This window comes from Aythya marila (genome assembly GCF_965140915.1).
Source record: "Aythya marila genome assembly, chromosome: 19".
In the NCBI taxonomy this organism is placed as follows: Eukaryota; Metazoa; Chordata; class Aves; order Anseriformes; family Anatidae; genus Aythya; species Aythya marila.
The window spans coordinates 7,146,981-7,201,698 of NC_139060.1; the positions used below are offsets into that span (position 1 = coordinate 7,146,981).

Here is a 54,718-nt window from a genome sequence, read left to right on the forward strand (position 1 = left end):
CCGCTATTTCCATTGTGTGTTTAAAATACTTAGTATTATGGGCAGACTGTAAGCTGTGAGTGTAGGTTGCTTTATTCATTAAATGTTATCTCAGAAGTGATGACAGAGGAGGTTGTGCAGTGATTCTCCTTCACCGAGCGCAGAAGTTGGAAAAATCAGTAAAGAATATATTCAACACAAGTTAATGGGAAACAGTTTAATTGGAATTTGTGCCAAAAAAACCTTTGGAATAAATGTTCAAATTCTTACACAGAGGCTTTCATTCTTCTTCCAAGCTTGGCATCTTAATTCTCAGTGCAAAACCAGTTCCCTGTGTGGTGCTGTTGGTTACTGGTACCATTAGGAAGGGAAAATCTCTTCTAAGTATTAGGCTATTTTGTGATTATTATTTTTTTTTTAATTCTTTGGTTGTATGTGAAGTAGGCTTACCTGTGAAGGTGTACTGTAATTCTGTCTATTCCTTGCTCTTTTAAACTTTACTCCAATTGTTTTCTGTACCACTACTCCAAACCAGAGCCGTATCTCTAATGAGAACATCCAAACAGGTACTTTAAGAAGTTCTCCTTACCTGTTTCACTGTACGTGCAGTGTGCTCTGGGTGCTGGCTCGGGGCAGGGTGGCTCTGCCAGTTACACCCGCAGAAGTCTGCCAGCCTGCCAGAGGAGCTGAGCGCTTGCAGAGGTGTTAACCTGCTCTGGGGAAAAACAGCTGGGAGGGTTTTGCTTCACGGTGCGCTGGTGGCAGCAGGACCCGCGCCTGAGTAACGCTGGGAGCTGGTGATCGCTCACACTGGGGGTGGGAGTCACGGGAGCTGAGCGATGCTGCTGAGGGGGAGGCCTATGCAGCGCCGAGAACACCAGCAGCTCTTCCCAGTCTCTTGTCTAAATTCACCCTTCCAGTGCTGGTAGCACTGGTGAGGCGATGAGGTGTTACAGCACTGGTGTGTAGATGAGCTGTGTGCAGAAACTAATTGGCAGCTGGGTTCAAGGGGTGAAGGCACAGGGGCTGGGAGACTGAGTTGTGCCCTGCAAGGAGCTCAGTCTGTTCCTGTGTAAGGAAATAACTCCCTGCCATGGCAGCACCCATCAGTGTGTGCTCCTAGAGCAAGAAGGAATTGCAGTGGCCAAACATACCGATGAGGGCAAACAATGTTCTCAGTCCCAGGTGAGACCCAAATATAACATGGAAACCCCAGGATTTCAGTTGACTTTTTTTTTTTGTAGTTACTGAAGTGTGGTGAGATGTCGTGGTTTACTTTTCCATATAGACAGGAGAGACTGAAACAGCCAACGACTGGAGATGGGCTCTTTATTCGTGGCCTATGGACTGTGGCAATACCGAGGATAAGCAGAACTGTGGTCCTAGAAATGCGAGATGTTCCCTCTAGTCTACATGAATAAATGATGGATGAAATGGCTGCTGTATTGTAAATGGAATTTATAATGTTAACAATATAATACAGTCTCTTGCCACAACGGGTTCGTTCCCAACTCGTATATTAGGTCTCCTTTCTTGTCTTTAAAATGCTTGGAAAGGAGCCCAATGCGTTATTCTTTAATACAAATAAATGTAAGCTAAGCAGTCTTGTGCATTGAATATTGCTGACACGAGACCTTCCAGCCATACGTACCTGTCTGCTAAGGCCTCGACTAATTTGCCACGAACTCCCAGGCAAACAGTGATAGGAATGAAAACAAAGGTAGCTCGAGTACATTCGATACTGTGAAAAAGTAGAAAACTTGTTTTATCACCCTGACAGGCTTCACTGATGTGACTGTCCCATTTTGTCTTGCCTGCGCTGTTTTATCAAGCCAGATCTCCTTCCTTTGCTACAAAGGAGGTTTCCCTTCTCTGTAATCCCTGAAATAGCACAGAGCAGGGTGGGGATGGAGCTTTTGGAGCTTTGTAGTGCTGCTGGCCGGGAGAAAACATAGCACTGGGGAAAAAATGGATATTCTTATGCGTTCCTCACACGATTCACCCTGCAGTGATGCTTGTTATGACACCTCAAGAATAAAAATGATAAAAGGAGCCTTTAGGACAGTCTGAAGCTCATTTCTGCATCTCAAATCACTGCAATTTTTAGCCAGTTTCTGCATGACAGTGGCCAAGCACCACATCCCTGCCAGAAGGGTGGCGATGGAAAGCTCTTCAGACTCCAGATCTGCTGTCACTTCTGGCAATAACGCTCTCTATACTTCAACGCCTTTATCCTTTATTTACTTCTGAGGCTCTTCACAGAAGCCAAATACAGAATAAAAGTGGTTGGTGAGACCATCACCACTAACAGCGTGCTGCTTTTGCTACTCTAGCCTGCGCAAGGCGTACAACCCCTCTTGCAGATGAGGCATCTGCTTGCCCATCTTCAGCAAAACAAAACCAACCAACCACCACCATACCCGGTAAGTTCCAGCAGATTCTTTTACGCCCCCCTTCTTCTGTCTGCAGCTCACGGCACCTATAGGCTTCACACTTCATCTGGTGAGCAAGTAAATGTGCATAAAGCCAGGCTGCTGTTGACTTCTCTACAGCTGGGGCTGTGGGACCAGCCCGGCCGCTGTGATCCCTCTCACCGGGCAGCTTTGGTTTGGAATACCTAGATTTGTTGGGTACTCTAAACAGTTAAAAAACAGAGAAGAATTTGAGGTAAACAAGAAAAATCAAAAGCTCTTCTTATACAGCTTGAAGAGGTCACCTCTTTGCAGACAGAAGTATAATTTAAAAACTTTTTCAAAGGAATCAAATGCCGGCTGCACGCGGGCGGCAGGATACACACGAAAACCTCTTGAAAGAGCGCAAGTGGCTTTTCTCGGAAAGAGAAGTACCCGTTGGTTAACCTTCCACTAGTGAAGTAGCAAGCTCGTTGGACAGCTTGTCCCATTTAGGACAACTTCCCTCTTAATGCACAAACGTCTCTTAAAGAAGAACTTTAGGCTCTGCAGGTACTTGCTGTGCTGGTTTCTCTCAGTCTGATTTCAATAATGCTCCGTTCTCCTTGTGTACACCTCTCCGCTAACTGGCGGCTGCAGCTGAGGGGTTTTCAGCACTGAAGCTTTCTGTAGCTTTATTTTCTTAAATACCAGGCTTAAGTCTGGTGTGAGATTATCTTTTCCTGTCTTGCGGTGATTTCTCTTAGGTGACTGCAAGTTGTTTAGTGCATTTAGGCAGGTAACACAGCGTCCTGATGTGCAGCAAGCAGGGGCAGCCCCGTGCAGCAACCGCAAGAGGAGATCAGGAGGTTGACTGCCCCGGCTGGAACTTGCACCTCTGCTCCTGCTCAAAGGCTGCATGCCACTTAATTTCCTCTGGGAGATGAAGTCTGGAGCATTTGTCCTTTGCAATTACTATTTCTGAGGTCTGTGCTTCTGCACCAGTAGCAAGAGCCTAAGGATTGTAGGGGTAGGGTGGAGGGTAGGCTTGTGTTTGGTTTCTCTTTTTTCCTGAACAGTATTCAAGTGTCCTCTGGCAGAACTGCAGGAGGATTAGCACCACGTCTGCTTGCAGTTACTGAACTATTCACCGGGCTTTGGTTAAAGAGGTCCAGGACTGAACATTAGTGCTACTTGGGCTTCACAGGAAGGCAGCACCAACTTCGTGACTTGGTTAGGAAGCCAGTGACATTTTATCCTAAAAACAAACAAAGAAAACCCCAAACCCAACCAAACAACACCCGATCAACCAAAGGAAAATCCCCCCAAGCGCTAGTGCAGTGGTATATCGCCTACAGCAATCTCTCTTGGGCTGTTCCAAGCTTTGTTGTGCTCTCCTGTGGTTATTTTCTACAGGAATTCGGTGCTGTTGCTCCTTGACACGTTCCTGCTTGCATCGCAATAAAAGTGTGCAATTGCAGGGAAGCTGCTGGGTGCAGAGCTTGTCTGGGATATAGCTTTATGAAGTAGTAAATTTTCTGTTGCTTAATCTAATTTGCTGGAGAAAAACACAAGTGCAAGGAGAGGAGAATGTGTGCTTCACCTTCCAGAAGTGCCATTAGAGATCTTGATCTTGTTACAGTCTGTTCTGTGTTACTACTTGTACGGACGGTAGCGTATGAGGATTTTAAATATATCTCAGTAAGAAAGTACAAAGAAAGAGCAAGTGTCAATAGCAACAGACAGCAAACGACTGCATTAAAGGGAGGAAATGCTTGTGTCAGCCCCCTCCCTCAGAAATCAGATCTTGGCAGAGTGAGTTTAACCCTCGCTTCTTTTGTGGTGGATTAATTAAGTCCTGTGACCTTCCTCTGTGATGTTAAATGCTGAAGTCCTGGCCACTGAAAATAGGCCCCACATTTCTTCATGTTGCTCTCTGATGTGCCACTATCTATCTTGTGCCTTCACTCCAGTTTTCTTCTGCTTCCTTTATGAAAAGTTCACTGCATCCTCTCGGTGGAGGTGGCTGCACGCTGGGGTGTGCAGCGTTAGGCAGGACGATGCTGCAGCCTCTTGGGTGTGCAAAACTTGGTCCGTTCCCAGTGCCAGCCAAAAGCAGTGATGAGTGTGAGCTGTAGGGACAGGACAACAGAGCACTGACACAGAACAGAAACCTTGAGAGAACTTCTTGGAGCAGCACTCGGGCAAGGATACCAGACCTGGAAATGCCAGAGTGGCTCCAGCCTGGACTGCATGGGGCTCCTGGGCTGGCTCAGAGGGCAGGATCCTGCTGGTGCACTCCTCTGTTCAACCAGCTCCTGGCTTGGTAAGGCTTTGGCTAAGACAAAATTAAATTTCTTGTGCTGATGATGCTCCTCTTGTTCTGACAGAGTTCCCTTATTTCTTGTCTCAGGTTTCTCCTACCTTCTTTTATATGCTCGACTGCATACGCTTCCTCCGATAGCAGCACGTTTACGAGCCTTAAATGAGGTGATTCTCTATGAGCTCTATACTGACGTGGCTGCTTGAAGATATTGAAATAAACAGCTTTTTCTGCAGCACGGCACCTGCTCTGTGGGGTGATGCAGTGGGGTTGGACAGCTGAGATCCCCCCCCGGAGAAATATCCCCGGCCTCTCCAGCCTTCTGCTGCAGGCTCATTTGGAAATGGCATTTCAGCACAAGACCGGCGCTTAATATATCACTCAGGCTCTGTTCATTGTCTACAGATAGTAGTGTAACCTAAGTTCAGCAAAGTAATTAGGAGAAATAATTAATGGCTCTCAGTGATGAAGCAACCCCTCCCTCCCTTCTCCCTCACCATGTGGTGCACCTTGGTAGCGACTCAGAAAACACAAGAGGACATTATGAATCCAAAAATAAAAGTCTTTACCTGTAATTAACTGTGCACACAGAAAGGAAAACGGGGTGATCAAGCAGCAGTTGATAGTTGCTTTACTGTAGGAGAGTACACCATCATGGCAAAACGTCCCTTTAAGTTGTGTTTTTTTTTTTTTTTATAACATTTAATCCAAAGAAAAATAAGTCTCTACCAAAAAAAAAAAAAAGTATTTAAACCGTACACTATACGGAAATGGGTGGATAAGACACTGCATTCCTCACACACCATATGCCTAATGGCCCCCTATGTTCTCCTTAAGTGCAAGAAAACAAAACCCGTCAATGAAATACAAAATCAATGCAGCAACTGGAGCTGTAGGCAACAGCACGTGGATGGCCCGGCCGCCAGTGGGATGTGAGACTATGCAGCAAGGATGGACCAGAGCCCCCTCTGCCCTCCCTCCCTGTAGTGTGGTGGGGCTCTGGAGGTACCATGACAGGCTCTTTCAAAATGGGACACTAAGAGAGGGGTTTTAAAAAAAAAAAAAAGGAACAAAAAAAAACATCCCAGCCTATACCAAAGTAAATAAATTAATCGTAAAAAAAATATCCCTTGGATCGCGGCACTGTTTCACCAGGGCCCTGGTGGTCCCTGGTTGCCCTGTGCAGAGCAGGGAAGGAGCATCGCTGCGCGGGAGGAAGGATGGGCCACGGGTCCCTGCGGGGCCGCGGCACTGGTGTGCACTGGTGTGCACTGGTGCAGTCCCCTCGCTGCTGCTCGGCAGCTGGCGTGGTGCTGTGGCCACCCCGGCTACAGCTGGGATGGTTTCGTGGGCAGGAGTCGGCCCCTGGTTTTCTGCGTACCTCTCTGCTTGGAAAGTGGACCGAAAGACGTTGTGCAAGTCCTAGCGTGAAGGAAGGCGGAGGAGCCGGTGGGGAGAGCCACCCGTTACCTCGGGCTCCCCAGGTCCCTCGGGTGATGTGCCTCGGCTGGGCTCCCTCCTCCCAGCCCTCAGAGGTCCACGAAGCCGCGCAGCTGGAGGGCGAGCACGCCGAGGAGGACGGTGCCGAGGCCGGCGCGCGTGCTGTGGGCACCGTCGCAGTCCTTTTTGTCGGCCTCGCACCGCGATTGCTGGCACAGGACCCCCTTGAAGCCCACGGGGCAGATGCAGCGCTGGTTCTGGTAGCAGGTGCCGCCGTTCTGGCAGAGCAGGAGCTCCTCGTCGCAGACGTTGGCTACGGGATGGGAGGGAAGGAAGGTGAGGGGAGTTTGTCCACAGTGCCTTAAACCCCTTGATTACAGCAGAAGCTAGAAAGCTTTTTGGCTTTCCTTTATGGCTCCCGGGGCTTAAATTATCCCACCCTCACAGGGCTAGATCAGGCCCAAGGCTGCAGGAACAGAGTGAGGTGCTGCAGACTTCAAAGCTTTTGGGATTTGGGAGGAATGGTCGGAGTCTACTCACCCCAAAGCCTGAGCATAACAGGGCAGCCGAGCAGGCGGTGATGGAGATCCCCCTGTGCCTGGGCCCTCCTCCTGCTGCCCCTGGCTCAGGTTGGATGCCCGTGGTGCTGTTGGGGTACTTACGGAAGCAGCCCTGCCTCCAGTAGTAGTTGGGCAGGCAGTCGTCGCACTTGGGCCCCGTGGCGCCTTCTTTGCATTCACAGTAGCCGGTCTCGTTGCAGCGGTCGTGCAGGGAGCCGATCTGGTTGCAGTTACATTCTGGCCAAAGACAGCGCCATCAGGCCTTGTCCTGCCCATGGACTTTGTGCCTGCTGATGTCCCCCTTGGAGATGCTGGGGATTTGGGGAGAGCCCGACTACGTGATATGGGAGGGCCCTGGGAGAGCCTGCACAGCCCAGGGGCTGGGGGGGCACGGCTGCACGAGAGGGGTCCAACAGCACAAACATGGGTACAAAGACCACCCCCACCCATGTCTAAGCAACTCCTGCTACAGCAATGCAGCTGAATCTAGTTGGAAAACACTATTTGGGCTTTGCCATCAGGAAATTGATGGCGTGGCAGGCTGCTCTAACAGCTGCCATCCTCTGGGAGCACCCAGGTGGACGCATCGCCCCCCTGAACCGAAGCCCACCCAGTGGCACGAGGCGGCTCAGGCGCTCACCTATGCATACATTCTCGTCGTCCAGCTCCGCCGAGCTGTTGCGGTAGAAGCCCAGGCGGCAGTGCTGGCAGTGCTGGCCCCGCGTGTTGTGCTTGCAGCTCACGCAGGTCACCACGTTGAGGAAGTCGATGTAGCTGCAGCGGTTGGAGTGGCCGTAGCACTCGCAGTCTGCGGGGAGGAGGAGAGAGCTGGGCCCAGGGCCTCCCTCCCTCACGGGTGGAGGTGAGGAGCCGCAGGCTTTGGAGGAGCCTTCTGCTCCAGCAAAAGGCAAAGCTCGCTGCCTACATGGGGCTGCTTGGGCTGTGTGTGTGCACTGGGGGCCGTATTTTGCTGCTGCAGGGGGGTATCGGGCTGGGGACCCTTGCTCAGAGTGGGGCTGGGGTGGTCTGTCCCTGCAGGGGTAAGGACAGGAGGGAGCTGTTCCCAGGACACTATTTCTTCAAGGAGATGCATAATCACAGCAGCAGAAAGCAGGCTGTGGAGTGGTGTCAGGTGTTAATTAAAGAGATGCCTCGTTAATGAGCAGAGCCCAGCTTGGTGCCTGGAAGGAGAAGGGAGAGGTGAGGGGCTGGGGCTCTGCTGGGGCTCCAGGAGCTGGAGCACTGCACTGGGACAGCCTGGCCTGGCCCGGCATGGCCCGGTATGGCACAGCCTGGCTGTGGCAAGGAGGAGCTGGGCAGGCAGAGCACTGGGAAGGCCCTGGACGAGGCTGTGCTGGAGCTGAAGCTGCTGCATGCTCAGGTAAACCCTGGCTGCCTCTCTGGCCTTTTCCTCCTTTCTGTGCTCACCTCCCTGCTCCGTATCTGTTGTGAATTATGGTGACTCTCAGCTGTGGCTGAGCACGTTAGGGTGGTTTAAAATGCGTGTGTGTAAGGAAGAGTGGCTTGTGGGGGGTTCTGCAAAGGGTGGTGGGCTGGTGCACCAGGGGGTGACCGGGGCTGTCTGGCACAGCAGAGGGGTGCCCTCAGCGTGCTGGGCTGACCTCTCAGCTGCAGGTGCGTGTGCTGGAAAACAACCACCCATGTTTAATTTCTAGCCAGAGGAAGTTGATTACTGGCTTCTTGTGTTTGCTTTTTATTACTCTGAATCGGGATGATGAGCGCCTCACTGCGCTGGCAGTGTGAGGCTCAGGATGATGGATCTTTCTGGGAGTTTAAAAGGACAAAGCAGGAGGAGAGGAGGGACGCTAGCTGCCCTGTGGCACTGCCATCCTGCTCAGGAGGCGTCCCAGCCAGCTGGCAGGGGACATTGTGAGCAGTTGTCAGCCAGTGTCAGGCAGGTCCGAGCTTCCCTGGCCGTTGGGAGGCAGAGGCAGGCTCAGAGCTGGGGTTTCTGTCCAGGCTCTTGCATTAAACATTCACGGATGGCAGAGGGATAGGAGGGAAGGACGTGGGCTGGCATGCACAGAGGACTGGAGGAGGAGATCTGTGTCAATGAAATGAAGACAGAAAGATGGAGCAGGGCAGAGGTTTCCCCGTGGTTCGCAGCTGCCTGAGGAGGAGCTGAGATGGTACTAATCCTGACCCCCTGTGAAACAGCTTCTGTGTGACAATATCCAACAAATTTCATCTCAAATACTTCTGGCTGCTGCAATTCCCAAGCATCGTTCTGCCCTAGGATGCACTCTTACAGCTATCCCATGACTCGTACTCATCCCATGACACCTCATTTTCTCTGTGCCTGTTGCTGCTGCACCACATCGCTCTCCCAAGGACTGGGAGCCCCGGAGCACCGCGCTCCCTCCCCTTACCTTTATATTTTTCAATAGGAGCCACTGGGCCAGAGTCTGGTTTGAGCCGGATGAGTTTGGAGATGTTTGAGGATGCTTAAGAAAAATCAGAGACAGGCTTTTTCTCACCACTTAGCACCACTTCGCGTCCTACACTACTGCGAGCATCTCTGGTACGAGAACAATGACGAGCCAAGCCAAGAACACCGCTCTGGCAGCGCTGCAAGCTATTTCTGCACCAGACAGCTGGTAGCTGCTAAATTTCTCCTCTTCTTCTCCCCTCCTCGAACTTTGATGCATGAGAAATTCCATGCACAGTGATGTTGCATCACTCAGAGCCGGGTGCCGGGCAGAGGAGCCATCCACACGTCCCCCCTACACAGCTACCAGCTGCGGCCTTGGCTTGATGGGGGCCAGGCCAACTGGCCCCCCAAAAGCTGCTAGGAGCACAGCTATGAGCTCAAACACTACGGAATTAGGCATGGTTTGAGGAGGGGACCCACAGGGCCCACGCAGCTCCAGCCCATTTGCCCACACCAGCACCTACCTGGCTTCTTCTTGTGCTTCTTGCCTGCAGAATGTGCTGTGCGCCCTGCTTTGCTCTTCGGGGCCACTACATGAGATGACACGACAAATCTGAGTGCTGTGATGGGGGCAGAGCCCCCAGAGCCCACCGAGCTGGGCTTGGTGGTGGCTAATCCACCAGGAGAAGTGGCTGCCCCTGGCCAGGATGGTGCCTGTGGGAGCCCTTTGCTGCATGGCGTGAGGCAGCAGGGAATTACGGCGGTGTAGGCGTTAAAGGTCGTTGCTTCAGGACAGAAGTTTGGGGTTTTGGTGCTTGGGGAGTTTTTGCTGTTGTCATTGTGAGGTTGCTGTGGGGTTGAGGCCTCCTCAGGTCTCTTTGGTTCCCCCCAGCTCCACAGCAGGCTGTCCTGCCTATCCACAACTGCTAGTCCCAAAAATGTCTCCAGTAAAACCTCGGTGGGATGAGAACGGAGCTGGGCCAGACCCTCTGAGGAGGAGAACAGATTGTACGATGCTGGGAGACGCTGAGGATGGGTGTGTTGTCCAGGCTGATGGGCACAGAGGGAGAAAACTGCCATGTTTCATCCTTGGGAAAGGGCCATGGCCTTACCTTGAATGCTCTTGGGAGGCTCTGGTGGCTTCAGCTTGGGTCCGAGGGCTGCTGCATTTGTTGGGCGCTGAACAGCTTAAGGGGGTGTTAGGTAGAAAGAACACCAGATTTAATACAGATCCTGTACTCGCTTGCTTGAAAAGGTGACAAAGGGACCAGAAGTTCTAGGCAGGGATCTAGGGAGGGCTGGGGAGCTGTGTGTGGTTGAAGATGCATTGAGGCAGGGATGAGAGACAAAGTCTCCTGGAAATTAGAGTCCTCTAATACGAAGAGAGACAGAGAAACTACTCTCATAATTTTCTCATAAATCTTCTCTCAAAACATAATTTTGTCTCTCTGTGAGGTTAGAGAGGTCCAAAAGCATAACAGTTCCAAAGAGCCTGAATTTCAGCACTTTGTGCACCCGAGTTGAGTATTTCCAGATGTCCTGGGCCCAGCTTCAGTTGTTCTGCACTGGAAGGGGTGCTACTGTCTGCAAGGGAGCTAACTACAGGCACCTCAGCTGGAAAAAGGGGGCTGAGCACCAACAGGCAACTGCCAAAGCATGCCAGTGGGAACCCTGAGGAGGAGAAACTTCAGCCCCAGCAGCCAGCACGAAGCGTCCCAAGGTTTCCACCGGGAGCTTCATAGCTTGCCTTTGGTAGACACACGGGAGAAGTGAAGCAAGGAAATCTGTAAGAAGGCATCTATGCTGTAAAGGACACAAGCCTATCTGTTTACAAAGTTGTTCTGCTCTACAAACAGACTCTGGTCTCGGGAGACAACAGGATTTCCATGATTCTCTCTGTTCACCCCAGCAGCAAGCTGAGAACAATCTTCTGTACCACTTATCGTCCTCATCTTTCATGTATGCAAGTAAACCCCGAGGCTCAATCCAGCCTCACCAGACTACCAGCTGCGTGGAGGGCATAGACAAACTCTGAGCTTCTCCCGAGCAGGAGGAGGAGAGAGATGCATGGAAAGCAGAGATGTGGAGCGAGGCACTAAAGCATTTGCTGGGTGTTGGGGAACTTGCCAGCAGGACCCAGCTCAACCACGCGTCTCCTACCTTCTGATGCTGTGCCAGCCTTGGCCGGGGGAAAGCCCAGTTGCAGTGGGGCAGCCGCTGACAAGCTGGTGTAGTCTTGTAGCAATCAAAGAGGAAAACACATTAGGAGGTGTGTTGGAGGAGCTGGAAACCAGCTAGGAGCTTGGCTTCTCTCTGATGCAGAGCCAGAGCTCTGGGGGACAAAACTCGGCCCTGCGGCTGTCCCTCCAAGCACGTGCTGTGCAGGTTTTCATGACTTGCCTGGTTGGTACAAGTGCTACAGCCCCTCTGAAACCATGGCTTTTGGTCTGTGTGTTTGCACAAGGGCTTTCGGTGACTGGTTTCCACCCCTCTTTGCTTTGAGGAGCTTTGTTTTAAACACCACACAGAGAGCTAGCACAGGTATTTTATGATAGAGGCACCAAGTCCCAGTTTCTAATTTAAACTTCTAGGCTCTCCTTCAGGCCCTGCTCTTGCCTTGGAAATGCCACTTAAAGAATTTGCAAGCCACTGCAGAGGAATTAAAACAGCAGGAAATTTATAGATCACTTCTTGTTTGATTTCTCCGCAAACCCTCACCCCCACGGGCTCCATGGCCCTCCCCGTCTCCTCAATATTGGTAACAATCTTCAGGTTTGCTAGAAAACAAACCAAGGAATACAATTTTAAAAGCCATATTATTAATTTCAAGCTCCAGTTGGGTAACATAAGGAGGAGGAGGAAAAAAAAAATTCCTTGATCCTTGCCAAGTTTCAAAGGACAAACCCGAGTAGGAGAGAAATGTGATTTCCCAGCCTCGTCAAGGGGATAATAAACAATGCAGAATAAAAAAGAAAAAAATCTTTTTTTTTTTTTTTTTTTTTTAAATGACGAGCTCTAAAAGAAGGTGATAGATGTTGTCCTTTTCAGCTGGAAAGTGGAAACCAATTGATATTAATATGGTGTTAAAGAGAATATGAAAAAAGCCCTGTGCAAATTGGCAAGGGTTTAATTAGAGTCACAATAAAAAACAGCCCTGGAGGCATTTTGCTTTTTAGTCATTCACATACACCTCCACTCGATCGCATTTACAGAGCCAGGAAAATTATTAATGCTCATTATCCTGAGAACCTTTCCCTTATAGCTCTGTGACATTAATGGACAGTTTTACATTTTGGGAGTGGGAGAGGCTTGTTTCAGCCCCAGACCCATTTCATATGAATGGGAAGCACTGGACGTGTCTTATCTGTGGGGCTTTTATCAGCCCTGGTGAAAACACTAGGTCTTCGTGGGTTTCTGGTTAAGTAGAATCAAGAAGTCAGATTTTATGGAAAAAAAACCTCTGGGCAAGTAATGTTTGGAAACAGCACAGGAGTAGTGGGGAAGGACCTTGGAAAAGCCCTTTTCCTTAATCACATGCCATGACCCTTCTGGGCTTGGTTTTGGTTTTCCCAGAGGTAAATTGGCACTGCTGGAATTACCAGGTTACAAACTGTTGAGGGTGGATAAATGGAAGCAGGAAAAAAGTTCCTTTTGCTTATGTTGAACATGGGGAAAATTGTAACAAATGGCAAGGCAGAATTTCACAGGCTTCAAGGAAGGTTTAGAAATAACAAATCTGCAGAAGGCAAATGAGAATAGCACTTAATTCATCCTCCTTAGGGTAACTGTGATTTCCCTTCGTTCTACCCATTTTGGCAGCCTTGAGTACATTCAGACCACAGACCGTGTCCATAAACTCAATCCTTTCCCCCTCTCACCACATTACAGGCGAATGGGCACAGAAGCGTCCTATGAGCGTGACCACAGCTCCACCTTGACCACAGAAAACACCACGAGCAGCCAAAGGAAGCAGATGTCTAGCAGATCCATGCAACCCAGAGACAACCCAAATCTAATCTACTCCTCTAAGTCTACGTGCTATGCTGCTCTCTGCCTTGCTGCTACCCACTAGTGTGCGGAGGCATGAAGGAGAAGGGAAAAACACATCAGTCTGGCTTGAAATACCTGTTTTTTTCTGTCTCTCTTTCACGGGCACAGAGGCAGCGAGCTCAGAGGCTGGTCTGATGATGCTTGCTTATGGTGGGAAGCAGAAATTCAGAGGGCAAAAGACAGTGCGTATGTTAGAGGGTGAAACAACACCGTGATGGGGCAGGGCCCTAGCAGGATTTTTTTAATGCCCATCTGGCTGAGCTGACTCTAAAGGAAGGAGGGATTTGTTTAATACTTCTGAAATTCAGGAGGGAGGCAATGACAGAGTATCTCATTTGGGGATTCTTACCCGGCTCGGGGTTATTGCGTCTCCTGCAAATGGGCATCTTGCCAGGAGCTAGAAGGGTCACCTTTTTAATGAGGTGTTTTCTCTGAGGTCCCAGTGAGTTTGATTCAGAGCCCCTCTGGGATCTCATGGTATTTAAGGAAGTACTTTACATTTTGCAGGACCAGAGGGGGAGGAATGTCTTGGGACCCAAATGCCAGAGTAGAGGAGGGAGACCAGACTGCCTCTATAACAGGGCAACGGCAGGTGAAAAAACCCAAACCTGCATCTCCTTTTCTGCACAAAAAAAGGAATCGGGCAAACTCTGCTCAACTCTTTTAAACTCAAAGCAGAGTAGAACTGGGCTGTACTTTGCTTCCCTATCCATGCTCAAAGCCATGTAACACTGTCTGGCTATTGCCAAGCTGCTGGAGGATTCAGAGCATCATCCTATTTGGAGCAGCCCCCCCAAGGGACTGCCCCATCCCAGATGCACCATTCTGGGGTGAGAGCTGGCTGTGCAAAAACCTGGGCTGGGGACCTGGGTGGAGGCAAGCAGCTCAGCTCAGCCCTGCCCTTATAAAGCCAGGGATGCCATGGCTGTTCTGTGTTTTTATTATTATTATTATTATTATTATTTGTCCCTTAACACTAGGTAATGAAAGCATTGGCTCTGGCCAGGAAGCAGGAGAAGGACTAAACCCCAAAGTGCAGGATGTTTTCCAGGTTGCCCAGAGCAGCTGGGCAAACACCCCCTTCACCCCCAACCCCACACAGGTGCCTCCCTGCCCACCCCGGATGTATGACACAAGCAAGACAGAGCGCTGCAAATCATACATGAGACAGACACTACACACACCACCCACGTATACACAGCACTCACAAAAAAAAAACAAAAACAAAAAAAAAAAAACAAAAAACAGACCTAAAATGTTGCTATGGGTGAGCATGGATAAAAATCATGACCCCAAGTGCGTGGTGGAGATGCAGCTCCTCGTCACTGCCTGAGGACGTGGTGATGACGGGAGTGCAGAGCAGGGGTGGCAGACAACCTCCTCACACACATCTATATCGTGTACCTGGGTGAAGAGCACTTTTTAGCAGGCAAGAAGATGGTAATTCTTTTGCCCAGGGTCATTCCAGCTCCGTGGAAGTTGGAGATAGCCCCCCGGCTTCCCAATTAACTACTCAAGCAGGGTACCTCCATGAATATAGCTATATTTGCATAAACATGCAATCAAGTTTCCTCATCCCTTTGACTGGCTTCTGGCAGCTCCCCCAGACAGACTGTTACTAACATACTGTGGGTGTAAAACGTCCTCCCGGGAAATATCAGGCCCAGAAAGCATGGCAATGGGAGGAATGCGTGTCTAATTCCCCCATGAGAAGCTTAAAAAAATGTCCTGCTGTTAAGTTTTATCTGCTCATTTCCAAAAGAAAAGGGAAAACGATGTCTCCTTGTTCGCAGGGGAGGGAAGGTGGAACCCTGGGAAAAAGCACAAAGGTTTTCCTCCACGGAGTGATTGCAGAAATTAGGAAAGGGTGTTGGAGGCGTGTGTGAGCTCCAGCCCCCAGCACGCTCCCTTGCTTCTTGTGCAGCTGCCACTTGGGGAGCGTTAGCGTGCGGCTCGTCCCTACGAGCACTGCCCTTGAAAAGGCAGCAGCCTGCGCTCAGTCCTTGAGCCTGGTGCAGGGTTTGGAGAGCCAGCAAGGATGGAGCCAGCTTGTCTCTTGACCTGATGGCCCGTCCCTGGGGTGGTTTAGCAAAGCTTTTGCCCTGCTCTCAGTCTGTGGCTTCCCCCTTGGGCAGTTTTCCTGGCTGAGAGAGTGCAAGGGTGGGCAGAGCCCAACCCAGCCCTCCCCATCGCTCTCTGGGAGCAGCACCCAGCCAGCAAAGATACTGGGGCAGCTGTCCTGCTTGCTGTGGTATCCTGTGTGGAGGTTTGGGGTTGGAGCAGGATGAGGTACAGCTCTGCTTGTCTCTCCCTGCAGTGGGACAGTGAAGTCCTCATTGCTTTTCTCCCTTGCCTTGTGATGGGAGCTGTAAGTGAGCATCTCTTGCAGTCGTGCCAGCCTTTTGCAGGTCAATATTGCCAGGTGGCTCTAGAAGGGAGATTCGAAAACCTTCTCTTAAAAAAAATAAAAATTAAAAAGGGGAGAAGTGTTGCTTCCCCCGCATCCAGTCCTGGCTTCACTTCTTGCTGCCCTGATGGTAACAGAGCAACAGCAAATTGAGATTGGTTGGTGAGGAGGGATGTTAACCCGTTGCATGGTTGTCTTGTGGATTGGAGCTTTGAGGTGGACCTGAAATGGCTGGATTTGTGGTTATAGGAACCACAACGCTTGCTCCTAGCTCATGATGCAAATGTCAAAGTGCCCTTGGACTGAAAAGGGGATAAAGCAAACTGGGACTGCCCAGAGGCTGAGAGCTGTGAACCTTTTCAGGGTGATTTTTATCCATGTCCCCGCACACAGATAACCAGGCCCACCGACCCAGCAGCCCCACACGTTCCCCAGTGACACCGGAGGAGCTGGCGGGGGGTAAGAAGCCAAAAAGAGGAGCCCGGTGGTGGAGGCGAAGCAGGGAGTGTGGCACCCACCTGGCTGGGTGGTGGTGGTGGCGGGTAGGGGGGTGCTGGTGGTGGTGGTGCTGGTAGTGGTGGTGCTGGTGGGTGTTGTGGTGGTGGTGGTGGGTTTTGCGGTGGTCGTTTTTGCAGTGGTAACCCGCTGCGGTCGCTCAAACGCTAGCAAGCAAAGAGAAGAGGTGGGAGGCACTTACTGACGGGGCGTGGAAGGTTTCTTTGCCAGCCTGTGAGGCTGCTGCTGCTCAGGCTGAACTGGTGACCGATTTCTCAGCGTGGTTACAACTGGGGCACCGGGAGGTTTCTGAGGATTAAGGCGATGGCGGCTTGATGACGCTGGATGCAGCCAGCGCTGCGTGCGTGCGTGCAGGGGCTGGAGGCTGTGGCCATATCAGCTTACTCTGTTGGTGCAGATATTGGCTTAAATACTTACAGCTCTATCATAAACTAATTGCCAATTAAGCTCAAAAAGGGGAAAAGAAAGCGCGCCTTGGAGAGGAGGGGAGAGCAGGGCTCGCAGGCCACCCTGCCTGAAGGTGGGCTCGTGCTCGCTGACGTCTCCGTGCCAGATGGCAGAGCCGGGCCTACCCCAGCGTGGCGAGCAGCACAACTCCCTCCTGACCCCCCAAAGGCGCTGAGCCACTCAGCACCGGCGATATCAACCCCTGCTGTCGCCGTTTGTTCATTTCCACTGGCGTCCTTCGTTCCACACGGCAAATTAATTGCTGGCTTAACTTCAGCAAGTCACCGCGGCGCTGAGCAGGAGCGCTCCGGGGTGCGGTGCCCGTCGCATCGCGCTTGCCGTAACAGCCGTGACTAAAATACCATGTGGAGCACAAATTCCTGCTTAACTTACACCTGCTGCCCCTGTGTCCTTGTTTGTCCCACTGCTTCATGCAGATTATTGTGCTTAATTTCATAATAGCCCTGAGCTAGTTTAAATACTTAATTTAGGTCACTTCTAGTCTCCTATGCAAGCTAAATAATCTCTCCTTAACTGGCCTTGGTTACAAATCCCTCCTGTCTGCTTTCTGCACATTGCTCTAAGCACACCCCCAGCTTCATCCTGGCAGAAAATTTTGATGGGAAACATTTTCCAGTGAAACAAATGCAGAGCTGAGAATGCCAAGCTGTGTAAAAGGGAGAAAGAATTGCCAAAATGTTTTTGACCAGAAAAGCAAAGAATATTTTGGACTGTTGGAGCATTTTTTTTTTAAATCCTAAACTCCTTAAGGGAGACTCCTAGTTTTTTATTTGAAGCTTTTAAATGTAATTACTCAAAATCTAAATATGGTTCATTTACCCAGAAAAACTGTCCTCCAGTTTTCAATGAGGTGCATTTTTCTTAATTGCTTATGAATTTATCTGAAAGTATTCCTCCTCCAATTCTTTCCACTTGCCTGCAAACTAAGAACTCGGTATTCATTCAGCTCTACGATTTGTTTCTTCTGGAGGCCTAATTCTGAGCCACAAAACTCAAACCCAAGCTTCCTTGCCCAAAACTCAAGGCTCTTTGATAACAAACTACCTCCAGCTTTGTTAAACATGGAGTTCTGTTATTCCATCAGTCTTTCAAGAGAAATCCCTCCTGAGCTCCCCACTCTTTGCTGCAGACACTTCGTAGACATATGTTCATATACATACACGTGTCGTGTACATACAGACACACACACACTGTATATATATTTTTACAGATAGGCCAAGGTGACCCAGCCTGGGTGCTATGCCAAATAATTCAAACCCAGCTCCTTCTCAGAGCAGAAGTCTGCAGTACTGGGGGGAAAAGTTCACAGCAAGCACTGGTGTTTTTGAAGAGTCTTTTTTTATTTCCTTTCCGGCTGCCATTCTAACGAACCTCATGGGGGGAAACCATGCCAGAGGAAGAGACAAAATGAGGCTACTGAAGTCAAAGAAAGAAAATATAAGACTCTTTGACAGAATGGAAAATAAGGCACAATTAGGGAAGACTTATTGCCTGGAAAATGATAATGGACAGAAAATAACCATTTTTTTTTCCTAGTAACATCCACAAGGACCATGCACCGAGATGTTAAATGCCAGCATTTCAGTTATGTTTTTACTTACTGCCAAAGGCTGAGCCTGCAGCTGCACCTGGAAAAAAACAAGAAGTGTGGTCACTGGAAGCAGGATGCCGTTGCCTCTGATACCAACAGAAGATCAAACAGATAACCCAACGTGGGACAAAACAGCAATTAATTAGCAGGGGTCTTGCTCATAGTTACATCAGTTTGCTGCAACGTCTTAAAAAGCTGCTTTTGTCAGACCACAGAGACAACCAGACAGAGCCGTCTGGGCTCTTGGTACCTCAAGCCTTTTGCCCGGGGAAGAAAAAAACAGCTTGGTCCTGGCTGATAGGTTTTTCTGTTAACCATTTTCTCGACCTACCATTGAGGCCCAGCAAAGGACAAAGCACGCTGAGGTTCCCTGTGGTAGGTACAGACCGTAGGGTCTGAACCAGCTTGTGGCAGCTGGGCAGGTCTCAGTGAGTGAGGAGGTTTGAATGCCCTTCTCGCTGCAGCTCTCAATCAGCAGGAGACTGCAAAGCCACTGGTTTCAAGCCTGCCACTCAAGGTGTGGTGGCATGGGAAGCTTCAGCTTGGCAGGAATACACAGCAGAGGGCCAGTGGTGGAAGAGGTAGGACCACCAAGAGGAGAGGACTATGGAGAACGATCTCTCCTGCAGAGGGAGAGGATGTCAACGGGGGAGGAGGAGGCGACAGAGAGAGTTGGGGGAAAGATAGAAGACTGACAGATGGGAAGAGAGATGAATGGGAGAAAAAAGAGCAGAGGAGAAAAAGGAATAGGAAGAGACACGAGGAACGGAGGGGAGGGAAAGGGAGAGAACAGCATGTCTGTGCCTGTCAACACCAGAAACTCTCCCAGGCTCCTTTGAAATGATGCAGCCGCTTGGTGGTAGCTGACAAGCTCGTTCCCTTTCAAAGAACCTGCTTGTCTACCATCCCTGGCACACACAAAACATTCCCGTCACGGCCTTCGGAGCCTGAGTTTCAGCTTTGATCATCTTAAAGCACATAAATCTTTCAAAAATTTTGGGGGGAGGGAGGGAAAAGATTCTCTTTGGTAATGCTCAAACCCGCTGCTTGAAAGGCTGAAGGGGCTACTGTGGCTCCGTGACATTTAAACAAGTCTGCTGATGTGGACCGGACAGAAACCCAGGAGAAACTGGCCCATCTGTGATGTTTCCTGCCCCAATTCCCCTGCTCGAACGATGGTGGGTATATATCCTTTATCTCATCTGCACGCCTTTGCTTCTGTCACTGCGTTGCTACAGCAGGCAATTGGATGAGACTGGAGCTGCGCAGAGGGACTGCAGCTCTCGGCGCCTGCCTGAAACGCTGATGTACACAGAGGGGGATCCAGAAATCAACCAGGATATCCAGCGTGCTGCTCTCCTGCAGCTGAGCAGCACCATCACTGAGCTCATGGGCTATGTGAAAGCCAATGCTCTATGGCGGCCAAATAATATTTTCTCCAAGGGACAGTAATTCGCATCGCTACAAAGCCACAGACCTAGATTTTGGCCCATACTTGTACAGACACAGACAAAGTCATCACTCATCTGCTGCTAGCTAAGAAACCACCTTTGTATCCACCCGGCTCACCCCTTATTTCTCTGTGCACCAGGACACAAATACTCATTTCCCTTCCCAAACACCCTGCAGAGCTACACGCTGATTTGAGGAAGAGAAGAAGATGAGAGCTTGCTCCCATCCGTGGGTGTTGTGCAGCCCAAGGTGGCAGCACAGCCAGGGCTGGCTCCCTGCAGGTTACTTACATGCGTTGGGGGACCCGTTGGGGAGAGGCAGGTAGGATCCTGCTCGCCAAGACCTGGAGCGAAAGTTCTTCTTGCACTTGCCGCAGTCCTGCCCCGTGGTGTTGTGCTCACACTCGCACTGAAGGCTGCCCTCTTTGAAGGTGCACAGGTTAGCGTGGAGGTTGCATTTACACCTGGAAGAAGACGGGAGAGGAAGTGTCAGGTATTGCTGTGCCTTGTCCTTGTCCCAGTGTAATGCAATCGGTGCATATGAAAATGTAGAGGTGAAGCTGGACTGGTTGCCCCTCTCCTGTTCCTTTTACAGATTTTTTTCCACTGAACTCTGCTGTTTTCCCAGGGTATCTGGTGCTGGGGTTACGATGCCCAAGGTGGATCTGCAGCCTCTATTCCAAGACAAGAGATACTTTGCTCCCACCATCCAGCTGCGGTAGCAGAGACCATTTAATGGTAAACCAGAGCCTCCATCTGAGACCCCAGTAAAGCACTGCATACGTTTCAGTCTGTTACAGAAATCTGGCTGCTCTGCTCTGATGCAGGCTTTTATTGGAGGCAGAGGGGACAGCTTTGGGCTTTCAGATGGAAGAGCACAGATAACTCTGGTGCAACTCAACCCCCCTGACACCTGCACAGTGTGCTAAATTCAAGAGCGTTTTCTCCTGTGGGGTGAAGCTACACAACACAAACCCTTTCTGCTACATGCAGTGCAACCCCAGCCCGCTATGCCCAAATTAATCCAGAGAAAAAGCTGCCGTCAGAACCTGCCTTTTAGTCACCGCCTCATCGGAGAAGGCAACAACGAAAAACACTGTTCAGCAATTCGCAAGCATTAAGAAACTTTTAATGAGCTGTAGGGCAGTATGCAGGGAATAATTATCTCCATGCACAGTAATTCCTGTTGCGCTAACTCGGGAGGTGACTTGTGCAGAGCACAGAGGCTGAGCCCATAATTCACACGTGGCTCTATCGACTCCTAGGACTTAGTTCAGGCCATCAGACAGAGACCACGGGGACCAAAACCTCTCATTTCATTCCAGACAGTGGATCCCTAGCACAGCATGATGGTTTTTCACTGCTTTGTCTGTGGTGTAATCATTTACATCCTCACAAGCAGAACCATTAGAAAACAGTAATGCTGTACCTAACGTGAACGGGCAGAGGAGTCTGACCAGGCAGTGTGCTGCTTTGCGGGGCTAATTGCACAAGAGACTCAGAGCTGAGGGAAATGAAACACTTGCAGAGAATATGAAGGAAACGTGGCCTGTTTCTTCTTGTGCTCTATCTGCTCGGGGATAAACAAAGTGGATTAGGCTGGGAGCTGTAAACAGGGTCCCTTCCCAGCTGCTGGCGCTGCGCATGCGCTTGGTGCCTCTCCCCCTCTGCTTGGAGCCCCCACGGAGGCTCCCAGCCGCCGTCCTGATGTGGTGAGCACGCCTTTGCGTGCTCCCATTCACGCATGGCTGGACATGCTGACCTCGCTTAGGATTTTTTCTTTCCTCCCTCCCTGGCCTTAATTCTAGCAAACCGCAGTTGGAGCTAAGCGTAAGCTGGATGAGCAGCCTCTCCCCATCGTACAGCCCTGCCCGTCTCTGACCACACACAGAAGGGAGCTTTGCAGTCTCTAAAAAGGACGAGGAAAGCGAATCGGGTCTGTGGAGCAGAGGCTGTGACACGCTCAGCACGCTCCATTGGTGTCTGTGTGCTACCAGAGCTGGAGGTGCCGTGTCACGGCCGAAAGCACTCGCAACACCCCAGCACCCCTGCTCCACACACACACTGTGGACCTGAGCAGCCATGCGAAGGAAGCAGCTTTGGCCATTACCCACACCCGAGGGATGCTGTACTTCAGCCGCTCCGTGTCCCCTCTGCCTCCCATGAGGATGGATTTTGGCCGAGCTGTCCCAGCCCTTTGGCAGAGGAGATGCCCAGCCCTCGGCTGCTGCGGAGCCTGGCTCTGAATTATTCAGAGTCCAGCAAACACAGCCTCTTTCTCTCGCTTCAAAATTAGCTAACAGGAGGGGAGGGAGGGGAGCAGGCAAGGGAACAGGTTAAAGCAGGTCAGAGCTTCACCACAACCACATCGGGCTCTGAGTCAGAGCAACAGCTTTGGAGAGCCATCGCTGAGCTCCTCCTGCCCCTGCAAAGGTGCCTGCCTGCTCCTGTGCCAGCAAGCACAGCTTTTACAGGGAGAAGCCTCACTCCCTAATTGGTGTAAACAAGGAAAATGAAATAAAGACAAAGCAGAGGCAGTCTCTTGTCCTTCTTGCCTGGGTCACCTATTTCTCACTGCTCAGCCTGTTGCCACTGTGCAAAAGTTTTCGTTATCCAAAGGATCAATTTTACCAGGGAATTGCTTTCTGGTTTCAACCTCTGAGGATCATCAATCTGAGCAGAGAACTATAACCCCAGCAAGCTGACCCCACAACACAGCACTTTTCAGACCAATCAATCAGGCTGCATTATTTAATAGCCAACAGCTGGCCCCCATTGCCAATCCCATCTTGCTCAAATGTTTCTGCATCCGGGCCTCCCTGCTGCTTGTGCTCAGCGTTAACCCCCTTCTCCAGGCTTCTCTGCCTCCTCCTCTGGGCCTGCAGCCCAAGGACATGTGCTCGCTGACGGTCTGTGCTCAGCAGCATTCCCCAGCCAAGATCCAGCTGGTGAAGATGGGAGAAAATTATATTAGCCCAGTCCCCTGGGTGGGAGCTGCGCGTCCTGCTTGCCTCTGCTCATCTTCCTCAGGCATCCAGCCATCTCAGGAAAGAGAGGATGAAGGGAAAGGTTAGGAGCTGCTTAGCAATGAGGCTTAAAGAGCAGCAGCGGGGCAGACACCTGTGCTGTGTGCTGCAGAAGGCAGTGATGGCCTTTTCAGTCCCAGGCTGCTCTGGCTCCGCTCTCCCTGCAGCAAGGTGCTGAGCGCAGGGTGCTCAGGCTGAGGCAGGGGACTCAGAAGAGCTGCTAGTTTTTGTCCTCTCCAGCTCTGGTTCAAGAGTAGCAGTGGTGGCACTGGTTCTTGGTGCCCACGTATGGTTCAGATGTCGTGGGTCACAGCGTGGAGGAGAGCAAATCCAGCAGGAGCCACAGCACCCACAGGCACCCTCGCTGGCCTGGGGACACCCAAGTCCCGCGCTAGGCTGTTGGAAGGTGACACACAACTGCCTTTTGCATTAAACACCTGGCTCACCCCGTGCCTCAGCAGAAGTTGCCAGAGCAAAGCTTGGCCCAACACGTTGCACAACGGGGTATTTATGAGTTTATCCTCAGTGCAGGTCGTTCAGCTGCTGCCTTCCCCTCAAAGTGGTGCAGTGTGGTCGGAGGCTGCCAATGCCTCCACCAGGGAACAAGAAGGAGCTTGAAGAGCCAAGGAAAGTTTGCAGGAAAGTATCTTTTTTTTTTTTCTTCTTCTTCTATTTTTTTTAAAACGATCGTAAAGAACAGTTCACCGTCCCTGCATTTCTCCAAGTCAGCATCCTGGAGGTCACAGCAGCAAGCGGTTGGAAGCGTTCTGGTGCCAAGCCCGTATGCAAGGGAAGGATGTGGCCCCGTGCAGGCTCTGAGAGGAGGCACAGCCTGCAGGTGAGTGCTGCAAACCCCCAGGAGCCGCACTGGGAGTGGGACAGCAGCCACCACCCTGAGCTTTCACTCACAGTGACTTTTGAAATAATTTTTAAAGACTTCTCAGCCCTTCACTTTTCTTCCAACGGTCCTTAACTGTTTTACAACCTTTTTTTTTTTTTTTTTTTTTTTTCTTTTTTTTTTTTTTGGTCCATACTTGTGTTTTGCAGAGCAGGAAATGTAGGCAGAGAAAGACAAAGAATATCTCTCTGTTTGTCTTCTTCCCGAACTCCTTGCTAAAGAGACACTTTTTTGGGCAGCCGCTACAGTGGGCCACCACCTCCCTTTCCAAGTCTCCCTCCAGTCCAGCCCATGCCATGATCTCCACCCCGTGCTTGAAGGCAGGATGCTGCTGCAGGGCCAGGTGGCCCAGGGACACTGCAGGGTCCCCTCTTGCTGGCTCCCAGGTCACAGGACTCCTGCTCTCCCCCCCCCACCGATGCTCTGGGCTGGCAGTGGTGCCCCCCTGCTCCCTTTCAGCTTACCCCAGCTGGCACTGGGGGGAGGCAGCTCACGGGGAAAGCTGCTAATGACTGCCATCCAAAGGAAGGATTATGATAGCTTTCCCCTGAATTGTTTGCTCTCACTGTAATTGATGAGACTTTAATGAGTCTCATGGGAAGATGTGTTTGAAGGGAGCTCTTTCCCTTCCATCCCTGAGGAAAATGGTGTTTCAACTGATCTCAGCTCTCGGGGAAACATGAATAACTCTTCCCCCCCTCTCTCTATTGTTGTCCCCAGCCATTGCTTGCAGCATGCTCCGGCAGCTGGCTGGCCACAACTCACCCACTTTTACCTGCTCCTTTGCAACCATCTTGGCAGCTCAGCAAAAGCATGGAGCCAATCTTTTGGGCAAAGCATAACGGGTGCTGAGCTTGGATTGCTTCTGGGCCATCCATGTATGCAAAAGTAAGTTAAAATCGCTTCTAAAGGCCAGAATGTGTACAAAGCATCATCCCTTTGCGGAGGGTGGTCACAGGACTCGCCTTGCTGGGGATTGCTCAGGCAGAGGCTGGGCTAGAACAGGGCTGAAAGGGCCCTGCCAAGCACAGAACGGGGCAAACGCGGCTCATTCATCCCAGGAGTGGAGCTGGGAGAGTAACTGAGCTGTGGTTCAGAGCCTGAATGGGGAGGATGAGCCATCTTAATGCACTGTTCCTTTCAGCGCAAGCCAGCGAGGGAGGCTTCTGGGTTTTGCTGCTTTTTGCAGAGCCAAAAAAATGAGAAAAAAAAACCTCCTTGGGTTAGGTCAGAGGGACATGTTGTGAGTGGTTTCTTTTCCTTGTGGGTTTTTGCTTTTGGTTGTGTGGTGGGGACTGATGAGTCCTCCCGGTGGGGAGGAACCCTGCTCGCTGCCCTTTGAAATGATTTGAGGTTTGGGTTACAAAGAGGAGACAATTTAAAAGATGCCAAAGTGGAGAGCATGCTAGCTGGCTGTTCCCATTCGAGAGGCTATTTATTTTAAATAAGTTGACACTCACCAGCTGTCAAGATCCTGCTGACTGGTGGAACGTTATTTACATTCAAAGCTGTCTTAAAAAGCAAACACGAACCCAAGCTTCCCCATCAGGGGGTCGGGCAACAGAAGGGAGGAAGGGTGAAGAGGACATCACACGGATACATGAACATAAATATTTGCAGAGTAATGTGTATAAATGCTCTTGGTCTTTCTCCTGGAATGCAATAATGCCTGCAATTGAGTTCATTGGCCAAATTGAATTTGGGCTCCTGTAGAAGTCTCTTCATATTAAGTGCTTTAACATACATCACCTTCTCAGTCTATCGATGAAATTCTATTATCTGCTCAGGGCCGGACACAACTCGGCAACAAAATCGGGGGGGAAATAAAAATCTTCACAAAACTAAGCCAGGAGCTGGTAATAGGACCTTGGGCATCTGTCTCCGGCTATTGACAAAGTGTCACAAGTATCTCGGGGAGGGGGAGCGCTCTGGGTTTCTCCCTAACTGCCTCCCTTCCCCTCCACCTTGCTGCAGTGGAAGTAAAACTCTTCACAGGACTCAAGAAAAGCCAAGCAAAGAGTTGCTATGCATTAACTTAATTTAACTCTATGACCAAGAGCAAGATTTTGCTTGAACTGAAGCTAATTCCAGCCTGGGTGAGTGCCAGGGAAATTCATCCTTCCAGCTCTCGGGGGCTGCCCAGCGTGGAGGCGAGGACGGGCTGAGGACCGCGTTGCCGTTGGCGCAGACTTGGCCGTCCTTGACACGAGGATGCCATTACCTCCTGGGACCTGATGCCTGGCTGCCAGGAGCTGCGGGGACAGGCGTGGGCTGTCCTTGTCCTGGTTTTCATGGTGTTCCCGAAGCTGCTGAGCATGGACAGAGGCTGGCTGGGAGCTGCAGATGTGCTGGGCCAGTTCTCAGGGGATGTTTGGGTGGGCCCGTGGCTTGTTTTGGGGTCACACTCCTGCAAATGGGGCTGGGCATGATCAGCTCTGGAAAATCCATGCTCTCACAGATCATTGACCTGAGGTCCCTGCGTGGCCCCTTTCTGCTATGCAGCAGTCATGCAGCCACCAGGTCCCATCCCATCCTCACAGAAAGGTGCTCAGCGTGGGCATCAGTCATTATGCAAAATCTAATTGTCTCTGCAAAAGACTGCTGAACATATTTGTGTCATTTCTTCCTTTTAGAGACGGTCTTGTTGGACAAGTCAAGATTGCAAACCTCTATGGCTAGATGCTCTCCAACAAATTCATCAAGGTTGATGAGAACGAGGAACTTCCAAGCAAGGCAGAGCAGCCTGGGGACAGGCACCCTCAGCTCAAGCTGAGCTGTGACCACAGGGGGAAGCAGGCTGATGGAACTGCACTGGTTTGGAGGACAGAAGCACGAGGCAGCCGCTGGGCTGAGCAGGAACCACTCATCTTTAACAACAAAACAGCATTGAGCATCACTGCATCTCCACAGAGCTGCTGAGAAGGCAGAAAAGGGTACGGTGTGTGGGCACCACTGACAGCTAACCAGCTCGATTTATTGGCGGAGGTGCTTTGGGGGATAGCTGTGATCCTCCAGGGCTGGAGTGCCTGATCCCAGCCGTTGATGCCAAGATAAAGGGCTGGGAGAATTCGTTCTGCTCCACCAGCACAACCTCACTGCTCCCACTCATGCGGAGAGCGAAGCCTCCCGGAGCACATCTGCAAGCACAGCATCGGGACTGCTAGAGGGGAAAGCAGGGGAGACCAGAGGGCCTTTCCCTTCAGCTCATTTGTGAGAGCAAAAAAGATGCCAATGAAACCCTAAGAAAAGCAGTCGGTGAAGGGAGTGAAAGAAATACCATTACAAAACTGGAAACCTCTTCTTGTTGGTGCCTCTTTGACCTGAGCAAATCCCAGAGGTGAGGCACTGCTGCATGGGTCTGCTTGGTGGTGAGTATTGCTGCCTCCTCCTGCCTTTCTGTGGGGATGCTCATCACCGGCAGGACAGACAGACAGAGCGTGCACTGGAGCAGAGGAGGGCAAAGGAGAAAAATCTTAATAATCAGCCTAAAATTGATTCACTTCTGCTCAATCTGATTTCTCCTAACTGGATCCATGTGTCCTGGCCATGGCACATTAACTTCAATTATGGCTTATTAATGTCTCTGTGATGGAGCGTGCCCCGCTGAGCACTGCGGTGACTGACGTTATGAAGGGGAAAAAATTACTCCAAAGAGACGTGGTGTGTAATGGAAACAGAACCGGCGGCTTTCATCACACCATCCACCAGGTCTGGCAGCCAGGAAAAGCTCATTCACCTGCTGTCGAGAAGATGACCGAGCTCGTTGCTGCACCAAGCAGAAAACCGAGCAGGGAACTGAGATCTGCGGGGAAAAGTCTCTCTGCTTCCCCTCCCCATCGTGCCTGGCACACGCACAAGCACACAGGCCAAGGGCTTGCTTGTGTCTATTCCTGTCCTGACTCCTCTGTATCTCCAGTTACTCTGCAGATCAATAGGGACAGGATGTAAGGAAAAAAAAAATTAGATACCAAGAAGAAGAAAGACAGTAAAAATAAACTCATCCCTGGACAAAGAAAAGGACCTGTCTGAGGTTGCAGGAGATGCGGATGGAGTGGGTAAAGGAAGCCCTGAAGCAGCAGCCCACTGCACCAGCACCCAGCTGTGACCCTCAGGACCCACCAGACCCTCCGGAGATCCTGCCAAGCTCGAGCCCCCTGTGATCCAGCCTACAGGAGGGGGGAAGGCAGCAAAGTCCTTCCTCTTCTCCCCATGTCCTTTGCTCCTTCTCTCTCTCCTTTTCTGCCAAGCCGTGGGAGGTTGTGGTGAGGCGTTTTCCTTGGTGAAAAGCAGAGGGGCAAAGGAGGGGGGTCCCAGGCTGGCCCAGGGGATCAGAGAAACCCCACTGGACCCTCCAGCTGGGGCTGTAGCATGAGGAAACCTCCAGGCTCGTGGTCTGCTCTGAGAGCAGTGAGGTTTTTTCTTCCCTTGACTGTGAACTTCAACTGGAAATGAGCTGCCACGAGTCCCTCATCGCTGTGCAGGCACTGACGGCTGTCTGCCCAAATCCTGCTGCCATGCAGGGGCTCGAGCAATGCCACATGTTGCTCCTCCAGTGCCATGGGCCATGACCATGCTCTGCTCCTCTGCTGCCACACACTACAGCCGAGCACCGCTCCTCTGCCGGCCCTGGGCTGCTTGCAGCTCCCGGTCACTGGTTCCTCTGCTCTCCAGCTGGGACTTTCTGGTTGCTTTTTGCCTTTGAGCCTTTATTTCTTCGTAAATCATCTTCCCTCTCATTTTCTGTGACCCCTGTGGTGAATCCCTAACAACACACCCCATTTTATCTGCACACTCTCTTCCCGCTGCTCATATGCGGTCTGTGCTCGTGGGCTGCAAGAGGCATTGCACGTCCCCAGCCCTCCCCGCTCTGCCTCAGCCCTTTCCTGAGTAGCTCACATTGATTTCTCCTCTCTTCCTCTCTCTAACCCACCCCTTGTTGAGCCACACAGAAGATTTAATTTGGTTTTAGTCCCTGCACTGTAACTGGCTTTGCTTACAGCTCGAATTAGATTGCTTTCCTGCAAAAAACCTCTGCTTGCTGGGACTGGAATAATCACAGGAGCAAAGTGAATTCACACAAAGCTTCTCCACCTCACACACCACTTATCCACAGCTCCTCAGTCACTCGCCTCTTGGTGCTGGGGGAGTCAGCCCAGGACAGGCATCGACTCCTTCCCTGTCTGCCTGTCCAGGAGGAGCGATCCCCTCTCTCAGGAGCCTGCAGCAAGCGGGGAGAGCCGGAGCGGGGTCAAGCTGGGCCTTGCTATAGCTCAGCACTTGGAGTTTGGGCCAGAAGCAGGCAATTTTGGAGTTTTCTTTGTCCCCAGCCAAGGAAAGCCCTCTCCTCCCAGAGGCCCTGCTGCATTGGCAGTGGAGGCGAGCAGGAGCTGCTGCTCTGCAGCAGCCGCGGGCAGCTGGCCACGCGGGCGGCGTGCCAGCGCCGGAGGGAGGCCTCCAAAAAGCAGCCAGCAAACCCGAACCCCTCTCGGTCTGGCCCCAGCAAAAATGCAGCATTGCAGCTCCCACCAGACGCTTATGGTCTGAGCATCTTCGCCACTGGTATCCCAGGGCTGGAGGTGGCTGTGGAGGCTCTGTCTTGTAGAGGTTGTGCTGCCCCCTCCCCTGCTTTCGTCCCCTGCTCTATTTGCCTCTTTTCACAAAATCTGTGGGGGTTTTCTCTCTCATAGCAATCTCTGCTGCTATTATATGGTATTAAATTTGGCCAGTGAGTTCGGAAGATGGTGGGGTTTGGGGGCAGAGGGGGAAGGAAGACAACTGACAGCTAGCAAGATGCTGAGTTATGGAGGATCTCACCAGCACAGCCAGGAACTAAAAGTGCTGAAGGGGCACATCCTGCCCAAGGCACTTAGAAAACGTAAAGGGCTCTGCAGAGACAGACATCCCTGGGTCACCAGCACCAACATCTGCTATACCATATACTTACAGCTCTATTCTACCATGCACCTTAAAGCATCAAGCATCCCAGAGGTGCTGTGGGTATGGTAATGGCCTTCGTTACCTGCACAGCACGCCTGGGTTTTATCCGTGCTCGGAAGCCAAAGGTCATTGCACAAGGGCATCAAATATTTAATCAATTATCACTTTATGAACTGGAAACTCTGCATCCCTGTTACAACCCTGAAGTCTAACCGGTCCTAATGAACTGGCACAGCACCTCCACCCCTCTGACAGCCCCTGTCAGCCAGTGCTTTGGCTGTGAGCTGGTTACTGCAGCCTTGCCACTGCTGTCACCAACACCAAGGAGCTGCAGTATTCAGGTGAGAGGGAAGGTGACACGCTGGCCTTTTTCCCCTTCTTTGTCTGCTTTTCCTTCCTTTCACTCTCTGCTCTGCTATTTTGCCCCATCCTGAGCTGCTCCAAGGAATGGATAGTTAGCACACAGAGGAATACAGGCTGGGAGAGGCGGCTGCTCGTCTCTGCCTGTGACTACTCTGAAAAAGCGGACGAATCCGCTCCCAGCACCCTGCTGCCCTTCCCACCACCCCCTGCCGAAAGAAAGGGCTCTTCCATCCCACTGCTGTCGCTTCCTTTCCCTTGGAGCGCAGTCAAAGCCGGCCTCAGTGGCACCTGCAAAACAGTTTCGCTTGCAAGTCTCAGAAGCAAGCAGTTTGGAAACGATACAAACGGGTCCTCTGTCGCTGTGGTGATCCTTGTTAGCAGGGGTGGGTGATGGGGAGATTTTTCCCCTCTCGCCTCTAAGTCTCACACAAGCTGAATCCACAAGCTGGATGGGAAATCAGCCATCTCGGCATTTTTCCACCTTACTTTGCTTTTTCGGTTGATGTCATAATGTAACATATGGCATTGTACAGAGAAACGAAAAACAAAAACCAGGAGAAACAAACCCCCTCCTGCCTTCCCCTGCCCCAGATCTGTCGCTGGGTTTAGCCTCACCCCCAAACCTCTTTCATCTGAGACAGGGCTGCTCTGGGGGTACAGGGCTGAGCCAGGATGACCCATGCTGCTTGTACCACCCATGGAATGGGGTGTAATGGGGAGAGCCTTGTTCCTCACCCCCAGATCCTCTAAACAAACCCTGAGATATTTAGGCAGAGGCTGCCCATGTTTGCACAGCTGGGGACAGGGTGAACAGGGGACAGAGGGGAACAGGAATCTGGGAGGAAGCTGAGATCTGACTGTCCATCCCTACACCACACTGGGAAGGACATGGTCCTTCTTGGACACCCCCATGGTAGCCTCAGAGGTGCCTGAACCATCCCCTGCAAGGTCACATCTGTTTTATTACTAGTGCTGCTTGGTTTGGAAGAGAGGGACTTAGAGGAAGAAACAATGATAATCTCATCGGTTGACATTGACCCTGATGGCTCAGTTTTCTAGCAGTAACCCTCTTGTCATCCCTCCGAGAAGAGCTACCCAAAGAAACACAGCGTCTGTTACCTGCCAGTGACTTCAATGTTGGAGACAGCGTAGAAGTACTTGTACAGGTTCTCCCTCTGCACGTAGGTGCCCCCCAGGGCTGGCCTCAGCAGCCTCATCCTCAGGTCAGTCACGGTGAAGAAGTCCTTGAGCCCTTTGGCGCTCTCCAGCCGGGTGTACAAGTTGTCCATGTTCTTGAGGTCGGGGCCAGCAAAGATGGCAAAGCGGTCCCTCACCTCAAACCGGACAGTCTTCTCCTTTTTGGATCCCACCCAGCGGGAATACTCCTCCGTGCAGAGGACCCTGTTGGCACTGGTGGTGGAGAGGTCCCGGACCCTCCGCGCTGGCATGCTGAAGGCCTCCATGCAGTCATCTGCATAATACTGGTACGGGTGCCAAGTCCTCCCGTTGTCCAGCGACTTCTCCAGCATCATGATGGTGGGCCGGCCATACTCGAAGGTTATCACGATGTCGTCCGTCAGCTCGATGCTCTTGTTCCAGGACAGCGTGATGTTGGCCAGCAGTGGCTCCGGGTACCGGCGCCACGTCACGCTCTGCCAGTACGTGGCCAGCCCTTCGTCCTCGCTGTCGAACATGAGCTTGGGCGGGTGGGCCAGGTCGGGGTTGGAGGCATCGCACTCGTCGCTGCACAGGTACGGGTTCTCCTGGAACAACAACAATGGTCACGAGAGAAGAAGGCAATGCCTGGGCACCGTGTGGGCCATGCAGGGGTGACCGAGCTCACAGCCAGACCCTGCTTGCCCCCGTTCCTGCTTTTTGCTGCTTTTGTCAAAATGTTAACTGCTTGGCTGAGCTGGAGTGTGCTGGGGGCCTGGCTCTGCATGATGCCATTTCTGAGAATGAATTTAAGACAGAAATATGTAGCTTTGCCTTTGCCATGAGAATAGTCGAGTTGTTTTCTCCAAAAGGCCCTTTGGGAGAGGGCCCTTCAATTTGGCACAGGGGCAATTTTCATAGAAAGCGTTTTCCCTGAGACCGTCTCTGAGAAACTTCACTTTAGCTTGGCCGAGTTACAAGCCAGTGGAAAGCCACATGCACGCCTGCTTGCTCACAAGAAGGGAACGGCTCAGTCCCCAGACACAGCCACACCAGGCACGTCCATGCCTCCACCGGCTCCTGACGCTGACTAGGGTGGTCAGACACCATTCCCCAGGCTCTCTGAGTGAGGCCCAGCACTGCTGGAGAGGGGAAGCCCTATTTCCCTGTGCCCTGAGCTGGGGTGGGACTGGGCTGTAGGGCAGAGAGCAGAGGTTTGTGCTTGTGGTGTCTCTGCTGAGCCCCCCAGGCCACCGCAGGACAATATGCTGGCCTTGGGGACAAGTGTGGCAGGCATGCTGTGGGCTGCACCCAGTCAGCCCAATACGATAACCATTTCTGGTGACTCTTCAGCTTGATAACAGGGTTATCTGTGCTGATGGGCACATTGCTCACCTGTGTGCATGTTAAAGTCCTTCATTACAAGCTGGGGTTTCTCCTGCCCTGCAGCCCCTGCCTGCAGGGTGGAGTGGTGTGGGCCAGGCCTGCCTCAGGGATGATGCAGGGATGTGTTATAGCAGGTGTACTTTTCAGATTTTGACCCCTGAAAAGCCCTGCATGGCCCCACACTACAAATCTTTGTTGTATGCAAAGTGTCTCTTTGCCTCATACTTTCTCCCTACCTCCCAGAACCCAAACCCAGAGGATGGGGAAGGAGAGGGCCTGGTATGGCACCAGGCTCAGCTGTGGCCGGGCCTCTCATCACAGAGGCAGAGCCACCTGGCACCAAGGAGGTGATCTGGCACCAAGGAGGTGATCTACCACATCCTGTGGATGTGGTCTACCTTGACTTCAGCAAGGCTTTTGACACCGTCTCCCACAGCATTCTCCTCAAGAAACTGGCTGCTCTTGGCTTGGACTGGCGCACGCTTCGTTGGGTTAGAAACTGGCTGGATAGCCGGGCCCAAAGAGTCGTGGTGAATGGAGCCAAGTCCAGTTGGAGGCCAGTCACTAGTGGCATCCCCCAGGGCTCGGTGCTGGGGCCAGTCCTCTTTAATATCTTCATTGATGATCTGGACGAGGGCATTGAGTGCACCCTCAGTAAGTTTGCAGATGACACCAAGTTAGGTGCGTGTGTCGATCTGCTTGAGGGTAGGAAAGCTCTGCAGGAGGATCTGGATAGGCTGCACCGATGGGCTGAGGTCAACTGCATGAAGTTCAACAAGGCCAAGTGCCGGGTCCTGCACCTGGGGCGCAATAACCCCAAGCAGAGCTACAGGCTAGGAGAGGAATGGTTGGAGAGCTGCCAGGCAGAGAAGGACCTGGGAGTGATGGTGGATAGTCGGCTGAATATGAGGCAGCAGTGTGCTCAGGTGGCCAAGAAGGCCAACAGCATCCTGGCTTGTATCAGGAACAGTGTGACCAGCAGGGCTAGGGAGGTGATCGTCCCCCTGTACTCAGCTCTGGTGAGGCCGCACCTCGAGTACTGTGTTCAGTTTTGGGCCCCTCGCTACAAGAAGGACATCGAGGTGCTTGAGCAGGTGCAGAGAAGGGCGACGAAGCTGGTGAGGGGCCTGGAGAACAAGTCCTATGAGGAGCGGCTGAGGGAGCTGGGCTTGTTCAGCCTGGAGAAGAGGAGGCTCAGGGGCGACCTTATCGCTCTCTACAAGTACCTCAAGGGAGGCTGTAGCGAGGTGGGGGTTGGTCTGTTCTCCCACGTGCCTGGTGACAGGATGAGGGGGAATAGGCTTAAGTTGAGCCAGGGGAGTTTTAGGTTAGATGTTAGGAAGAACTTCTTCACTGAAAAGGTTGTGAGGCATTGGAACAGGCTGCCCAGGGAAGTGGTGGAGTCACCATCCCTGGAAGTCTTCAAAAGACGTTTAGATGTAGAGCTTAGGGATATGGTTTAGTGGGGACTGCTAGCGTTAGGTCAGAGGTTGGACTCGATGACCTTGAGGTCTCTTCCAACCTAGAAATTCTGTGATTCTGTGATACGAGGAGGTGATAAAGCAGCTGGAGGTGCTTGGGGCTGATGCTTGGAGGTGAGCAGCCTGCAGGAGTGTGAGCCTTGGCCGTCCTGAGCACAGCGGGTCTGCAAGGTAAGACTGAGAGTTATTCTATGGTTTTGTTTCTGAATGCTTTGTGCGTGGTCTGGAGTGAAGGGTGCTGTATGCAGGAGCTGCGCTGATGATGGTGTCAGAGGCTTAAACCCTGTGAGGTGCAGGGGCTGTGGCAAGCAGGCTGTGTCCTGGGGCTGGGACATCCTTGGTGCTGTGAGCAGGGGGAAGCCTGGGGAGAGGCTGCTCATGTGTCTGTAGCACTGATCCTGTGCCAGGAGCTTGCTCTGACCTGCAAAGCTGCTGGAAGTGCTTGTGGTCTGATTTATGGTGCTCTGGGCAAGGCAGAGGAGGGGAGACCTGGCTCCCACAAGTGGGGACTCATGGGTGTAATGTGGGGACTGGGGCTGTGCCTTGAATGTGGATGCTGATGTATAATGTGAGGTACTTTGGAAAATCTGGGGTTTGCCATCTCCAGCTGGGCTACCAAACCCACTAGGAGCTGCCTAGGGCTGTCTCTGCTCTGCATCTGTAAAATGGGCTTTTTGCCTCCCCATGGCTCAGAGGCGTGCTGGGTACAAGCGAGTGGAGGCCACAGCGCCAAGAAGCCTAGAAAAGCTCCTGAGGGCATAAATAATTCTGTCTTTTGAGCAGCGTTTGGGTAGCGTGCTGCAAGTAAGGCAGCTCCACAAGCAAAAACAGCGAGCAGCTGATCTGTACGTGAGCACCAGGCTGCTCTGTGAGGGATGAAGCGGTGCCTGTGGGGAGGGGGGGGCTCCTGTAAATAAAGCGTGCCTTGCTGCGTGCGTGCACTAAGCTGCCAGGGAAAGCAGCAGAAACCAGGGGGTGAAAAGCAACAAAACTTGTACTGTTTCCAACATGAGCTCAACCTCCTGACACAGCCCCAGTTGCAGTGATGTGTGGCTTTTGCCATCTCCTGTGCGTGCGGGGAGAGGAAGGGGCTGTGGCTGGAGCTGCTGAGCCCTGGTGCGGTGCGTGCACATCCCCCTGAGCAGAGAGGGCACTGGATGGATGCTTCGCTGGGTGTTTGGTTATTTTTCACTTGCAGCTGTACCAAGTGAGTGAGGGGCATGGATGATGTGCTCAGACCTGCATGGGTGGGTCAAGTTGTGGGGTAAGGGCACCTGTCTGGTGCTCCCTTCCCAAAGGAAGGTGTCCTGAGCAAGGGCAGATGCCAGCTTGGGAGCTGGGGGGCCTCTCCTGCTGCAGCATGCCGCACTGGAGCGGGGATTAAAAAAAAATAAATAAGGTATTGACATATTTAATATGCTCTCCTGACTCGTCACGTTCAGAGGAATTGTTTACCTCTGCTAATGAGACACAGCTTCCTGCTGGGGGATGTAGCTGCCTCTTAGCACAGCTTTACAGTGGCTGCTGATGGAAGAGGATGAAAAATCCCCATCAGCTGAAGCTATGGGGGCTTTGAGTGCATTTTCCTGTGCTGAGGCAACATATTGTGCTGCAGTATGGTTCTGCTGCAAATGCGGTCATACAAATGGCTTAATAGGACAACCCTGAAAAGGCCATCCTGGAGCTGTGTTTTCATGTCTCGTTTCTGAAGAAAGGCACAGCAGTGCGGCGTTGTGGTGTGGGGCTGGTGGGGAACCGCCTGTGGGGCAGAGCAGAAGGCTTCCCAATAAATTTGTGCTGCTGCTCAGGAGGTGAATCTCCACTGAGTATTTGCTGTGTGAGCGGTCCCCAGTGTGGCCGTGCTGACCAGGTTCATCCTTACGGCTAGGGATGATGCTCCTGCTGCGGGCTGGCAGGCTGAGAGCAGGAGGAAGCAGGGCCAAAGCCCTGCCCGTCTCCCATATGCCTGTCCCAGGGATCAGGGAACTGGAGGCTCGTGATCCCTGGTGGCTCCTTTATACCCAAACCTGTAAACGTGCACAGCTCAGCAAGCCCAAGGATGTCTTTAAGCACCCTGATGCTTGGAGTGGCATATGGCTTGAGATCTGCTGAGTTTTAAGAGGGTAAACGTGAAAATAACCTCTAAGTGACAGCGCTGAAAGGTGGGCAAGAGCCTCAAAAGCCACCAAGTGAGTCACGTCACTACGGCTTCCTCTGCTAAAATGAAATGTTCCTTTTTGGTTTGGGGCTTATTGAAATGTCCTTCCTCCTCGGGATGCTCAATGCGTTTGCTGCCGGTGGGGTGGTTTGAAGTCAGCTGGGAGGGCAGGGGGGGAGCGGAAACAGATGGCCACTCTTTGGCTGCTCCCTTGGTCCTGGTAAGATCAGTTATAGCACTGTTGAAACAATTCCAGGTATTATTTTAGAACCTGGTTTCCTTATCCAAGCCATGTGTCCTCCAAAGAATCTGTCCAAAGTCTCAAGATATTTACGTCTTCAATCTAAAAGTCAGAATGCATTAGCCAGGGAAACTTGGTCTCAGGGAGCTTAAAATAAAACAGTTCACTTAGTCTCACGCTATTAAATCAGTCGTGAATGTCCTCATGGCAACTAAATGTTGCAGCTCTCCAGCATGCTCTTCTGGTTGCTCTTTTCTTGGGGGCACACCAAGAAGCGCTGCAGCCTTGCAGAGCCCAATCTCAGCCCAAATGGGCAAAGCCCTGGGGCAAGTGGTAAAATCCTAGCTGAGGACAAGTTGTCACATCAAGACTGTGACTGCATGGGGCAAATGTCCCCAGGGGGTTGATGTTCCTGGCAATGTCCCGTGCTGGTGTTTCCAGGTGTACCCTTGGGTTTCACCTCCTCTCGGTGCTCAGCAGAAATGCTGCACGAGGGCGCTTCTGAAGGTGACAGCGGGGGTTTGGTCCTTGGAGGAGGATTTCTTGGGCAGCAAGCTCTGTCTGACAAGGCATGATGACAGGAATCCAGGGTGCTGTAGGTAAGCTGCCCCCCGATTTGCTGGGGGGAGAGGGAACAGGGAAAACAGGCGCACTAAAAGCCCAGTTTCACAAAGCCCAGCTGGTTCCTAGGGCTCTTAATGAGCGCACAAAGTTGTTTTGCTTTTTTTCCTGGCAGATAATGCCATTTTTAAGCCTCATAGCATAAAATTATATATTTTTGTAGGTGAAATTACTTGATTAATCATTAAGCTGTTGAATATTTTAAACAAACTAGACATCTGTTGTGAATGGAGAAAGCTGCACAGAAATAAAACTGCAGCCTTCAGTAGGTCCCCATGCCAAAGGAAAAGCTGGAAAGAAATTACAATCGCTAGCTGCACAATGAAGAAAAATAATAAAAATATTAGTAAGGTTAAAGAAAAATATAAAGGTTTGAGTGACGAAAAATAAGGGGACAGTGTGAAAGTTTGTACTGCTCGGCCAAGGATGGTGACCACTGCTGTCAGAACCCCTGTGAGCTGCTCAGCTGGTGTCTTGGCCTGGGGACCCCGTGGAGCTGTGTTGCTTCCCAAGGTCTCTGCCTGATGAGATCCTATAGCTCAGGTCAAGCTTCTGCTAGAGCCCAGGTCACCCTGGGATCAATCTGGTTTTAATCCCACTCACAAGAGGAAGAGCGGTGTCACATCAGTTTGGAGAGGTTTCAGAAATTAGAACTTTGTTTTTGGCTGGGGTGAAGAAATGTTGGCTTTTCTGTGGCAAGATTTTTGTCCAAGGGGGAAGAAAATAAATGCATTTCTTGGGCACAAAGACCTATGTTGTTCTGCAGGTTTCTCTTCTGTCCTTCCTTCCGTAGTGTTTTCCCCAAGAACAGGCTCAGACCTTAGATGTTTCCAGGGTGTTCTGCAAGAGCTGGCGATGGTTGGGCAGCTGGGTCACCCCCTCTGCAGCTGCCAGTGTTAAAAGCCCTGAGGATCTGGATCCAGCTCCCTGCAGACTTACAAATGGGACTGCTACTTAGCAAATGGACTCACCCAGCAGCCAGGAGAATGCCTTGACCCGTGTGTGCCATCAGCAACAACCAGCCCTGACACAGCTGGGGTGCAAGCAGGAGGCAGGGGGGCTGCGGTGGGCAGGGCTGGTGTGGTGCTTCCCCTCCTCCTGCAGGCGTTTATCAGGTTTTGTGAGCAGCACGGAGTCATCCAGGGCAAAACAACCCTGCGAGGGATCAGCGTTTTGCTGGCCTTTGAGCTGGGTGGTTGCTGGAGGGATTTCAATGAGGAAAAGCAGCACAAAAACCTCCCTCCGGGGAGCACTGAATGTCACCTCCACCCACCAGGTGACAATCCTCTCCCGGTGCTCGCCCTGCTCCAGACGTCTTAAGGAGCTCTCAGGTGCATCCCAAGGTCTTTCCGCTTCCTGCAGTGCCCTCGCGACCCTGCCTTGGTTTTCAGCTTAAAGATTAGCTGATTAGGTTCACAAAGTCCCCGCGTTGCCTCGCACAGCAACAAAGCACTCGGGTTCGTCTCAAATTTCCATCAGACCCTGCAAAACAACTGCACTGGCAAAATCCTTGCGTACACCTGATCCCTTCTTTCCCTGCTACTCTCCCTGCAGGTGTCCTGCAGCCCCCTCCCCTGCACAGCCTGTCTGGCACTGGTGCCCGCCAGCCCTGGGGGACAGGGTGCCCAACATGTGGTGGCCCCGTGGGGCAGCAGATGGCCGGGAGCACTGCTGGAGCAGCCCCTGTGCTCACAGCATGGCTCCTGCTGGGGAAGATTTCGGGCAGTGACAGTGACAGCACCTGGTCTGTCCCTGGCTCTCAGCATCCAGACACCCAAAGTTTTATTTCGTGGCTTCTCCCCGTGGAGTGCGGCGTTGGGTTTGTTTGCACAGAAGGTTTCAGGATAAAACCAGAGGGGTTGTTTCAGTGCATTTGTTTTCCTGTTCTTTACGCTCAGATGAGTTCCCTGGGTTAATCCCGGGATTAGCGGCCCCGCCGCCCTGTGCTGCTCCCTGCAGCTGCCAGCCTGTGCCCAGCAGGCAGGATGCGCTCCCCATCCCAGCCCAGGTGACGAGCGGCTCCATCCTCTGCTCTGACACAGTGAAACCTGCCTTCTGCGACACGAGTTGTCACCACGCTGTGATATGAGTGGATCAGGAGACTTTTTTGTGGTTTTTCTCTCAATATCTGTTCCAGGAAGCAACTCCGTTTCCTGACCAGAATCGCGTTTACATGGGAGAACCGGTGGGCTTGTCCTAAAGCCATCGCTGGGCATTTTAGCTCTTGTTCTTGACCCCACGGGTCAACTGCTCTGTCTGGATTTATGAAAAGACAAGGTGATTTTATGATCAAAACTAACATTTGTGGGTAATTAAATCTCATGCTTCAGGGGCATAAACCATAACCTGCCAGTGGCCAGGATGGGACTCCCAGAGAACTAGAAATAGTTGCTGACAATTAATTTTCACTCTCTTCGTGGGGGCTGGGAGGGATCAGAGGGGTGAAACAACCGTAATTAATTTACAGCGATTATTTCCAACAGCTGGCAAGTGGCATAACTCAGCGGCGGAGATGGCTGGGAGCACGGAAATAATTGAGCAGAAATACCTCTGGAGCGAAACGCCGGCCGGGTCCCTGCTTGTGCAGGGCGAAGGTCTGCGCCTCCCTCAGCTGCGGGAGCAGCGGTGGCTGAGCCCAATGCCCCAGGAGCTGGAGGTGGCCCCAGCAGGGATGGGGTTTCTCAGCTCCCTGTAGGCTGCAAAGTGCCCTGCGCTGTGTCCTGGTGCTCAGGATCACCGTCCCCAGCTGGGGTGTTCCTCTTGCACTGGTTACCCCATCCCTGGTGCCTACGTGGGTTTTTGCTGTGATGTGAGGCTGTGAATCGAATCTGGCAAACATTTTAGAAGTATTTGCCTGTGCTGTTTTGGGATTCTTGGTGTGTTGGCAGGGAGGGGTCCCTGGATGGGGCCATGTTTGCTGCAAAATTGGGCTGTGGGGATGCTGGGGGGGGTGCTCTGGATGTAAAACGCGCCTTTTCAGAATGAAACCCCAATAGCTTTCTTTGAGATGTGTTTTTCTGTTTCTCCTAAATGCCACTTGGTGAAGTTACGTATATATTTGATAATCCAGAGGCCTGGGAGCTTGGGAACGCTCTCAGCAAAGCCCTCATCCTTGCACCCCGCGGGTGTGCCCCGAGCTGGGCACAGAGCCCTGCGCATCGCTTCCCTCTCCGTGCTGACCCTCTGAAGAGATGCTTTTAAGTGGCCCGTGCGTGTAGGCAGATTCTGGCAAGGCGTCTGTGATTAAGTGGTGGATTATTTAGCAGCTTCACCTCTGCAGGGGAAGGCTGGCTCCGTTTTGGAGGCAGGGAGCTCCGGGGAACGGAGCCTTGCAGGGATGGGGAGCGGTGCGTGGGCTCGCGGGGATGTTTGCTCGCTCCTGTGCCCTTCCCTCGCTGCCTCCCTTCCCCCAGCCATCTGCAAGGGGCTCTTATTAGGGCAGAGAAAGCAAAAGGGGAGAAGAACGTCCTCACTAACAAGCTGTTTCCTGTTTATTAGCAGGTAAAGGCAGAGCTGGGATGAATTATTAATAGGGTGGAAATGGGGTCCCTCCACAGATCTGTTGCTAATTCTGGCTCAGCCGAATGTCACTCTTTCTCCCCCCTCCATCCCGCAGTGGTTTGGGGGATTGATTGCTCTCTCCCTTTCTTTCTATTCCTCCCGGATCGGAGGTTGTCTGAGCGCAAGGTCACCCCTCTTCACGGGGCGTTAGGACACGCTCTGCCTGCCTGCTGGATTCAGGATACCGTGAGTCAGCAGAACACGCACCGCTGGCTTCGCCGCACGGCTCTTAGTAAGCGCACGCCGGTACGCACTCAGCAAGACATTTCGCTTTTCTTTTTGCCTCTTTCCTTTGGCCTGAAGCAGATACTCATTCACTGAACAGCACGCTGCTCGTTCAAGGCTCTCACGCTCCCTTGGGCCCATCTCTCTGCAAGAGAGGAGACGCAACCTGTGCTTTGCTGGCTGCTGTTCCCCTTCCCCCTCTCCAGTCTGTTTCTCAATTCGAGAAGCATCTTGTGAATATTTCACCACATTTCGCTCAGTGCTGTGCCCTTCTCCAGGCGTAGCTGCTGCTCCTGTTGCTCCACCAGCCATGGTGAAATGTCTGAGTGGCTGGGTTGGGGGGTACCAATGCAACATCCCATCTCCTGGTGGGGGAAACTGAGGCAGGCAGGGGCTTGAGGAGCAGCTTTTGGCTTTGCCAGGAGCTTTTGAAAGTCCCAGGTCCCTGCAGTTGAGCACCAGAGTAGTGGCTTCTTGACCTGATCTTGATGTAAGGGTCAAGGAAACCTCAGCTCTTGCCCCATCACGCACGAGCACTGATCCCAGTCACCTCCCCATCCTCCCAACACAGCTGGCACGGCTCAGGCACAGACAAAATGGTCCCAAAAGACCTGTGACATGACAAACTTTAAGCACCAGGCTGAAATCAGCCCAGTCTAAGGGTGACCTCCCCCAGCATGGCACTGGCAGGGCTGCCTTCAGAGCAATGCTGACATTTCCAAAGCCCCAGGGTGGCCGGGCAGCACAGGGTGCCTTGGAGCAGCAGCCCAGCCTCTGCTGCGGGATTGCCCTGGCCCAAAAATACGTGTGCTGCCCATCTGGGGGCGATGCGAGGGTTAAGCACCACGTGGAAAATTCCACTCCTAAGCAGATAATCTTGCCTGTGCTGGGCACATCCACGCATCGCGCGCAGCCTGGCCTGCCATGTAATAATTTTTGAGCAGCTCCTTCGTTCGGGACTGGTAATTCCCCAATGAGCTGCTGTAACCCCAACCCCTCTCTCTGCTGCCTGGCCTCACCTCCGTGCCCGCCCTGCCGTCGGGGTGGGGCTGTGCTATGCCACTGCTCCTTTTGCCAGTTTGCAGATTAAGGGGTGACCTCGAGGCTGGGATCAGCCAGCGGGATCAGGAGCTGATGAAGCAGGCGCCCCTCAGCCAGCAAATATGGGCACATGTTCAGGGACGCCGAGGTTTAATCCCACTGACTGCTTTTTAGCTCGCCTCCAAACCTGGATGTTCTGTACCCAAGACTTGCAAGCTTTGCTCTTCCCGGGGCATTTCCCTAAAGCTCGTCCACAAATTAAGCTGCCTGGATCCTGCCCCATCCCTCCTCTGCCAGATTCAGCCCCGTGTCTCGCTACAGAACAGCATCTGCGTGCAGGCACGGCCCCTACCAGGAGCAGCGCAGCAGCAGCGACCTGTTTGCTGGACTCGGAGTGCATTATTGATTCAGGACGATGAAAATGCTTAGGAAGTAGGAAAAGTGTCCTGCTCTCTAAAAGCTTGAGCGCCTTGCAAGCTCAATACATGCAGCCTTTGCAGAGAGGCTTGCTATGCTGCTATTAATATTTTATTCTCTAAGAGAGGCCCAGATAGTTTGAATGGGGGAGGGCAGGACTTGGTGCTGGGGGCGGGGGGAGAAGTGAGTAGAACAGAGGCAATGCTGCAGCCCTCAAATGTGGGTGCAGATCCCCCCCAGAGCCTTTATAGGAGGAGGACAGCTTGGTGGTGAACACCCCTGCACCCCCCCCATCTCCTGTTAGGGACCCCTGCATCCTTTACTCTGCTTTTGCTGTTGCATGAGCTTCTGGAAACCAGACCGTGGTAGAAGAGCAGTCCTTCCCACCAAGTGCCAGGGCCTGAAGGAGATCCTATCCATGCTACAGAATACAATACAGATTAAAAATGACTAAAAAGGACTTTCCTGAATCTCTGAACTTCAAAAGTTGCTCATGGAAAACTGCTGTGCGTGGAGCTGGTGGATGAGTGAGGGCCACAGATGCTGGAGGAGCTGCTCCCCAGCAAGCCTTTGGAGTCACTGCTCTGTTTTTTTCCACCTGGATGCAGTCCCCGCTGAAGAGCAAAGCTTTTCGTAAGAGCAGTTTATTCTTTCTCATCTCTTTCAAGGTGGGGGTAAACTTTCTGTTCACTGTACCAATTAAATCTACTTGACAGCTTGGTTTCTGTTGCTGAGCCTTTTCCATCAGCGAGTTGAAGAGATTCTTGTTAGGAGAGCAATATCCCACTTTGCAACAAGATGAATCCCGAACTGGGCATTTAAGGAAATTGCCACGGACTGCGAGTGGAAATCCCGTTTGCTCAGCACTCTCTAATTTAAAACTGAGCTGTATTCTCTCATTTTCTGTAAAGCCTCTGCTTTTATAACGCCGAGATCCTGCTGCACTAGAGTAGCCTCTGTGGTAGGAGAGTGGTGGTGTGCAATTTGCTGAGCAGCTGATAACTTGCAATGCGAGGGTCTGGCCCCAAGGGCAGGGAGCCACTGGTCTTGACTTCAGACTGTTCTCTGCAGCAACCCTGGTGCTGAGAAGAGATTAAAATGGGGAATATGTCCAAAAGACCCCAGCCCTTTTCCCCCATGCTGGAAAGCAATGCTGCAAGGGATGCAGTCGGTGAATTGGGAAACCTTCATCCTGGTGGAAATGGCATCAAGTTGGCTTTTCCAGGCACTCCTCAAAGGGCAGAGGAGGCTTTTCCAGGTGTCATTTCTGTTCTGGAGGGCTGATGGGGGAGCAGGGCTGTTAGCACTTCACAGATGTGGAAAGAAAGATGAGGTTTTCTGCCCCTGACTGAGTTGTCATGGGCATTTTGACAGCTGAGAGTGGGCTTCTTGTGCTGCTGAATGTTGGCATAAGGGTCAAGTAATTGTCCCCAGTGCCATGTAGCTCCTGCCAGGAGGGGCAACGGGGAGCTCTGGCACCCAGCCCCCTGCTCTAACCAAGGCTGGGGTTGCAGTCAACTGTGGGTGCTGCTGATTCGTTCAGGGAGGGAGAACATCCCCCTCTTCTTGGAAAGGATTTGACTCGTGTACGGGCTCTGCTCAGCCCAAGGGGTGGCCTCAAGTCTCGGGGTGGTTGCAAGGCTGAGGACCACTCACACTTTGCCCCCCAGGCTGAGGAAGGGCCGTGTATCTTGTCACTGCCTGGGGTACCAGCAGGGATGAATCCATCCTTTAACTACCAGCTCAGGCTGCATCTTTACAAATGCCTTTGGAAGAGCATCTGTGAAGCAATTCCACTTTTCTTATTTCTTTAAGAACTTTGACTTTGTTTTTAATCACCCCCAGACCCACAGTCATCTGTTTGTACCTAAAGCAGGGTGTGAGGATGCTGCCAGGTGCAGCACTATGTGACACAGGCTAACAGCCTAGGGAAAAGGACTTCTGTGCCTAAAAGTTTGTCTGCTTTTTCCTACGCTAGCAGCTGGTCTCAGAAGAGAAATAGCTCTTTAGCACAAGCCTTATAAACCCATGCCATTCAGAAAGTTTAGCTAAGAATTAAACTAAACATCAAATTTGGCTGAATGCGTAATGAATAAATAAAACCTTTTCCTTTCATGTACCCGTGCCAAAATCAACAAGCTCTATTAGCTGATGAAACAATGCTGACGCTAAATAAAAATACCCCTGACCCATCAATATGGGCTAAGAGCTCGGCCCTGCATCAAAGAGTGCTGTCTGAACAAGAAATACTGTCTCGACACCTCTGGAAAAAAAAAAAGCTCCAATCTCGAGGGTTGCAGGCAGCTCTCGCCAGGGTGTTGAGGAGCAGCAGAACCACCGTGGTGGCAGCCAGCTCCCGACACCTCTGCTCGTTCCCCTCACCTTTGCTGTAATGATTTGGGAACCCAGTGAGCCGCCAGCCCCTTTGGAGCAGGGAACGTGGCTGGGATGTTTGCTCGCTCCCCGCCACCTGCCCTGTACGTAAACTGCCCACAAAACCTGTGGGTTATTTTTTTTTATCAGGTGTGCGAAGCGCCAAAGCTTGACAGTGAAATTCTCCAAGGCTGGTATCAAAGAGGTGCTTCAGCAACAGGGAACAGCTCAGCGCCAGGGCTGGGCCACCTTCCTGCACCACGTCTGCATCCCCTGCGTGCCTGGGGCTCCTGGCTGGGCCCCTCTGGCCAGCACCTCCCATTTGAAATCTGGTTTGAAATCTGTGTTTTGCTGCTTTATGCCCTGATCTGGGTCTTTGAAGTTTTCCCCCTCCCCTCGGCAGCCTTGGTTAAAAGCCCCGTTCCCTATTGTTCCCTGTTAGACTCCGGTTGCGCCTTCAGATCGTTCAGGCTTTTATTTGCTCATCCATCTGTCTTCCTGCTCCCCCCTGCCCTGCCAGAAGGGAAAGTACAATTCATTTTTCAGGTAACCCTGCCAGAAGGGCACTGACATGGATAGGAGACAGCTCAAGAGCTGTGGGGAAAAAAAAAAAAAAAGCAAAAAGTTGGGACTTTAATAGGCAGCAAAACGCTGCACAGCCAGAACGGAGCAGCCAGATGTGACTAGAAATTGCTGTAAAACTGAGAAAAGACAATCCTCCCAATAATTCCTGCAATCCCCCAGGCGCCTCCTTCTGCAGAACTCTGAAGGCTGCTGTGAGTTGGTAAAACTGTAGTTTGTGAGTGATCCTTTGGGCTGTGCAAAGCCTCCCGGGCACGGGCACAGCCTGCAAGGTCAGAGCCTCGCAGGAGATGCTCACAGGGTCCTGGCCCTGCTGCTGGTGCCCGAGCAGGGCTCTGCACCTTCATCCAGGGGTGCTGTGTGCAGGAGCACGGCTCAAATCCAGCAGCCAGGGACGTCTGTGTGTCTGTAACTTTGATTTCAGTTGTCTGAGCAGCGCAGGCGTCCCGCTGGGCTGTGCTTAATTCTTAGTAATGTTAGCTTAACTTCACGGGCAGTACCCTGCTGTTTTGAAAGACACCTAAGAAAGCAATATAGCCACCGTAAGAACCTCTCTGTTGGGAAGCTGGGCTCGTTTGAGAACCCACCTGTTAGATGAAAACAATTAAAAACCTGAAGAGAAAGGGTAAGGGGACAGGGAAAGGCATCGGGGCGGGCTGGCAGCGAGGGGCTCGGGTGGGAACCGCTGACCCCACGGGCAGCCCCAGCAGGGCTGTGCAAGCTGCGACCTTCCCCTCGCAGCGAGGACCAGGCTCTGAGGTCGCAATGATCGGCGGGCAGCAGCATTGATTTTTGTCCAGCGCTTCCCCTGCGCAGGGCTAGCACAAGTCCGCTCACATCCGCTGCGTGCCTCTCTGCATGTCAATAGGTGTCAAGTCACCACCCAGGGCCCGTGATGGAGAGGCCGCTTCTTGCTGATTCCGCCCTACACCGGCCGTAAGGGGATGCTCAGCAGTAAGTGGCCGCGTGCCCTTCTCCGTGACAAGGGCCCTGAATGTGTGCCTTGACGGCCTCCACGCGCACAAGTCCTGAGGCATGGGTTTCACCCCGTCTCCTACTCTGTGCCGGTGGGCTTGGCAGAGCTGGAGTTCATCAGCTTCATTTTAGAAACTCTGATCCTCTGGAGAGGGCAGCACTGGTGTGAGATGTGGGAGACGAGGCAATAAATAAGGTGGGATTTCATAAACCTATCCAAAAAAAAAAAATGAAGAATAACGTGCGGTGTAGTGCTTCTGTTCTGAGCTCGTGTCTCTGCCAGGGACTTTATCAGGGATTTTGCTGGGGATGACTGCTGCTGTGCTGCCAGACAAAGGCTGGGCTGGGCGTGCTCCCGCCGGGGTCAGGCTGGGACAGGAAGGCAAATCCATGTTCTGCATTTGTGCAACGCTCATTCAGGGACGTACGCGGTGTTTGCAAGTGTTAGAGCACATGGCAGGCGTACGCTACGGGGAAACGCTGCTGGTGCCCAGAATAGAAAGATTTTAGCTCAGTATTGACTGAAGCAAGAGATGCAGAGAGCTGATTCCTGTTGGTATCTTTTACTTCCTCAGAGGGCAGTGGAGCCGGAGCCCAGCGCACCGTCAGCCAGGGAGCATTTGCAAATAGCAGCCGTGAATTTAGGAGAATGCAATCTGCTGTTCACCTTCTAATCCTTCTGCAGCCAGCCAGATAAATGGGAATCCAGAGCGCCTTATCAATAGTTAACTCTTTTATTTGCAGCCTTTGACTCGATCTTTTCTTTCGAATGATCTTTTAAAGGGAAAAGCTGCTGCTTATCTGGAATTAGTGAAAACAGCTCTGGCTCTAATGAGCCCCCCCGTAGGCTGGAGAGAATGGGGTAAATAGTGGTGTCATGTCGTGATGGTCTTAAATGCTTGGAGTCTTTTGATGAATCAAAGGAGTTTTTTCTCTTGAATTTTCAAGAAAAGCCCTGAGCTGCTTAGGCCCAGGGTGTTTTCCAGGTGGGAAACTGAGGCACGGGGTACCCAAGCCTGGTTAAAGCTGGCAACAGAATTTGGGACTCCTTTCTCTCTTTTGCTGACTTAAATAAGAAAACCTATTCGTGTTGCAGCTAGTAGGGTGGCGTACTTTAGAAGTTGCTCCTTGCTCGGTGCTCTCCCTGCTGGAAGCCCCATCAGCAGGGGCTGCCTTTGTCGCTGTGCCCTGCGCCACTGCCACGGGGCAGAGGACGCTGCAGCCATGCTGGGTTGCTCTCTGCTTTGACCCCTGAACTCTTTTTAACAACATAAAGCCTTGTGAATTATAAATCAAATGCTCCTGCTGAGCTTTGTGGTGCACGGAATGAAATGCAATGATTAATATTTAAGGGAAAATAAGTTAAAGATTTTAACTACAAGGGCAAGTGTCTGTCCACAAAGTCTTCTCACACTGAGACCAGAAGGATGGGAGAGCTGCGTTTTCAGGGACTTTGGGGGAAGTCGTGGTGTTTGACCAGCTGACCCTGAGCTCCCCCTGGCCTCTGCTGTTCTGGCTCTTACACCGAGACAAGGTGCCCGCCTCTGGCACAGCCCTGGTGTGGGCAATACCAGCAGGGAAGTCCCTGGCCTCCGCAGCCTTTTGGTGTGGGACTGGTGAGCCCACCACACATTTCAGCAGGTGGGTGTGTGTGCTCAGAGCAGCTCGGGCTGCTGCTGCTGGCAGCTGTGCTTCTGAAACTCAAACCAGGAACAGATCTTGTCTTTCTGCCCCTCAGCCCTCCCCAGCTCCTCGCCCACCCCTTGGTTGCACTGCCCGGTCCCCACTCACGGGCCCACCCCTCGCACAGCACCAAGATGAGCGGAGAACTCTTCCCATCTCCCAGATTTGGAGACTGGGAGCTCAAGGTGGCAGCCAGCAGTGCCACCCTGAGTGGAAATATTCCTCCAGCAGCACCTCAGCAGGACGCTGTGCCTGGCCACCTACAAGCAGAGCCTCTTACAGAGCATCGAACAAGGAAGGAAATACTTACATGGGTGCAGAACCGCTCCGGAGGGTCCCCGCAGGTGATTCCTGCCGGATCCACTCTCACTGTCACATAATCCTTCATCCGCATGGCCTTGGGCTGACAAGCGTAAAACTCCCATGACGGGCCATCATCTGTGGTCACCCAGGACTTACAAATGTCATACTGTCCCATGGCCAAGGGGAGACGGTGCAGAAGGAGGGCGAGCAGGTACAGCATGGCAGCTGCGGCCGAGTGCAGGATCCCAGGGCAGGGGCAGTGCCAAGAGTCCTGAGGAAGGCAGCTACTGGGCTAGGGGGTGCTCTCAGGATCAGCATGGAAACTCCTCATCTAAAGATGATCCAGTCCAAGGAGATCAAGGCGAGGACAGGAACGATCCCACTTTGTATGCCGTGCTCAGGCACAGAGAGTTTCTCTCGGTGCAGAAGCCAACTTTGCAAATTGCTTGATTCGGAAAGTTTTGGCTGGAATTGCTGTTCAGTGGTCAAAAGTCTTCCTTAACCTCATTTTTTCTGCTTTTATTGTACGAAAGGGCTTCCAAATCAGCATGAAAATATCTAGAGGTGACTCCAGTCAATCAATAGAAAGATCAAGTTCTGAGTTGCTGATGAAATTTGATAGCAGTAAATTGGAGAGGCTGGGAGATGGTGCTGGATCAGGTTTTCCTCAACCTTCTTGTCTGCTGCAGATGCGTCACTGGGTAAAGTGCCTTAACCTGGGGTCTGCTTGAAATAATTATTGGGGCTTTTGAACATTAGTATGTGAGATAGCTACAGCATCTGGTCGTCAGCACGGCGCTGACAGGAGAGGCTCTATGGGGCTAACCTCCCCTTCTCCCAGACGGTGATGGCATCGGTGTTACTGTGTCAGGGGGTGGCATCTGCAGGGGTCTGAGCAGGCTGCTGGGTGCTCAGAGCAGCGGTGGGAGCAGTGCTGGCCTCGCTGCTTCTCCCTCTGCTCCTTGCAGCTGTGGTGAGGAGCTGGTGTACACGTACGGAGGTTTGTCTGACTGTGCCTTTTGGCAACGGAGCATCGAGTTCCCAAGCCTTCAGCTCCAAGTCATGCTGCTACCTGAGGTCTCGTTTCTCTTGCATGATCAGGGCAAAGGGAGAGTTCATTAGCAGGCTGCACCTGCAACAAATTGAAAGACAAATTAGCTGGGGGAAAAGGAGGTGCAGTTGGAGCAACAAGACCTGTAAGAACATGGGTCCCCTGGGAAATACAGACCTCGGCCGGGCTTCCCAAGATACAAGCCAGTTTTTTGTAAAAGGGAGATATACAACTTTAATAAAAAGAAATCCATAGTAAGATGCTTATGGCTCTTCTGCTGTTTGGGAGATTGGAAGGAGCGCTGCCCCATTTAAGGTATCTGATTTTAACAGCAGCTGGACAACAATAGCTCTAATGGGTCTTCAAATAATATCAAGGAGTAGCTGTAGGTCATTAGAAGATGGAGAATATGCAGACAGACCAGGGACAGACAGATAAATTGAATGTCTTAAAAAGATAAGCGAATAAATAAGACAGCTGGGGAGACAGATACATTGTCCAGCATCTCCACATATGATTTATCTGAACAATAACATTTAATAAAAAACAATTTAAAGTTCTAATAACGTTTAAGGTTCACCTAATACAAAGAGCAATGACCTTCCCAGTATTCATTTCAGGTTAAAACAACAATTCTGCAATTTTGTTGTCTTTCCAATAGAGCCATAAAAATCTTAAGTAATTACAAAACAAAATGACAAAGAACTGAAAAGAGAGAGTCAAACCCTCTCTCAGCATTAGATCCCGGGGAGAAATCTCATAAGAGGAGGTGGGAGGCATGCATCCAGAACAGAAATTCAGCTCTGGCTAATTCTCTTTCTATTGGATTCCCCAACTTTTCTCCCAGAATTTGGAGATGCCTGCTTCAACAGCATGCCTAGTATTTGCTTTCTCATAAAGCTCAGTTACTAAAGCTCAGAAACGCCAGGTTAACAGACGCATTGATCCATGTTTGGGGGATTCATATTGCTGTGCTGCCATCTCCCTTTCCCACCCACCCCCCCTTTTTAGTTGAAAGATTTCTGATTGAGATGAATGAGTTCAGAAAAGAGAAGCTCTCTCTCATGCTTCATCGCTAGCTCTCAAAGAAGAGCCTATTATAGCTGCGTTGGACCCGAATAAACTCCCAAAGAATAGGCTGGCTGCTATTTTTACATTATGAGTAAATGTAGTAAAAATAATAAAACGGTGTGACACAGTGTTTATAAGTCCCGCTGACATCAGAGCTGTCTTTTCAGTTATAATAAGTCAGTTCCTAATTATTACACCAAACTGGTCACAGCCAAGTGCCTAACAACATCAGAGCGCGTGAGACTTCAGCGTTGTGTATAAAACAAGCAGGAGTTTTAATGAGGACTCCAGTGCTGTTAAGTTTATGGATCTATTTTCATAGCTGTAAAACCATATCTTGCGCTTGAGCGGCTGTCAGGGAAGAACCCGGGAAGAAAGGATCTATAATATCTATTAGTTTCTTGTTATGCTCGCTAAATGTTGCGGATTCCCAGGGAAATAATTTGCCTGGGAATTTACAGTCAGTCAATCAAACAGGCGTGCTGGCTCCCTGGGAAGTCTGCGGTGCAACACTTCAACGTTACAGTCCCTTTGCAGAAATAGTAGCACGATGTGGCTCTGAAATAAGTCAGCACACCACCAACGGGGGGGAGACTTCCTGAGCTGAAGGTTTTGCCCTGCTTGGTTTGGTCTGATCCTCGCAAAATAAATCTTCACCTGATATTATTAAGAAACTGCGGTTCATGGGAACAAATAGAATTAATGCTCTTTGTTGTCTTTGAAGAGTACACAGCAATCGCAAGGGACTGATAGCCAGGGTATTAAAACCACAAAATTAGATTGTATCTTGACTTAGCTAGTTCTTTTTTTTTTTAATTATTATTGGATTAACACCCAATTGAACACAAGAGACAACACAGCAACAACTGAGCTGCCCTGGAATTAAGGACAAAGTAAACTCAGTGAAGGAGTTTTTGATCTCGGAAGTTGCCTTAGAAATCAACCCGAGCCACTCTTCTCCCCGTGGGGACGGAGCGTGAGAGTTTTTGTCCCTTCTTTTCCTCGCTCGTCAGCCCCTTCCCCCCGAGCAGCGGAGTTGGGGAGTGCCCGCTCTGCAAGCGCTGCGAGGGGAGGTTGGACTGCACGAACGGCGTCGCAAAGCTCCGAGGAGCAGCCCCGTGCTCCCAGCAGAAAGACCTGTAAGTCTCCGAGCTCGGAGTCTCAGCCCCGTAAGTCTCCGACCCGTAAATCTCAGCCCCGTAAATCCGCTCCCACCGCCCCGCTCTCCGGAACGCCTTCGTGCCTCGGCTCAAACCCTTTCCCCACCTCGCCCGGGGTTTCTTTTTCACCCTAAAGCACTCCGAGAGCATTCAAGGACTAGGTTAAAAGTAAAAAGAGGGGGGAAAGAACCCCAAAGGGCGAGCCTCCCCGGCTCCGCATCACTTATCGGGAAAGTCCGAAGGGGAGCGATGCCTCCCCGCAGCTGGAGGGTCGCGCTGCCACCGCCCCGCCAGGGGGGCAGCGGCTCGGGGGGGACGTTTTGGGGTCAGCAGCGGCTCGGGGAGGGGGAGGACACGGCTTTGGGGTCGGCAGCACCCCATCTCCCGGCGGCAGGGTGGGGAGCCCCCGGGTCCCCGCACCCCAACTTCCCCGGGGCTCGGCGCTGCGCATCCTTACCGGGGGGGAGCTCTGCGGTGGGGGGGGGGGCTCCCGGCGGAGCCGCCAACTTCGGGGCCGGGGAGGCCCCCCCGGAGGGCAGCCGGAGCCCTGCTCGATGCCCGGCTCCCTTCTCAAGTTAGCGCCGAGGCTGCGGTCCCGTTTGAATCCCCAGCGGAGCTTTTATCCCCGTGCCTGATCCGGGCTGCGTAACTTCCTCTGTGCAGCTTTAGCACACCCCATCCCAGCGGCGGGCAATGTGCTTCTTAAAGGTGCAGGGAGGAAATGCGAGCGGCGGGGGAGGGAGGGAGGGAGGCGAGGAAAGCGCCCGAGGAAGAGGAGGCTGCGGGCGGGGAGGCTCCGGCCTCAGCCCCGGCCCCGGCGAGGCTGCGGGGTCCGCCCCGTCCGAGCCGCGGCCAGGCTCGGCCACCCCCCCCTTCGGTTGTTTTATTTCTCCCGAGTGTTTTCGTGTATTTATTTAATTCTTTACTAATCGTGCCGTTTATATTTTATTTTATTTTATTTTTTCATGAAATGATGACGAGATCGCGTTCGCTCGAGGAAAAAAACCCAGTCACGAGGGTTTTCCCCGCACGTGTGAGTTCGCGGTGGTGCGCCCTGCGTGTTTTGGGGAGGCTGCTGCTGGCGAAGATGCCTTGAAGGAGGCTGCGTGTGTGTGTGCGCGCTGGGGGGAGAGGGGGTGGCTGGAATTAATAGGATAAACAGAGCGGGAACGCGGAGAGGGGGAAATCAGATGGCTGGGAAGTGCTTTGAGAACGGGGAGGATGTGCTCTGGGATTTAACCGATCCCTGTTTGCTGATGTAAGGCAGGGGGCTAAGCACGGGGCCATAGGGTGCAGGAAGTGCCCTCCTGCCCAGGGCACCCAAGTGGTGGGTGCTGCTGTCAGGGTGAGCAGCTACAGGTAGGGTGGATGAAGCAGTGGCAGGTAAAGGTCCCTGGTGCCCTGCACCAGGCTCTGCTGTGCTGACCCCGGGCTTCTGCCCTGGCAGATGCTGGAGCCAGGCTCATTCTGAGGCAGCGACAGGTTTTTGACGTGCAGAGGGATAAATGGCAGTTGATTTGCAGGGAGGAGAAACAAAGAAACCCACTGTCCCCCCTGTGTACACAACCATCAAAAAATGACTGCTTGTCCTAACCAGTAATTCAATAATTTCTAAGCCAGAAAGCGTACTGTCCAATTTGTGTGTGATTTGCAATCTCACAGACTCAGTATTTCCTTATGTAATTTACTTCTACCGACTGCTCTGGGGTCTTTCTGTGGCTTCTCCCATCCAAGAGTCCCTGGAAAACCTGCAGACCACCCTGTGACCAGGCAGAAGAGATTTAGAGCTCTCCTGGGAAATGTTTCCCATGTAGTGGAGCAAAAGTGAGACTTAGGAAATGATGGAAAGTATCTTGACTATGGCCCCACCTAGCTGCTACACCTAGGGAGGGGTTAGTTTTTACCATTTTTTTACTTGCCTTTTTTACTATCTTCGGTTCTGGGTCAATCTCCACTCCCCTGCTCTGGTCAAGACCCAGCCATACTTTCCACGTGTCATTTTTTTCTGTAAACACCTACTTTATGGCAGCAGTATTACTTAAATGAGAAGCACTGGCTGGGATTTCAGGGCTGGCTAATATTCCTGGATTTCACTTTGTGCCTTTAGGTCTTGTCTGTCGTAATGAATCCCCTGGAAATTCCCCATGTCTCACTTATTACTCCTTTATTAGTTATTATGGTACAGTAACAGGATAAAAAGGAGTTGGTATTTCATTTTCATTCCCTCTAATAGCCACGGCGAAGACCAAGTGGTGTGCTGATTATTGACATCAGAGTTAAGTGATATGCACGCATCATTAGGTTTCAATTGGAAAGAATAACAGCACAGTATGAGGCGTCACACTTCTGGGCTACTTGGCATTTAAAGAAAAACCAAAGTCGTTTTTTCTCAGCCCTGCGAACTCAAAAGATCACAAGCTGGCAGTAATACCTACACAGGGAAAAGGCGCTAGCTGCAGGTGGATCACCAGGAGCAGCTGCGGGGTTTGCCCAAGGATGGGCAGAGCTGGCGATGGGAACTGCTCTGCTCCAGGAGAAAAAAGGAAGGTCTGGCTCCAAGGGTTCCTTACACCAGAGAGGGGAGAGATCGGTCGTGGCACAGATGGACACGGGAGCCCAAAAGATGCATCGCAAACCATGCGGCCGTGCTGGTTTCACAGGCAGGAAGGAATAGGGAGTAGTTGCAGCGAATGTTTAATTTTAGACCATTTGCCTTCTTCTGCCCAAGCACATTCTGCAAATGCTTACTGCTCAGAACCGTCTCCTTCTTGGTGAGATTTCCGTGAGCAGCAAAATGGATGTGCTTTTCCTTGAGGGGACAGCGCTGCCCCCTCCCTCGTGCTGAGCGCTACCTTCTTGCGAGGTTGAAAATCAATGGGGCTGCACTGAGATTTAATTACCACGGCATAGGCAAGGGTGGAGAATAAGGCCCTTAATATTTAATACAGCTTCTGCTCCCACAGGGATCCCCAGGGCTCAAGGGCCAAATGTAAACCCATTATAAGCAGGTGTAATTCTATTGACATATGCAGACTCGCACCTGTTTATACTAGGGCTATATTTGGCTCCCGAAATCTAAATGGCAAGCGATGATTTTGACATGCGCGGGAGAGGAGGGAAGTGTTTTCCCAACTTGGGATGACAGAGGATAAACTGAAACACCAGAAGGTAAGCGTGACACCTCGCAGTCCTCTTTCTCAGTGGAGATGCGCCTGCTAACACTTGAGCTGAGTTGAGTCCGTAGAGAGAGATCCGAGATTAGTGCCAGAATAATAACCAGGCTTACAAAGGATCTTTCATTTGAGGATACATATTGCTGTATCACCTATAATAGCAATACGGTCTTTTTATAGTCCTTATCTCGCTCTGTGCGGCCAAGGATGTCAAAGTGCCTCCTGGAAGTGAGTAAGCATTTTATTAGGTGGGAGCACGAGGCTCGTAGC

The 54,718-nt window shown here is 51.8% G+C and overlaps 1 protein-coding gene across 1 annotated transcript; it reads right to left on the bottom strand.

Moving 5' to 3' along the window:
• Positions 1-5,261: 5,261 nt before the first annotated feature.
• Positions 5,262-51,770, bottom strand: NTNG2 (netrin G2). Its single transcript, XM_082775396.1, has 8 exons — positions 51,733-51,770; positions 48,001-49,125; positions 30,911-31,554; positions 19,859-20,031; positions 18,127-18,153; positions 7,333-7,500; positions 6,795-6,929; positions 5,262-6,445 (listed from the first exon to the last, which is right to left on the bottom strand). The coding sequence occupies exons 2-8, from the start codon at positions 48,211-48,213 to the stop codon at positions 6,222-6,224; spliced, it is 1,584 nt and encodes a 527-aa protein (XP_082631522.1). The 5' UTR covers positions 48,214-49,125; positions 51,733-51,770; the 3' UTR covers positions 5,262-6,221.
• Between the last annotated feature and the right edge of the window lie 2,948 nt (positions 51,771-54,718).

What these genes read in the sequence shown, in the direction of transcription:
- NTNG2 (XM_082775396.1), bottom strand. Translation starts at nt 48,213, where the DNA reads ATGCTGTACCTGCTCGCCCTCCTTCTGCACCGTCTCCCCTTGGCCATG. An exon ending in AACATTGAAGTCACTGGCAG is followed by an intron (nt 20,032 to 30,910) that starts GTAACAGACGCT and finishes GTCTTCTTCCAG; the next exon opens with GTGTAAATGCAACCTCCACG. An exon ending in CGACGAGAATGTATGCATAG is followed by an intron (nt 6,930 to 7,332) that starts GTGAGCGCCTGA and finishes GTCTTTGGCCAG; the next exon opens with AATGTAACTGCAACCAGATC.